Raw genomic sequence first — 72,089 nt, 5'->3', positions numbered from 1 at the left:
ATTATTAATAAAATATTATTAAAATCGTATGGTACATTAATAAATCGATAGTCTTTTATTTTAAAAAGCAAAAAAATATTATAAATTTAAAACATTATTTTTTTAAAGATGTTTTCGTTGACTGATATTTATAGTCAAGTTTAAGTTAATATGTATGCGTTTACATCTTAAAATAACATTTTTATATGTTTATAATAATCATATCTATTATGTTTTAATAAAACAAATTAATTGTATTCGTAATAATAAGAAGCTGTTATTTCATTTGAAAAAATAATTTTAAATATCATTACAATATTCCTACCACTTTTGATCTTATTATAATTATAAATGGTATTTTTTAAATACGAAAAATCAGAAACAATATTTTCGTGAATTCTCTAGATTACTTTGATAATTATTAATCCGATAATCATATACTTCATCTAAATTTGAAATGGTTTACCCTAGCAGCTAACGTATGAACTATATTATATTTTATATTTTCTAAGGCCTAAATATATTTCATAGTAATATTTTTTATTCGGTTACAACTGAAGATATAAAAAAGAGAAGCAGCCAATTGTTCGTGGTGGTCAAAAATAAAATGTAATTTTAACTATAGTGTAAAAATTTATTAAAACTATAATCATAAATAGCTTCGATGATTTATATAAATATTAACTCACTGTGACAAACTTTCATCATTAGCTATTATTTAATAAATATTAATTTTTAAACAAATTTAATTGATTAAAAAAAATTAAAAGCTATAAATAGTTATTATACTTCATGTTATATAAAATATTCTAGTATCACTTATTACGCGATTTCAACGATTGCTCAAAGAATTTTTTTTTTGTTTTTCGTACTTGAATAAAAGGTAACTTCATATTTTTGTACACGACATAGATAATATCCTAATGTTTCAATTATTTTTAATACATATTTAAAAACAATAAAATATTATTCGATCGGTATAATTATTATGGTTGTATAATTAATTCTACATCGATTAATATACTTGTATTACTAGGGACCTATACAGACAGATATAAGATATCTCTACAGTACCTTAATATTACTATTTTATGTGGTGTTTCCAAAACGTGGTTATTAATTTTCATGTATTTCCTTATCGATTTTACTTTCGATTTTCACAAACTCATTTTTGAACCCTATACTATGGATTATTTGAATTTTTACCATCTAGTTTAATTAATATTCAAAGCTCAACTAATTTGATAAAATGTATTAATATGCCCAAAAATATAATAATCATGCTTATTAACATTCCTCCGTTTATTTGTATCAAAATTATTGTTAACAGCAGTATAATAAACAGTGTGTAACATCGTCCATACCTTATAGTGGTTAATGTTAATTGTATCCGGTAAATGTCGGAAGTAGTGATTAAAAACAAACAGTTTAATAATAATATACAATAGTCAAAGTGTTTAGTTAATATGCATATTAATACCGGATAATATTAGCATTAGCATTTAGCCGAATGGCTGACTTTAACCGTAACAAACTAACACGTCATGTACACAGTAAAATGGTAAACGGTAAATTTGCAAATTAGTTTTGATTATTGATAACAATAATAATAAGTTTTTTCAAGTATAATCAAAGTAAATACACATTCTAGGATTTAAAAAAAAAAATTTAAAGGAAGTTTATTTCTATACATAATGCATTTTTAGACAATATAATATATAAATAATAAATATGTAAACATAATATACATTTTACATTTTAATAAATAAATTAAAAATATTGTTGGTCTTCATAAAACTAATAAAAAATACCCATCGTTCAATTGTAAATAATTCCACAAAATTAATAGACAATGCATACATGCACACACTGTTCATTTTATATTCATAAAATAAATTTTATAAAATAATAAATACAATATTTATAGTACACATTATTATTATAAAAGTTTATATACCTATATTCAAAGAAAATTTCAAAAGGAAATCAATATTTTATTATTCTTGTTGATTTGTATACTCATTGAAATTTGTAAGACTAATAAATGAAGAACATCTACAAGAAAAACAAACACGCATTTATCGTTTGTTTAAATTCAATTAGGTTTAATTTGGGTTTACTCTACAGTAAAGTCGTTATTTTACAATTAAATAATTTTTTTTCTATCGTGGTTGTATCAAAAAATAAAATAAATACATTTAAAGGTATAATCCGTTAACATTTTATTGGTAGATAAATTTTAGAAGTTAATTTATTTTTAATAAAAAATAAATAAAATAAACATTATATAAAAATGAAGGGAAACATTATAATATAATAGACCTTATGTTTGGCACTATTCTTTGCCCGTTATGCGTTTAACAAAGTTGTGCATTATTTATTGGAATTTTAAAGCAATGATAAACTATTGAATTGAAATGAAGTAAAAGGGATTTTGAGCATAGTTGAAATAATAGTTTTTTAAACATTAAGTGATCATACAAATTTACCTTATATATTATATTATAATTTAAAAAAATGTTATAATATAGTTATATTAAGTGTATTTATTGAATCAAAATGTTAAATCTATTTAAAGTTCTATTAAAATAAATTTAAAATTATCTATAATTTTTTTGAAATTAATTGATTTTGTTTAAAAAATATATATATATTCCTATTACAAAAACTGTTACTAAAAAGGTGTCAAATTAAAATTTTTGAGATTTTTAAATTATGATAAGGTTTTTGGTACATGTTTATAATTCATTGTAATAAACATTTTATTTCCTTATACCTTATTATAACGTTAAAACGTACAATTTATATTTAACCATAGTGGGCACAATGATTTTTTTATTAGTCTAAGACTATTAGTAAATATACCTTTAAGGACTTAATTATAAGTAATTAAGTATGTATAATATTAATATAAATATTTATGTTTTTAAATATACATTTATATACTTGAAACTGTCATTGTATATATTAAATAATATTAAAAAGTTATTTATAACTTAACAAACGAACTCAGATATTATTAGAATGTTTACTTTTATTTCATTTTTTTGTCAATATTTTTTATTTTTATGTTTGATTTTAGTTTTATAACTGTGTGAATTGTGTATTTATTGGATAAATGAGTATTTATAAATTGTGCATAATACGAAGATATACCGTCTTCCTTAATGGAGACTTACGGTCTACCGACCAATGTATTTTGTTTATGATTGAACTTGCAACCATACAATACAATTCAATACCGTATTGTAAATATTCTATTTTAATATGCAATCGCACAATATTCTCTGGTACGGTGTCAGTGTGTCATAAGTCTGAAGTCAATTTTCAATTGAATATATAACTGCTGTTGTTTGTTATAATGTTTGTTCCCCGTCTACATGCACTCGTATGTTTCTCGTGCTACAAACTACAAAGCGATTGAGATATTTCAATTGTCGAACTCTATTTACCATTTCAACTGAGTCGACAATTGTAAATTTGTTTATCGGTTGTCCAACTTATTTCACTTTGCTATGCTATATGAAGTTAATTAGTAATTACATGGTTATATAATGTAGATGTCGAGTTATTACGGAATTCTAAGATCCGCCCGTTTATTCATTTTAAGTTACCTATAAGCTACAGGTGTTTGTTTTTAAAACATCGAAACAACTTCAGTACTAAATATTTATTAAAAGACATTAAAGTTAATGAAATGTACAACGAACGAGCTCAATAATATCACTGTACACTGTACAACAGTGTACATATTGTTATTATTATATAAATCAGCATTTTCTGCAAGTAGTTACGAAATTATTTTAATGAGAAATAAACGATTGTTATGGCATTATTCAAATATTTTGTACACGATATGTGTGTTTTCAATCTTTTTAATAGTTATTATTTAATGTTTCAAGAATACAAATGTAGTTAAATACCATAAACATTATTTAAAAATGGTTTATTTACATTATTATATAGGTATTTCGATTTAATGTTATAATAAATACAAAATATAATTGTTGTCCGCTATTGAAAACGGACCAATCGGAAAATCGACACTTCCTACAAGTATTGTTTCTGGTCTGTAAATCTTTCCTACTGGACTAGGTTTTCATAAACGTACTTCATACATTGAAATGTGAACTGCGAATAACATTTAAAACGAGTCAAAATTGACGAATATTGAATATACCTATTTTACATCCATATTTATTAATACTACGAGTAACAATAATAAGTATATATTTTTTTAATAGAACCGAAAACCGATATTAATTGTTACAAAGAAAAAACACATGCCATTGCAATACATTTCTACCCCGTTTTCGAAAGTTTGTCTTGATGCTTAGAAAAATTATCAAAGATTAAAACCATTTAAAAATGACTTTTAATAATACAGACTTTTAACATTATAAATAAAGAACTCAATTATACCGAATTATCATCTTAGGGTATTAAAATAGCACAAAGTCAATTTTCTCTGATTTTAATCAGTGCACTACACAATATTTTTTTTCAATTATTACAAAGTTAATCGATTTTAAAAGGTTAATTTTTGACAACTTGTTGGAAACTTTAATTATATAATACAAACAAATTAAGTTTTTCTTATTTGTGATTTTGAAAGTGTTTATGATGAACAAATTATGATTAAACTATCGCTGTTGTATCGAATACTTATATACTAAAAGGACATTTTCGCTTTTGAACATTTCCCCTTAATTTATAAGACTCTCGTATAACAATAAAGTATTATGAATAATGATTTTAGACATTTTATATTGCTCTGCCCAGTATTAAACATTTTTAATTCTAATTTTTAATTTCAAACGAAATGATGTTTGAAAAAATAATGTAATTAAGTAATTTACGTGTTATACAAACAGGAAATTAATTAGATACTTAAAACTTAAAATAATTTTATAACGAGTGCGCTCCAGACCATTTTTTTAATAAGAAAATATGGTTTCATACAATCTTTAGCATCTCGAAACTCATTATAGACATATTAGCCCATTACTCGTATATTGTGTGTACAATTCTGCAAGGAGTTTTGTATGATTTACATTGAAAATAATAAACCAGGTAGGTATTACTGAAATAATGTATATTTTTCATTGTCATTATTTTACTATTGTTATACAGTATAATGCGCTACCTATATAGTATTATCATTATAAATAAGTGGATAGTTCCCATTTATAGTTGCTCGTAGATACCGGAATAAAGTGTGTGTCGGGTTTGCGTCTTGCAAAGTTAAGACAAATAATAATATTATTATATAATGTTTTGGTTTCGATATTTAGACAAATACTAGTTCGTATAGCTGCACAATGCAACGACATTCATTATGTTCTGATTTAGACTTGTGTACAAGCATTCAATATTCTATATATATACACGATATATAAATGTCACTATTGTTTGTCGTACTGTAATTATTGTCTGTTTGCCTACAGATATTAGTACTATTTCGATGGTTAAACAAATTTTATAATATACGCCCATCTACTCGACGACGCGCGTCTATATACGTGTACGAAGAAAATGTAAACTATATATTATATTGTCTATACCTACATTATCTAAACCTTTGCGACATTATTTCTGCGATTAAAAATGTATTCGAGTATTTTCCGTTTGGTGATCAATTGGTTATAATTATTTAATGTTATAAATTGTACGCGAAAAGTTAAGAAGTTACGAATTTATTTCGCAATCGGCGCTAAATATCAATCAAAAGCATAAAAAGGGTAAGATATTTTGTAAACTGAAAATGTATACAACTAATATTATTATATCATATTTTTGTTAACGTTTTTAGCCAAATACTTACACTGTAGTTCGTAGAGCTGCATAATGCAGTGACATTCAATATTCACTATATCTTGATTTAAACTTGTGCACAAGTATAGAATGTTCTATGTATTTTGATATAAATGTAAACATGTCATCATTGTCTGTCGTACTACTCGTACTGCAATTATTGACTGTTTTCCCGCAGACTTTAGCACTATTGCGATGGTTGTATACATTTTAAAATATACGATTCAATGTGTCCAATGTGTTCACTGTTCATATACTCGACTTGGCAAAATTAAAGTAGGGGTACTGTTAATTTTTAAAAAAAGAGCGTCCCCATCACTTGTTAAACGTTACTAAGCCGTGGGGGCTATGCCCCCACACTCTCAATACTTCTCTTTAAATCATATGAAAAATATTTATAAATAATCAAACTAAAAAAAAATTACTGTAAATATTATATTGTATATTTTAGCTATAACTAATATAATAACAAACTCAAAACTAACTAAATAAAAAACAATTCATTTTAACTATTTTTTTTAAATAGTTCCATAATTTATCATAAGACGTATATTCTAGGATGCAATAGTAGTTAGAACAAATATTTTATGGTACAATTTGTAGTGATGATTTAAGATAATTAGTTAAATAATAATAATAATAAATATCTTAATAATTATTAAATCTATGGTAAGAAAAATTATTATGATGTTATCACGTGCGTTTTGATAAAAATTCAGAATGATGCAGTGTTCCCTTAAAAATAAAAGTAGAGGAACGCTAAAATTTCTAAAAAATTAGTTGTGGTACTCCGTCCCCCTGCGTCCCCTCCCAAATCGAGCACTGACGAAAACATACACTTTTTACTTCTGCAATAAAAAATGTACTCGGACATTTGTTATTTGGCAATTAATTGCCAGATAAATAAATAGGTACCTAACATAGTAACATTGTGAATTATACATGTATCGATGTTATTTATAGTTAATAATTATAGATTGATAAGTATATGTAACACTGTTTACCTTATCGACGCGTGACAATAACGGTGTTCTAAAATCTAGTGCTCAAAATTCGTACGATCGTGAATATACGAGTATTTATAAATAGTCTATAGGCACAACTTAATATCCTTAATTGTAAATTTTGTTGTCTTACAATATAAATGTTAATGCTGAACAATCTTAGATATTTTTTTACCCTTTAAACAAAATATAATGTAATCTACATTTGTTATTTAAGTTATAATATCGTGTAACTTTATGATGTATTATCAAACTATACTTGTATAACCGAGGTATTACAAAAAAAACAAAATAATTCAGTATTTATGATAATTGATAACTGATAAGTTTGAAAAAATTAAGTTATTCGAACAGAATAAAAAAAATGATAAAAAAGAAAAAAAAGAAAATGATAAAGAAATATTTTCATTCTTTACTTATCAAAATGAAACGACATTGAACTTTTTTACAGGTGAATACCAACAATTTTGGTACGGGTATCTGCCCACCCTGCCCGCACACTAGAACCGCCACTGTTTACAGAGATGTTAGGGTGATAAAAAGTTCGGTACTCGTTAAGTATTCTACTTACAACCTACGCGGCATTTTTTTGGTTAAGAATGCTACGGCTACAATTTTATTTTTATCTAAAAGCATAATATTTAATATTGAAGAAAATTAATAACCAACTAACCAGACTAGATATTATATTTTGATAATTTAGTGCCTACTACCCACGCGTGTTTCGAAATGTAGATCAATTTATATAAATAAATATAATAACATACCGTCGTAATTTACATTCCTGCAGTTGCTAGTGGGCTTTAGCTAGCGTATAAACTCTGGTAAATTAAGTTAGATAATAAAATATTAAAATGAATAAAACTTTAATAGTATTTATTTATTTTTTTAAAGTGTAAATTCTGCGTTTCAGTGAGTTTGTGTAACGCGAACGTGTGATCGTTTTATGATAAATTCGTAGATAGGCAAACATCTCAATACATCAAATCGATCACGATTTAAAAATTATGTGATTTGTAAGTTTAAACGCATTAATATCATAATATTCATAATATATAATATTATAAGTATTAACCAAAGTTGTGATAAGAGAGTGCGGACTTATATTTAACATTTTCGTTGAAACAATAAATCGTATGCCCAAAACCGCATCTGCTTACACGATGCACAGAATAATTTTAAAACTTAGTATATTTACGCATGAATAAATCACGAGTGTATATCGCTATAATATTATTGTCTGTATAAAGTATAATATAATTACTTGTATAACAATACCTATACTTGCAGAGCGTACAGTATATATAATATCGTAACGAGACACCGATTCGGTAGTGGGCAATGAGTGGAAGAAAAACGGACGGTTATCACAATAATATTATAGTACCAGCGAATAATAATAATAAAAGTATATCATCGCGGTCCGTTGTCCATTATGTGCGTATATTATTACTGTGGCATTACCTATAATACTGCGCAGCGTTCACCCGTATATACCGGCGGACGCTGACGTATATGCGAATAAGACATTTGCCGCAATATTGTATTTGTAATTCGAAACGACTGCAACGGCGAAACAAGTATTACAACAAACCTACAAAGTAACTGTACCCGCCTGCTTTATGTTGTATATTTTAACTTTAAGTATACGGATCAGCCCATCTCTCCCGACATAACCGTATATATATATATATATATACAGTCGCTGAATAATATGCCTACGCTAAAGCTATATATATATTATATTCTACTTTTTCGTGGGAATCGGCCGACGACTTTCGATGTAGTCTTCATTCACATAGAATCGCGCGGTATAGGTGAAAATTGAAAAGAAAAAAAAATTAATAAAAATAAATCATACCATCGCATCACGTCCATCGTGCGCACTCGGACATGACTTCTGACCACAAATAATAACACTTTAATGCCCGTTTCAGATACACAACAAAATATCTCGGGGGTAAACTTGACAAAAAACCGACGTGGGTGCACGCCGTACATGCCACACGATATCAAATTAAATTAACGTCTGCGCTTAAACAGATCATTTGTCCACACTAAGATCTAAACTAAAATTCCTTACAAAACCAAATCTCTTTAACCTATTCTTTCTTATCTGGCATACAAATCTTCTACTCCGCTAAAAAACCCAACTTGAAAAAAATTCAAATAATACAATAAAAACATAAATATTATCTAGTTAATCACAAATGAATGCGCCATTTTATGTCAAAAATCAAACATTTACAAGGACTTCAGACGATAACGATTGCAGAAATAGTAAAAACAATCGTACTATCGTTTGCTATATGCCCATTATAGTCTTTATTAAATTACCACGAAAATTATTCTAACCGATTATTGGAAATCCGCACTCAAGAGGTTTAAAATAAACAGGTGAGCATTTATTGTCTGTTTCTTAAAAAGGAAAATAAATGTTTTATCTAATACCATAAATGATGTGCGGTTTCTCGAAATCGAGTTTTTTGTTAATTTTATTTGATCGTGCTAATCAATTAAAGAATTCAAAAACAAAAACAAAAACCTTAGAATACGACGCAATGCATAAATATACACTTAATAATAATAATAATAATAGTTAGTTGTGTCGTCTATATTGGATTTTTGTTGAGCGCCTACACCGTCATGCTACGACGGTGATGCAGAGTTGTCCCGCAAAAAGTTTCTAATTGGATGGGAAAACCCACGGCGGAATGAAAGGATGTGCATGCAAAAGATCTCTTCATTACTTGTGGATAGCTATGGAAAGGAGGGGAAGTTGGATAGAAGTTAACCGAATCAGCGATATCTGCAGCAGTGGTTTGGTTTGGAATCCGATAGTATGCTGCAAAGTTAGTGAAGAAAACAACCGTTATTGGTGATCTATACTTAAAAAACACCTAATAGGTATAATATTATTATAGCACTAGTAGTTTAACATTTTAATTACCTACGATTAAAATTAACCACATGCGAGTATGAGAATTCACATTGAGAATTTTGTTTTTCAATTTGAATTTAGAAAATAAAAGTAATTTAGCTACAATTTGTATTTCTGCAGAATATATGATAGCTTAACCAAAACTATAAAATGAAAAATCATAATATGAACCATTTAAATACAATTTTGATATATTTTATTATAATACTGGCGTGTCTATAATGTTTAAATTAATTTTTTCTGGGATTGAAATTGTTATCATAAAATTTAATAAATATTATTTGACGCGCTCAGAATGTTGTTGATTTTTGGCTAATTTTAATTACTAAACAATTTAGGAACATTTGTAATATAATTTCATGAAAATTTAGTTTAAATAAAATAATTGAATATTTAAGTTTTTTTATTAGGTAATTCTCGTGGCGTTTAAAAAAATATCAAATATTTTTCAATGATATGCATACTAAGTTTCGTTGAATTCAGACTGGTTAAAATTGTTTTAAATATATATAGCATCTAGTGTAATCGATATACGTTTATAGTGAATGATCTGTTGAGATTTTATCTGCCCAAAATGCATATTAGCACATTGTACGTTCATTTAGAACTACAATTTCGCCGTAAGTATTTTGCTCTATCATATAAACCAGGATGTTTAATATTCTATGTATAGAGATAATTTTTTTAAATCTACAAATATTTATATGTATAGTTTGATAATATATTAATATAAACGATTGGATTATGAATTATGAAAATGTAGTAATCAAGTGTAATAACATATATCTAAACATATAATTATCGCGTCCAATTAACGAACACCTACAAAGAGTGGATACCTCCAAACAACGGAGTTCTTTAGGGAAAAAACTAAACCCTCTGAATAGTGGACACCTCTGAAAGACGTACATAATTTTAGGAACCGAGAGGCATTCAAATGAAGATTCACTAAGGTTTCTAATGCTCGATATGGCTTCTCGCTACTACTCATTGATTACTTAAATAGATATAGATTAAAACCTAATAGTAGGCTGCGGTATATTGGTATTAAATTTAAGTATAAATTATGGTACAATTTATTAAAATATGTTTTTTTGAAATAATCACGTCACGTGAAATAATTTAAAGGAAATATATTCTTTATTATTAAAAAGCAATATGTGTGTTGTGTTCAAGCGATCCATGTAGCTGCAAAGTCTATCGCACTTTTGGTTCCGAAATATGGTATATAGGTTTATGCTACACGAGGGCGTACACATCAAAGCCAAACGTTTCAATCGCAGTTCATTCATTTCGGCAAATTGAATGAAAATAATTTTTATTTTTAGGTTAAGAGTGCACGCAGGAGACTTGGAACAGTGTGGTCTTGTAAAACTGTTTTTTTTTTTTTTAAATTTAATAAAAAATATTGTTTAAAACAGAATAAATTTAAGTGCGTTTTATAGGTGTGTATTGTTTAGAATTTTTAGGGCATTACATTGCCATCCCTAATAATAATTTTATTAAAATACCTAGACGTACACGGATGTCGCCAGTGACGCCGGCGGCGGCAGTAGCAGCAGCAGCAGCAGCAGCAGCAGCAGTCGTCGTCGTCGTCGTCGTCGTCGCCGCCGAAACCGGAACGAAAATACAATTATTATGTTTCGTTTTCTCGGCCGGGGCCGCCCACCGCGTGTGCTACCGCGACGCATCCCGCCAAAAGCCGACGCGAACCGAACCTTTGCCGCGAGCCTTTGATACCTACCTACCTACATACCTATAATACATTTACCGACGAGCGTACGTCGACGACGCGCGACGCACGCCGCCGCCGCCGTGGCGTGTTATTATTATTATTACTATTACCGCACCGCGACGCCGGACCCCGCGAGCGCTGTTCACTTATGCGTATTGTTTTCGCGCCTCTGAACATCGGAAGTTCCGGAGTGCACAGTTTGCCGAGCAACCCGACGGCACGGCCGTCGGCCCGACCGAGCAACGATATATAATAATAATAATAATAAAAATATCATCATATATATATATATATATCTACTAGTACACAGTAGACGCGGGTGAAAAACAATATAATATATTGTACAACCGTATAATGACGACGACGCCGACGACAGTACGCTATAGGTAACAATAATAATAATAATAATGATGATGATGATGATGTATAATACGCGCGATCGACGGCGTTATTAGAATTTCGTACGACATCGAAGCCGACACGAATGTAATAATTATTCGTCTAAGTAACCGCGTACGAGGTGTCCGCACGATATTTATAAAAATATTATTCCGAATAAGGCAAAAAAAAAACGGTCTGCTTTACGCCGCACACGTCGAAAACAATATACGATAATAATAAATGTCGTTATTATAATATTTCGTATTATTATCGTCGTCGCCGTTCGATATAATAATATTTACGCGACGTCCGAAGATCATTCAAACACGGAACGCAGCCCATCGAAATCATCAGTATAATGTAATATTATTATTATTATTATACACACGAGTGCCGCCGGTAATATACCTATCGCACACGCGTTCGTCGTTCACGGCATTAACTGACGTTTGTGGGCGGCATGACACGTTCAAATGAAGTCTTCGTTTTTTATCTACTCATCACGCTACAAGGTAAGACGCACGAATTATGTATTACATCGTGATTATTTTGTTTTCATTTAAATTGTCGCAGTTTTTTATATTTTTGTAATTTTAATTACGATTAATAGTAGGTACCTATAATACTGCTATGATACACGTTTGTAAATAATGTTATCGGTATAGACATACCTACGACATTTTTTTTGTTTATAGTGATTCGCATTAGTGGGGGGGGGGGGTGTTATTTCGACGATATCTGTAAATCATTATCTTACGATACCTATGTATTTTATTTTGTCGGTTTTTTTTTGCGGGGGCTAGACATTTTTTTTGGCGGGGCGTTATGGATCTACAACTGTACCACCCGTATTTGTACTTATTTTCATAATCATTACGATGATGTATCGCATTTATTTTTTTTGAAAAGGACGGAAGAACATCCTAGGTAATTTTTATCATACCCGCCGATCGTTCAAATAATTAATATATTAGCGTTTGGACGGACGAACTATTTTTTTAAAATAAAATCTGCTATATTGTCTAAACCATATTCATAAGCAAACATTTGTTTTATCTTGGCGGAGATTTTATTATTTTGTAAAACTGTGTACTTATAATATATTATACATATGTGTTTTTCAGTATTTCATTACATAAAAATACATAATATATTAATATATTCATATATTAGTTTTAATTGTTGGGTATGAACTATACGCGCAATATAATTTAATAAAAATAATAGGTAGGCACTAGTTTCACATTAAAAATAATTACTAAGCTAGCTAATGTATATTAACGTTAATGAAATTATTTTCTTTATAAGTAGTATAGGTATGGGCTTCGCAATATTAATTATATTTTATTAATACGTGTTCAAAAAACAAATCGAATAATTATAAAATTGGTGTATGTCGTATATGAAATAGATTTAAATAGTCATAATATCGGCTATCTTAAATAAAAGGTTGATAAATGATAATGGTATTAAATTTCGATTAACAGACTGATTTCTCTAATATATTTGATAATTTTGGGTTAATGTCGTTAGTGTTTAAGTTAAATCTACATTTCAATGTTCTGAAGTATTTTAGGGAGAATTTCTACGGCAGGGTGTATTATATTTCAGTTATGATGTATTTGATAATATAATACAATAACTGATCCGCTGTTAATTTGAACACATTAGTGTTTATAATAAACTAAGTTAAATGTAATCTTGTTTTATCTCAAAATAACTTATCACCAAAAGATACAAAATTAATATTATTGATTTAATTACCTTCATCTTATTTATCTTTTATTTTTTTTTAATTTGCGTATATTTTGGATATTAAAAATTGTTATTAAAAACCCACGTGATGTATTCATTATTATAGATACATAAATTAAACTCTGTACATATAATTAAAATTGCATTGTGAATAGAAAAAACCGAGGAAGTCTCTTTGCTAAATAGTAGATTTTGGATGAACCATTGAGTAAGTAGTCAGTGGTCACTGTAAATAATGGATAATATGTTCAATTTGAATTAAATGATAAATCATTACATACGAAAAACGATTTTGAACAAAGATTCAAGACTGTTAACTTCAATTTATAATATTTTTATTAATATTATGGTATAGGTATAATTGTTTTAATCTAAATTGGTTTATTTAATTTACTAATGTTAACGAAAAGTTTACATGGGAATTACATAATTATATATACATGGAAATTATACTTATAAATAGTAAAAATAACCGTTGAAGTGCGGTTCTACAACTAAATAATTAACAATTGTATAAACTAATAACATACAATATAATAATATAATGTTTTTGAATAAAACATAGCATAACAATAATTATTGTATAGTTATCATATTATATTTTTGTTTATTACTTAGGATTCAATACCGATGAACAGTAGATAGGTGTAAATAAACAGGTCTGTGTTATAAATAATTATATTGATATATAATACATGTATATTATTATATAATATATTAAATATTGTCTATAAATATTTTGAAAACTTTATGGGTATAAAAAAATAATGATTTAATAAAAATAGTGCAGTGTTTCAAGTTCTTACAATTAATATTTTTTGAAAAATAACAAATATCATATGATGCAAAATTATAAGATACTAAACGTTACAATTTTTTAAAACCAATACATTATACTATAATATTGCTCTGCTCAGAATTTAAAATTAATCGAATAATTATGTATTTTAATATTTTGATTTTAAAATACCTACGTTGATATTAAACTTTTTGATCACAATATACAACATATAATTTAATTATAATAAAAAAAACAAATTAATTTTTAATTGTAATTTTCTTTTAATCGATCAAAACTGAATGATAGAAAAATCCACGTAAAAAAACTTAAATAAATATGTATACATTTATATTTATATAATATGAAATAATAATAAAATACCTAAATATTTACACATTGTGCGTTTGTTCACAGATTTTTCCATTGAAATATCATAAAGTGGAATTATATATTATAATTAACAGATAAAATAACTTAAATTATCGAATTAAAAATGTATTAACTGGGTGAAAAAACTGTACTTCTATAGTATAGGTACAGAAATTATACGAATTTAACTACCTATTTAATTATTTAAAACATCTACTCAAATTTATTTGTTGGTATAATTCTAACAACAACTTTAAGCTGTGGGTACTTACTTTTTAAAACAAAATTCTTGTTGGTAACTTGTTGATCCTAGTTTTACAAAAATGTTCTTTTGTTAAACGTTTGGTAATTTTAGTAGTATTTTTAAGGGTACGAAATGTTGTTAGAGCTCTTATACTTATATAAAAATATGCAGCGATGCTATTAAACTCCTTTATAAAAAAAATATATATATATAAAATGTATATTGGATATATCTCTTATACATATGTGAATACAAAGTATTAAGTTAAATCGTGACAAAAATTCCAAGTTAATTAATAACTGATAATTATTTTAACATACAATTGGCGCTTACCACAGCGGTTATATGAATTAAGAATAATAGTTATTTAGTGTTTCAGTGATAATACTGCTATAGTGCTGTGAGTCGTGATACGTTGTTGTAACGGCGCGTTATTACAAAAATAAAACACCTAGACCAAATAATATAATATAAGATCCAATAGAAGTTAAATACCCAGGCAATTATTAGTTAAATTGCCTACATAATATTGGAACAATTATTCACATTTTCTCGATTTTTAAGACTAATATTTAATTCGTCATGGATAACTTTGTTCTATTAGAATAAAATATTTTCTTAAATTAATACACGGCTTAAAAATACCAAGTGTCGTATAAAGCAAAAATGTCCCTATAATTTGATTCCTGAATTTTAAATTAATATATCATCATATTATTTTAAAAATAGCAATGTAATAGATTTCTATAATTTTGTATGGCTTTATCTTGTGGCTTATAATAATTAGTATATAATGTTTTATACATTATATTTATGATAAAATTATAATTTTTATTGCCCGCGGAATTGAGTACTACCGTATAACTTGGGTAATGATAAAAAATTACCACGTTTTCATAAAAATGAAATAGGTATTTTATTTTGAATAGTGAATTATTGAATAATATTAATATAACATTTGTATCTAAAAGACAGTTTCTATTTAATCAATTTTTGGTCAAACAAATATTCATCATAATATTGTAACCTATTATATTATTATTATTACAAGAATATATATAACAAATCAAATTATTAGACTATTTTAATGTTTATATTATGTATAGTACAGAGTATATACCATGTAAATATACAATTCATATATTTATTTTAAAAACTACGTAGACCATTCTAAAAGTATAATAAAAGCCTTACCTTTTTATTAAAACGTGTAACTGCATTTAGGATTTCACGAATTATTCATAAGTGTTGTGGGCGTGCAGTTGATAGAATTTGCACAGCTTTCATTACTTAGACCCATGAAACCCATGTATGAAAAATATAGTTCTTACTTTTTCATTAAAAGGAGGAATGTATGTCAAATTAAATTATTATTTTGATTAATTAATTCAAGTTGTCTGTTTCCAACAATATTATAATTACTTTTGCAAGTGAAATTATGGTTAAACTTCAATTGAAAATTTAGTTAAGTAATTTACAAAACTGAGAACAATAGTTACAGCCACAATCGTCTTAAAAATTCATGTAGCTGTCCCTTATAAATTATGTATACATGATGATTTATTAGTTTACAAATAATAAAAATAATAATTATATCACTTCAATACATTGTATATAAACTGAATAAAAATTGGATTTTAGATATTGGATTGTAGATATTTTAAATTAAAATTTCAAACGCAATTGCATATAAAATATTGATACGTCATAATAAATATAAATAAAACAGTATATTTATTTTATAAAATTATTACATAAAAATTATTTTACACACTATTTTTCTTACTCGAAAAAAAATATTTGAATATTGTACAAATAGAGCTCATTGATAAACTTTACAATTATAACCATACCTCGTGTAAAATATTGTAATATAATTTTGTAATAGCACTCGATATGCTCGAAAAATAAATAAATAAATACAATAATAATAAAAACAAATTAATAGATATCAAATTTGGCTTTTGTTAGTATTTATCGATGTACATTGATAGACATACATTTGAATCCTGATCCTTAATAAATTTAATCTGAGCGTAGAAAATTATTAAGTAAAAATAATTCTTCCGTGATGCCGTTTTCGTAATGAGTAATGACTTTTCGAGTTTTTCGCGGATTCAAGATTTACTGTTACAAAATGTGTAACACCACTACAAATAAACTATATAACAAGCTCGTTTTAATGAAATCGCATACATGGTTTGTCTATTGTTTGAAACGTAGAGTATTTTAAAAAAAAGAACAAATATTTGGTAAATATCAATTTACCACGAGCATTTAAGAAAAACCAATTATTTTTTCAAACATGTAATAAATTTAATACATAGAATAAAATTTATCAAAAAAATATATATCAATAATGTGGTCGTTTTAATTTTTTTTTTTTTTTTTAAATATAAATAAAGATTTTAACTTTTGAAATTGTATTAATTCAATATTAATATAATAGCTATTTAATACGAAAGCGTTATTACAACTATATATGTGTATATTATACAATATATCCAAACAATTATTTGTATTACAAATTGTGTGTTCATTAGCTTAAACTGCTTAAAGTGTTTTTAATCAATTAAAAATTCGAGGCGTTATATTGATGTTTTTTTCCTAAATTAAAACATTATACGTTTATACCTATCAATATACATAAAATACTCTACAATAAGAATATTTTATCAACGATTTTAACATTGATTGGTGTGATTTCAGAAAACAACCATTACTCGTTAGTAGCACTTCAGTGTTGACGTGAAAAAAAAATATAAATTACATAAAAATATATTGACGTTTAAATTTAAAAGCTCAAAAAAGCACCTCACAAAAAAATGAATTTTTCATGGAAACTATAATGTTAAATAATGTGACATTTTTTTGTTTAAAAATATGCAAACATAGAAAAAAAATTAAAATAAATAGGTTTAACAATTTTCCAGATTTTATTATTATTTGTATTTTTAAAGAGGAGACATCGAATATTAACCGCAGGCATACAACCATGTCACAGTAACCATAGTATTCATGCTATTCGTATTATTATTTATTTAGTAGGAATTTGGTATAGATATAAGTTAAAAATTTACAAAAAAAAAGGATATTAGTGACGAATTTATCATAGTAAAATATTTTAAAAATACGAAATGCTATTAACTAAAATATTTCGGATAGGGTGTAGCATGTGGTGTGAAAATTTGTTACGCTACACACGTTGTCCTTAGTCCTTATAGATTATAGTATAGTATATCTTAAAAAATGTTCCTAAATTTAAATGAATAAAATTAAAATTGGTTATTTAAATATATTATTATACCTATAAATAGTACTGTTAAGAATCCGATTATTGTTTGGATTTAGAGCTTAATTTAACACTTGTCAGTTGTCGTGAACTATAAGGTCCAAGTATAATATAAATATAATTGACATATGGTTCTTTAAACGATGATAATACTCTTTATTGTTACTGAATTAAACATAGATTAAGACTTAGGATGTAGTAACACGTATATTGCAATATAAATATGTACACGCCCTGTAAAGATGACAAACACTCATAATTGTGTTTGTGCTTAAACAAAATAAAACACTAATGTTAAAACAGATCTATCTAATAATGGATACAACTAACTTTAACTTGTAAAATTACTTTAATTTTAATAAAAACATTTAATTTGTTTGAAGTCACTAAATGCATATTAAAATGCATATAAAATGAAACGGTTCGTGAAACGAGGTATAATATTATAATAATGAACATAAGCTTAAAAATACATTTTTACTAACCTTTTGACTTAAAAGTTGTATAATACCTACCAAACAACATAATATTAAAACATAAAATTGTTCAACCAACTGTGTTAGTTATATATCGATATTATATTAGTTTATAATTTTATAGTAATTTCTAATTTTCTTTATCTTTTTTTAATAACAATAAATAACTTATATTTAGTTTGATTACTCTCTCCTGAGCTAGGATAGGACTCAATTGAAATTTAATCTTGGAAAGCTAGGGGATGTATGAAGCTTGTGAGAGGTTCTAGGAACCTTTTCTTACGTAACTATTTTATATAGGCACCCAATTTAATTTATTAAAAAAAAAAAAAAAATATATAGATTTATAAAACTCATAACTAGTATCAATTTTTATTGTATATTATTTAAATTATATTATGTACTCTTGTATATAATTGTGAAATTGTAACATTGTTACAATAATTGTGTACAACAGCTGAGCTTAATCGTTTAAGACAATAGCTCTTAATAAATAATAAACTTATTTAGAGATGATATTATTTGCAGATTTAAAATCATTTATTTTCTCGAAACTATGGTGACATTAATACATTTAAATTATCTTGACACAATACTGTAGTGTTATTTTAATAGAAAAATTAAAAGTAAAAATCATCGATTATAAATACTACTTGTATACTAGTTGTATTTATAATCAATGGTAAAATGTTTAAAATATTTAAAGTATTCATACGGAGATATCAGATGGATACTGTAAGTCCGACCATTCCCGTGCTCCCTAAAAGCTGAATTGACTAGAATTTCGAATCGTGACATTCTATGCGTGCATAGTTTTGTTTATTGTTATAATTGAATATTTGCGATTACAACGTAACACGACTTTATCCGAATGTAATGAACAGTAGTTTTGCATTACAATATATTTACACGTATTATATTATTATCCACTATCAATTTGAATTTGTTGTATGGGTATTGTGAATGACAAATATCTTCAAAACAATACAATAATTGAAATCATTTCCGCGAACGATTTCTAATCACATTCTGAACGTTAATTATATAAATAGAGACCGTAAACTGTACGGGGTATTGGCATTCATTTCGTTCCTCTGTAAATTATTATTAAGCTACAAAATCCCGTCATCAATACCGCCGTGGTGGATTTAGGACTCAGTTTAACATAAATCATTTCATATGTTTCCTTTGGCTACCATGTGACCTATTACTCATTGTTTCCGGGGACCAATGAGCTATTGAATATCGATTCGATTTCCGTATCATTCGCATGGCTAATAATATAATATACTAGTGTTATTTTTATTGCAAATACAATTCAACCCGCAAACGATGTAAAATTTAATTTAAGTAAATGAAAAACGAGAAAACCCTCGTAATATGAGTTATATCATTAAGAAAATGTATTAAAAAATATATATATATATATATATTAAATATATATTCTCGATAATGTCCCATATCGGTTTACGTTTATATACGTCTTAATGTGGGTATGTAAATGCAAATAAAATAACTATAAAAGTGTATAATAAGGCAAAACATTATTAATAAGGATAAATTAAATCCTAATTTTTGAGTGCTGTAAACATTTTAGTAGAATTAATGATAAATAAAATATTTAAAAATACCTATTATTTAAATGAAATTATTTGATTTTCAAAATGAAAATTGAAATCTTATGTATTGATTATAGATGTCTATACTACTATACCATAATTATTAATTAATATTTTATATATTAAAAAACAATTAAATAGTTAAATATCTACTGAATGAGTAATGTGTCTATCTAATCCACGAACAAATAATTATGAGACTCAATAAACGTTTACGAATTTATAATGGTTCTGTATTTAACTTAAGCAAAGTTTTTTTTATTAATGTTTAAAATATAAATAGATAAATGGATAATTATAACGATCTCATCGAATATTATCTTGGTCGATAAAACAATCGTTGTTTTTTAACTTAGAAATTTTTAATTTTACATTTTTTTTTTATTAAGCGTTCATTTTTTATCAGTAAAGAAAATGAATTTCTCTTGTTTCCGATATTTTGTTTTAATTATACAGTCAAATGATAAAATAAGTATTAAGATAATATGATAAATGAATCCTAATCAAATTTATAAAATAAACTTTTATTTTTGTTTTCAATTGCAATTTGTAATTAAATATTATTTCAATATTTCATCAACACTTAAAGTAAATTTTACATGTATGATAATATTATAGTATTCAGGTCAAAATCGTGTGTCGTGAATCAGCATATTATTATATTATTTAGTATGTTTTTAAATATTTTTTTATGTATATACTCGATTTTAATATATGCGTTGTATTAATATTAATGGTTCATCGAATCAAAACTTTTCTGTATGTTAATTTTATTCGTGTGTTTATACCGTCGGATTATTCTTTATGATGTAAAATTGGCTAGAGAGTAGCTTAAAATTTAAATACCGTACCGGATAGGTATCGTCCATCCAAATACTGAAATTCATTATGTTTACGTACACGGGCATTTGTATAAAATACAGGTATTGATATAAAATTGAAATGCTAGTTTCTACTTATTAATTATTAAATAGCTGTCTATAGCTATACAGACTGCTATATAGCTATGAGTATAAAAAATAACGAAAATAGTGAAAAAGCAGTTTTTTTTTCAATATTTCCACCAATTTATAGTTTTTAAATAATTATATTTTGCTTATGTATTTTATAGTCATCGGGGTATTATTTAACGTCTCGTTTTTATTCTCTTATAAAACTTTATTCGGTGTGAATTGATATTTGATATTAATAAGTTCATCTGTATTACTTGTTTCGCATTCCTGTATAATGTATAGGTGTACACTTGTTAAGTATTTAAATACTTATTATTTTATATTTTGATTATTAGTATTTGAATATTTATTTTTATATTTTGTATTCATTAAGCGATTATATAAAACAGAAGAAAACGATACTGTTGGTTTCTTTTTATAATAATCATGTTTCTTAAATAATTTATGCTAAATATTTATAGTAATACTATACAATACTTTACAGTTAAAATGGCATCAAACAAAATAGTTATAATTAATAACTAAACATTTTCAATTTGTAGATAAAAATTAAATAATTTTTTATTTAATTCACTGTAATTCAGACAATTATTTAAAAAAAAAAAAAATGTTGAATACTTTTTGAGCATTTTTGCATTTGTACGTTTATTAAATTTATTGGCAGATACATTTCAATAATTAATTTAATACTTTTTTGTTCAAGTGTTATGAATACCTTTAAAAAGCATTTTTAATAAGTATTTATGTACATCGAGCGTAGTGTGTATATTATATTATTACTTATATCACATGGCTGCAGTACAATAACAACTTCACATGACATTATTTTAATGCGATACAATGCGCGATTGTGTCTAGTGTTCAATATCTATCACATCGTAATAATACGTTTTATTATAAACGATGCACGAAAGTTATTACGTCTAACTTGTTTTTCTCTCTTTTGTACACTACTACAACATTCGTGCGTAGGAACCAATCTATAATAACTCATCTCGGCACTGGGTGTGTACGTACTGTATACGTACTAAACACTAAATGATACATATAATATTCTGGAAGTCGCGTACCTAAACGTACATGAATACGAACAACACAAATTAATGATATACGAAATCGATAAGCCCTTGTTATTTGGGCATTTATTTTGCAGGCTACTGTGACTCGCCTTAAAAAATATAATTTTTTTTTTTTTTTGCCGACAGACGGAGGCCGTCGGCGGGTGTCAATCAGAACACGACTCGTGATCGTTTTCCGCTGTGTATCATATGCCATGATACACCTGCCGCTATGTGTTATGGCGTGTGCGATACTGTTACCGATTTACGACTCGCGAACGTATACGGTGCAGGAAGCATTATTGTGTGCAGCATCTTCGTATATACAATCACTTTGTACAATCCTGTTCATATACGCCGTATAACGTCATATTTAGCGCGGTTCACGTTTGCGTTGCAAACGTTTCATCACAATATATATTTTCCCGACCCAATTTAGTCGAGTCGCGGTGGCAGGGTGGGTAAAAGGGGTTGGAGGGCGGTGGTTACGATTTATTACCACTCATATATAATCGTGATTTGTTATGGGATCGTTTAGACATCGTGCATTAACTCTCCACCATTATATAATAATATTATGTATATATTATCTATATACTTCCGTTAGTTCAACAATATTTAAAAACTATAAAAAATAATATCAATACTTAAAACAAATAGAACATTTGGGGTTTTATAAATATCGCACAACGACCGAGAGACGACATTAAGAACAATTTCACACGTAGGCGAACGTGGAGAGCAAAACTCTGGGACTTGATATTCCTAGAGTACGATAAAAGATTTAATTGTTAGGTATATAATGTAAAAAAAATAAATAATAAGATAAAAGAACGGTCTGCTTATAATTATATATCAAACGACAAACACCTTAATAAAAGAAAGGCTTGTGATGGTTTTAATTTATCGGCTGATAAAATAAATAATACATGAACATAACATTTTGTACCGCGTGATATATCAAGTCTATACATGTAGTTTTTAAATTACGTATATGGTTTATAGTTGCCAGTTGTATAAGGGTACTACACCGTCACTGCAAATTAACCGCGCATGATCCGTGTACAGGATTTTATTGTTATTGGCCAAAATAAATAATGTTTTTAAGTAAAACCATTTCACTTTCGCCATAGTCAATAGCCGTTTCTCGTTAATAACCATTTTTAAATAACCAACTGAGATCTAACCCACGTTATTGAGTCGTTTGTTTATGGAGTACCCGAGTACGTAATTGAATATATTCAACTATTTGATATATTGCGATAACGGGTTAACCACACGGTCCTACACACGGTTTACGTGGAATACGGAGACGTTTTAACTCGTGCGACTCCGTTATTCACCGCGTTTCCATTGTGTGTTGACGTGTAGTCTGTAAATGTTGTTATAATTTTGTCGAATGCACTACATATTGCAATTAAAAAAAAAAAAAAAAAAAAAACAATTTAAAAAATACACAGTTATTTGTTGTATTCACTCCAGTGATGATCTGTTTCTGATGTTAATTTTTGCAAGAAAAATATAACACGACTACTATGAATCAAAAGTGAATTCTTGAGACAATTCAGATTTCGTGCCGGGTCGGGTTGACTGTACGAGAAAAACTTCCGAAAACTGCGTGTTGAGATTTATTTGTCTTCGTTCAGACACTCATTCAAACCCAACGCACATCTAATATCTTATTAGAAGTATACTTTACGCCATTTTCCTGGAGATTTTATAGTACCTTTTAATATATTCTTATAAGTGTTTTACAAAATCAAAACATATTCTGATTAAATTATTTAATCGGTACTTTTTCATACATATAACTTTCTTGGATATCTTAGATTAATTTAATCAGAATATTAAATTAAAAAAAAAAATTGTTACAATAAATAGCTATTTTGTATTAAGTACCTAAACACTTGATTTCAATAATATTTCAAGCGTCTCCATAATAGGGGTATAATATGATGTTATACACTGTAGGGTTTGTTTTCGTGTCTTGCTTTCTATATATAATATCTACTCCTTTGTTATTACGCGGTTATACCACAAAGTCATTGTTTTGTCACCGGCATCAAACGAACTACAGACACAATTTACATTTTCTTACAACCATCAAAGCATCAAACATTCAGAAAAATACCTGATATTATGCCCAAATTATTAACATATTTATTCATATTTTTAAAATAACAATTTAAGTAGATGAAAGGAATTATTTTAAGTGTATACCGTCGGAGAGTAAAAATGTACGGATAAGAATACAAAATACAGAAGCTGGGTATCGGTCTCTCTAATATTGACGCTAAAGCGTCGTCATTATTATTATACATTTATTTGAAATCAATGATCGCACTCGAAAAATGAATTTGAGTGGGTCTCTGTGTAGTTATTAGTTATTTACGGTATTTGTAAAACAATTTTAAAATTTTAATTATAATTTTTTTCAATAGAATTTTTCAGATTAATTGAATAAATTATGTAAAAAATAACACGGGGAATGTGGTTATAGTAGTATTTTATGTGCAATACTAAAATTTATATTTTATTACCACATTTTCATAAATATATCGTTTTATACTATTATATTCTATTATTATATTATAAGAAAATTTCAAACCCGTAATTATAACAAATTATTGTAATATTTATTATTTCAAATAGAAAATAAGTAACCAAACTGGTGTATAATGTTGGTATCGAGTGTACTTCGTCATGAAGTGGTTACCTGTAATATGTATATGTTTAATTTGAATTAAATCATAAATCATTGCAAACGTAAAAAGATTGTCTATATTACTGACAAAGTATATTCTTTAACTATGATATAATTGTATTTAAATTTAAGTAATTTATTTTACTATTAGTAATACAACAGTAAGTTGAATTAATTTTTGTCGAAAACATTGTATTTGAAAATGTTATATATGTGCGTATAAAATATAATTATAATATACGTTAGAGGAGTCAAGCCCATACGAATAATATTTCTAAATTACAGCATAATAACGAAAATTGTTTTTCTTCGTTTAAATACCTAATATCGTCTCGATTTAAACAAATAATGAGTTTAAGAATAGATATTTACTAAAACATGTAAAATAAAAACTTTATATCAAACTACTTATATGTTGTTTTTTGGAAAAAATATATCACATATTGACATATCATTATATCTAAATTACAGTTAATCTGTGCCTTGTAAATAACGGTAATGTCAGTAGTGGTGACTTCATAAATTATTCATTTGCAATTAAACGTAGAGATTCCATAATATTTAAAATATGAGTGGTAAATTCAACGAATACGATATATTATAAACGCTTATTAACTTGAACACAATATATCTAAACGTAATTATATATATATATAATATTATTATATTATATTATAAAATAACTGTGGTTATTGCATTAGCCTATACTTTAGATTATCATCAATAGTTCTGTTAAAAATTATTCATTTGCAATTTAACATAGGGAGTCCATAATATTTAAATAAACAATATAGTAAGTACGAGTGGTAAAATCAACGAATACGACGCATTTTAAGTGTCTATTAATTTGAACCCAATTGTATTTGAATATAATCAATATATATATATATATTCCCTATATATACTAAGTTTAAACTTCTATTTTCATAAACTGCAGCAAACTATAGACGTATAGGTTATTTTTGCGTTGTTTTAGAATATTATTGTTGCTAGATCAGGTAACTATAAGTAGTAATGACAAAACAAATATTAAACATGTTTATTATAATATGTCTCAAACAAAAACAATAGTAGTTAGATCAAAATGTGTAATGGATTATCAAACAAATATCTCTCGAATAAACCATAACACGTAAAATAACTTCAAACGACTCAATAAAAATATTAAAACACTTAATTATGGCGGCGCTTTGTAGTCTGTATAAATTATTATTTTAAGTGATAAGGTACAAATTAGCTGACGTAAATAATTTAATCGTGTTTTAATCACGTCTATCGGGACCGTTATTTAGGCAATTTTCGTATACATAGTACCCTTTGTCCACTTTGCAGAGACAGGATGACCTATTATTATAGTGATTTTGAGAATCATTGTGCTGTGTTCAAATAAGATATCAGTCATATCCTGGCACAAGACCGATTATCCACTCCTTGTATAATAAAATCGCAACCATAATATAAAGCGATGAGTTCAATGATAAAGGAAACGCTAAATATTTTGGATATATGACCCTGAAGTTCATCGGATTTTTTTACTGCTTAAAGGATTTAATATTATTTTTATTTTAGAAAAATGTAAATATTTGAAGTACCTTTCAAAATATTAACATTATTTAATATAGATTCATATACTATCCAATAATTAAAAAAATATTTACGAAAATATAAAGATAACTACTACTTTGTATAATGTATACGAATTTCAATCCAAGTGCCACGAATAAGTTGCAATATCACGCAATACCAATAATGATTTTTCCCTTACCTCACATACTATACGATTGTTTAGTACACTTTGTATATTTTTTATAATTTTCTATTTCAACTTGCTAACTCATTGAGTATTAAACAAACATGTTCAGTTGAGCCTACTATCTTATTGGTGTATAAATAAAAAATAATAATGTATAGCTATTGATGTGGATAATAGATCAATGATTAATATAATATATGACAATAATAATAATACATTTAATTTGTACGAGTATACTGGGATGTTTAAGAGATGTATAGAATGTTTAACGCACTCAACCATAAACAAAGTACCTATTCAGTTCTTTATTTAAGTTAGGTTTATTCGTATTCTAAAGTTAATTAACTTAACTAAAATGTATCACAATTAAAGTATCCTGCTGCCTGTCTGACCTATCAAGTAGATTTAGAAGTTTTAAATGCACGTAAATATAATACATATTATATTCGTCCACATGGTAACTAAATGTATAACATTGAATGATTCTTCATGTCTGATCCTAAATTCTAATACTTAACAAAATTATATAATACACATTAAGATATTTCATATTTCATCTATTTAATCAAATATTTACTATTTCGTGAAGACTATTTGTAATATCTATGCTTAAACGAAACTAATATAAATATTAGATAAGTATATATTATGTATTTTACATGAAAGAATACCTTATAATATATATGTATATATTATATATTTAATTGTAATATGTTTAATGTTATTATTAATATTTAGTATTTATATGCCAGAAATAAGAATGAAATCTTGAGAATAAACGGAGTTTTCGTTGTCAAAAAGTTAAATTTTGACAAAATTTTCAGCGATACTATGACTTGATGTTTTTGATATAATTATACCAAACAATAATATGTACATTTTCGATCTAGTTGGATGTTTCTAAGATCATTAACAAATTATTTCAATAACAGTAAAGATAAGACTATACAGGGTAATTCTTTTGTCATTATATACTCGTTATTTCATCAAGTAGGTATTAACTTTTTTTTCATTTTTTTTTTCAAAATATTTACCAATCATCCTTTTCTCAATTGTATGAAATTTTTATTTGTTCGCCCTTTTATTTAATAACCACAACCAACTTTTGATTTTAAAATAGTAATTTATATTTACGTTTTCATAAAATAGTAAGGCTTTTTTTTTAAGAATTTTAATATTAAAATCATTATTTTTCAATTAACCGTTAGTGAGCTATACCTGTTAAAAGTTGGATGGTTTGAGGTTTTTATGTGTTCATCCTACAAGTTATGACGTCTGTGAGGTGTTGGTATATAATTACAGGTACAAAGTTCATCACTGCGTCGATAGTCGATAACGAGTTTATTACATATGAAAATATGTACCTTTTATTATCTATTACCCATGTGACTACTGGTCTTCAGAAACAAAAAGTATTATAAGAACCAAAAACCGCCCAACATTAAAAAGTTATATCTCATTAAAAAATTAACGAAAAATAATAATTTGAATGTTAAAATCCATAAAAAAAAAATAGCCCTGATAATTTAGTACATTTTAAATGTAGGTTGCCTTTTGAAAATCAAAAGTTGATTGTGAAAAAAAATAAAAATTGTATACAGTTTGAGAAAAGCATGAAAAGAAAAGTATTTTGAAAAAAATGATGAAACAAAGTCAATACTTGACAAAATAATGAGTGTATAATGATAAAAAATAATTATTCGATTAGGAATTAAATTAATTATTTATTAAATTTATCTATTGAATTTATTTATTAAATTTAATTTCTCTACTTTAACTTTAAGATTTAGAATTTAGAGTTAGCAGCACTATATTATATAACACTGTATGAAACGCACTCTTTTCCAGATTTGTTTCCGGCCATATACCGATTGTGCGCGAATAGCTTTTTCAAAGTCTGCGCAAATTAATTGAAGTGAAAAATTCAAATTAAGTTTGTAGCATTCATTACACATATATAACGCGAGCCGTTATTTATTTGTGTATTGTTTTTTTAATTAAACACAGTACTCAAATATTACAGAAAACAACAGATGAACGTATACATTTTTTTTGCGTACATTAAATATTATATTCGTTAAGGCACACTACGTATACTTCAATATAGTATGTACGTGTGTTTAAAATGTGTGATGCATAATGTACCTACAATATGCATATTCGTATACCACGGCGTGCGCATCGTTTCGTATATAGAGCACACAAAAATATATAGTGGCTGCATAATACTAGAAGAAAAGTTTGCGTTTAGGTCTCTCTCTCTGTGTTCGTTAGCGAGCAAACAAAAAACAATATAGGAATGATACAGCGATTATTATTATTATTATTATTATTATTATTATTATATAAATGCACAACGCAATACATGGTTAGGTTGAGTTAAGATTTGGAATTCTGGACATTTTCAATCATTAAAAAATAAAAACAGTATAGTTCTACAATGCATATTATTGTAATGTAATATAAGTTATAAATATGGTCTAGATTTTTAGGTTTTTACACATCATTATACTGAGCATGGTTTTATAATAGTATATGAAAAATGTGGATGTTTCGTACAACACAGAGATTACGAGCAGAAAAAGTTTGTTTTTAACATATACCAATTTAATATATTTCAGGGGTCATGGAGAATATTTATAGGTTTTTTTTTTAAGTAAATCTTGTAAATTTTGAAAGTAAAAATATTAATATTTTTTAATTTTAATTTTAATTTAAGAGTTACTCGAAAATAATTAATTTTTATCGTTTGCCTATAGGATAAAAATGAGTAATTGAAGAAAAGACATTTTTTGTTTTGTTTTATGTTGTAATGAATTTGAGGTTTTTCTTATAACTATTATTAGTTTTTCATCATCTAATAAATTTATAAATATTTCAAAAAAATATAAGTGTCTACCTATCAGTAAAAAATAAAAATAATATATATCGAAACACATTTTAATGTTCATAAAATGATCAATACTTCAATCTGTTTGCATAAAAAATTATATTATTATAATTTTAAGAGATACCTATAAAAAGAACATTTATATATTTTTTAGAGAATATTAGCATCATATTTCGACTTTTTCATTTTTCGACCCGAATATAATGGCCTAGTTATAACTTTTATATTACGCACGTGGATATCGTATTATTATAGATAAAGTAACTATCTGCAGAATCACTACCGCTGCAGGCATCAAATTAATTTTAGACATACTTCGGGCTAACCGAATTACAATATAGTTCGTAATACACGAAGCATATTTCGAATAAAGTTACTCGACAGGTATTTTTCGAAATAAAAATATATCGGCGTTCACTGTTAAAATAAATACAAAATACTCTGCGCACTCGAATGCTCCATTGATGTCGACCTAAATATTATTTTAAATATTTACCCAGTTTTATAATTTACTATTGTACAACACTGTAGTAATCATGATGATTTTTACGGGCCACGTCATAACTCAATTTAGAATAATAATTTGTAAAATATTCAATAGTATGTACCTCCTGTACATATATCACACATATTCCACGCGCATATTATTATCATATAAATATTATAACACGATTTTCAGTTATTAAAATGCTACGATAATTGTTATCGCTTGGGCGTATAATTATATTACAATAATACGGGCATTTTTTTTTCACCGAACATTAATAATTTACGGTTTTCATTTGATTACCTAATCATAATTTACGCCTGTTTATGATGTTTGCCGATCGCGCATTATCGAAAATGATATTTTCAACATTTTTCTCACCCGCGAACGTGTGATTCGTAAATACGTAGGTACAGGTACATAATTTTACTGGTTACAAAACACACACCGTCGGCGCAGCGTCGGTTTGTTGCGGAATGATTAAGTATTGAACTACTTTTGACACAATCGTTTGTCCGGTCCGCGCATATACATGTAGCAATGTAGCATTCTACGCGATTCGATTATTATTGTAAAGCGATTTGTCATTTATAGTTTTAATACAATACAATTTTACGTAAATTGCACGTGTTTTTTTTTTTCATGTTCGTAATTTAATCCAGATAGCCAAAAACACGACGCGATTTTAATTTTTTTTCTCACCCCGATACAGCTGTACAATTTCGTTTACAATATCCACCACGCGGCTTTATTTTCTGATGAGAGTTGAGCGCTTTTATGTTTAATACACACACACACACACGCACACATTGTACGTGTATGCATTTGTGTGATGTATACTTATATATTGTACGTTATGCGAAGGGGTGGACGAGGGTTGTGATGTGTATGTGTGTGCGCGTTGGAGGATCACCGTATAATCTGTATCCTGTCTGCTCTCCCAATCATATCACCCCCTTTGCATAACATATGCATGCGGATAAAAACAAAAAATAAATAAAAAAATATGCCATCGTCTGTTGAAAAATAATACGATAAAAATATAGACGATGAGCTCGAGGACCAAAGCTGCACAGTACAGTACAGTACACACACACACACACACACACACACACACACACACACACACACTTACGTAAATATGTAACTTTCTGTGTTCAATAAATAGTGTTGGGGTTAAAAAAAAAAAAATACCACAAAGTCAAAAAAGTTAAATATATAAGTACGTACAGGTAGACGCGTACTTATCTACTGTATTATATACGAAACGCTTATCCAATTTATCGTTGTACCTATTCATATTATCATTGGTGTGCGCTGTTTGCTACTTCTAAAAAATAAGCCGCGATAGAAATTGAAATAGAGTGATTTATTGGAAAAATAAAATGCTTTAAATCTTGTTTGCGGTACCTAGCTACATGTATTATATACACGATAATATATATTTATTCTTGTGTAATTTTTGTGAAAATCCAGAGTTAATCATCTTGAGTTTTGAACTCAAAGCAAGAATTATAATAAATATATTTCCATTGTATATTATCTCTATTGTATTGCGTTTTACCTGCTTTCGTATTATAAATGATCCATTGTAACAATCCAATATTATTAATTCCCCCTTTGAGTTTCAAAACTCAAAATGATTATTTTTATTTAAAAAAGAACGGTTTGTTGTGCCAATAATTATTTTACGATTAAAATGTACAGCTATTTTTTTTTTTTTTTTTTTTTTTTAATAACTGTATGCTTTTACTATATTTTGTCATTTAAAAACAATAATTGGAACTAATTCAACAATACTATGTAATCCACTGAAAAATCGATATAGATAATAAATCATACTAATTATATTTTGATTTATTGGCACAATACCATGGAACTGAAAAAGGTAAAAAAAAAAATTAACATAAAATGTGATATAACATGAACCTGTTTAGGGAAAATTATTTTTAATTTTTAATTAATGTTATTTATATTTTATTTTATTTTATTTGTATTGATAATTGTCTTCGTAAATAATATTGCTTTTACAACTCACAATGCGTGATATATTCATGTAATGTCCTGATTATTAAAGCATGAATTATAAATTATCGTAAAAGAACGCTATCAAATCGCAGTTGATGTGTATTAAATGTTATAGATATTATTATGTATGAAAGTATATATTAAATATATATGGTTTCATAAGAAAAAAATGTATTAAAACCATCTAAAACTTATTTTATTTTTAGGTAATGTGTTTGACTGTATATATTAAATAATTTTCAATTAGGTACCAAGGATACTGCGGTTGGGTTAAAATCACTATACTCAATTGAAACAGAATGTACACGTAGCACTTGACCTTTTTTTCTTTGTCCAATTTACCAGTTGATATATTTCAGTTTATACAGTAAAATAACATAATATTCAAGAATTATTGTTAAATTATTCAGCTGTTTATAAAAATGAAAAAAAAAGTACGAAAAAAACGTTATTTGCTTGATTGTATGGCTTAGAATAAATAGGTATACCTATTACAATTATTTATTAATCATCAAATAATTATAAGAATAATATAATAATATGCACGATGTCTCGTAATACATTTCTGAGCAAGATTTCGATTGGATAGATGAACTTCATTTGACAGATTTATCGATTTCGAAACATATTTTTTTAAATTTATGGTCGTCCGATCTAATATTAATTATTTATAGTTTTCATTTTCATGAGTGAACAGTGATATAGTAACTCACAAACAACCAGATATATTATAGTTTAGGTCATATTAAATTGGATTGTTTTTTGTTCAATGAATTCAACGTAGTATTATTGTATTAATGCATTAATGTATTTATGGAAATACAATTTAAAAAAAAAAAAATAAAACGATTATTTCGGAACTATCTATTTGAATAATTTATAAAAATGTTATTGTTTAAAAATACCATAAACATAACTTACTTAATAATGAATTCGCTGGATTAATTTCTATACGGTTTTTAAAATTATATAATATATTAAACATTTTATAGTTTAAATATTAGAATAAATCGTTAGTGATCGTAACTATAATATCTCCATATTGGCTCTACGTCAATAAAATTTCTAAATTTTAAGATAATCTTTCATAATATTATTATGAAATGAATACGAACTCATTTTTTTTACTATTTGTACTCAGTATTTAAAATGTTCATTAGATCAATGGCGTATAGATCGAATATCGGAATATATATATATATATATATATATATATATACTGTATACCTATTGTATACCTTACTATTTATTATATTTAGCACTATTACGTCGTATAATAAGGTACATTTGAATGACATATAAATATACAGTGAAACTTCTGTAACGGTCACCTCTATGAAATGATAGTTTTCCTTGGTCCCCATCAAGTGTTGTGTCATGTATTGTCAGCTCCGTAGGACGGCCAACTCTAAATAGCGGTCATTATTTATGGCCCATTAGGTGACTGTTAATTGGAAGTTTCACTGTATGATTTATTGTTTTTTTTTTACAATTAAAACAAACAATTGCCTATAGTGATTAAGCAGTAAAATAATTTAGAAACCTATTAATAGAATAAATCATATCTGACGCTTTGTTAGACACTACAGTGTATATTAAAAATTCGTGTTCTAATTAGGTTATAAACAAAACTATGCAGTATTAAAATGTATGCAGGCTTCATTATTTAACTAAAAAACACACGTTGGGATTGAAATTAATTATTATTGAAACTATTCCGGTTAAAGTGATGCATATCATATACCTAAGATAAAATTATAACCGATAGTCTCGAATACATTTATTATGTACAGATAATGTAGATTCACAGTGTTATAGAGCCTTCACAAATCGAAACAATAAATGCGTATATGCGTGTGTTATGAAACGGCGGTGAACTCGCTCCATAAATGCGTTTTCAGGTGATCAATTTTATAAATAAAAAAAAAATAGGATGGATTGCCTTTGTGCGAATAATCAAAACCCCCTACTATACGTATAAACCGTGAGTAGTTCTTCAGTGAATATACGACGTAATTTTTAGATTAAACCACTACCTATTATATTAATAATAGCCATTTCGATTTAATTAATTATTAAAACACGTCGAGTATAACGTAGGTTTTAATTCAATCTTTTAAAGGTACTTACAATTTAATTATATTTCCTCCTAGTTCCGAACGTGTAAGTATAGTATAATACACGTTTTCCGCGGACTTCCTACACACACACATATATATGGTTTTACTTTATATTTTATACGTAGAACAGTATATTATAAAATAATGATATATAGTCTACTTGGTCGATGTCCTGTTCAAAAGTGTGCCGACACAAAATGGACAGTGTATTTTAAAATATAGCTGTAAACGCACAACTGATTTTATACGTATAGTTTAAAATATATTTTAAGTCACGATACATTTTGATTAAGTTTCAACTTATAATTCGTTTTCAAGTACTGTGCATAAATGATTGCACGTTGACTACAAAACAAACAGGTAGATAACTCATATGAGTGTTGTTGATAAGTATATAAATTGTATAAACGTTGTTTAGTTTTACTACGAATAAGTCGTAGTCATGTATAAGTTTTCCTATTAATGATTTTTGTTTACAGCTTTCGTGTTAAATGCAATCATATAAACATATTATACATGTGCACCTGATTGTCCACGATTTATTGGTGAGCGCGTATTTATTTTGTAATGTTGTTTGTGAGTTGTAACGAAAAGTTTTTGCGATCAACATTTTTACGAAATCTTAAAATCTGAAAACTTGGGTAATATCGAGCTGCTGATACGCGTATAAGTATAAGACATAAAAAAATAGCAGGAAAATATAAAAAAGCCTTTTTATGGAACTTAAAGTTGTACAATATGTTTTAAATGAAATTACTATATTGCGTCACATTATTTTGACGTTACCTTTATCGAAGTGATCTCTACACTATACCCACCTATTTGATCAGATAACGGCTAGATATATATAGTATTTTTGACTTTTGTGGTATTAAGTTTCAATTTGTAGTCCTGTTTGAAGCATGACGTTGTATTTAACAAATAATTGAAACCGTCTATAAACTTAAGTTTTTTGTAAAAACATACGTATTTTTTTTAAAACTTTTTAATTTAATAATATAAGATTACAAATATCCAACATCACAAATAAAAATCAAACATACACGCGTGATGTTTGATACTTTGATAGCTAATTTTTAAGACTTACAATTCACATTCTCTAGGGAAATGTATTAGGTACTGCATACGCGTTTTCAAAGTCCAATTAAATGTTGGTACATGACTTTTATTAATTTCTTTAAAACGAAATAGCACAGCACAACCATATACTGTAGTTATGATCCACAAAAATGTATTAAATAATTTTATTATTTTCCTGATAAATATTTTAGAATATTAAATAGGTAATTTTCATAATTACAAATTATATAGTGTATCTATTATAATAAAGTAATAATTAATTCCACCTGTGTATATGATAGTTCTTTATTATATTACGTAATAATGTGTTGTTTATGGTAAAAAATATTAGTAGTCACGGCAATGACAAAGCTGTGAGATCATTATTAAGTTTACCTAATTCTTTTATTTTTTTATTATTATTGATTATTTAAAATTAACGAAAACAAAAAAAAATGGCAGTGGACGTAGCGTATTTTTCAATATTTTCTTCACCACAAAGAAAAAATTTAATTATAAGTATGTTTTTAAAATTATGATTAAAAAAAAAATTATAAACTTAATTTCTATGGTAACGTAACGTAATTATATATTATTATCATGCATTTGTCGTTAAGTGAAACATTACAAAAAACCAGTGAACAAAAAATGTTGTATTCAGATTTTGCTGGTTTATTTTATTTTTGGTTACTATGGTAACGTATTATATTATTCATCAGTTTCTAAGAGAATTCTAGGGAAACCTAGAATCTGTAAGCAAAATTATAATTTTGAAAGTTATAACTAAAAATCCATCACAATTGCTAAGAAAAAAAAGTTGTATCCAAGACAAAAAACATATCTATATGACTATATTATGTATGTATATTGTATATTGTTGAGACAGTTTATAGTTTCAGCGAGTTAAAAAGATATTAAATTAAATCTTACTTATGAGAATTTAAACTTTTTATGCTATGACTCAAAATGTTAATATCAACCTAACCATACGTAGTCGTGATTAACCTATTCATCACAATATCAAAAATAAATTAAATAATTAACTAAAATAGTGTTTCTTACAAATTGTTTTAATGTTTTTATTTTGACTATATTATCACGGTATATTCATAATATATAGCACAATACAAATGTACTATTTTTACAAATTTTAGTATAGTTTAAATTTCAATACATCAGCGTCCAGTGACGTGCCGAGTTTAATTTACTGCAAAAATAAGTACTGGAGTAGAGTTGATTTTAAAACGTATGATTACTCGTTTTATATTTGGAGCAAAAGTAATAAAAACCAATAGAAGCGGTCTAAAATAAATTTAACAATCAATTTCGTTATTAATACAAATAATATCGTATCAGAAGAATGAAGGTATAATAACTAGTAAATAAAAATATAACTGCGCTTTTAAATTAATTACCTACTTTGTTTTATGTCTTTATACAGCAAGCCAATGTAAAATAGAATGAGGAATAAGATTATGAAACAAGAATAATTCTTGAAGACCGTGTAGTTTGTTTTCCAGTGGCTGCTTTTTATAATTTAATAGCCATTACGAAAGAAATTAAAACAATCCGTTGTCTGAAAAATGTATAAGACAAAACCGTTTTCGTCGCTTCCAATAATTATAATGCTTAATGTTCCAACAGATAACCATTGAACATTATGTAATTAAAATATTGTTCTGCATAAAAACAAATTAAATCCCACAAGTACTTAAATTTAAGAATATACAAAATAATAATGTTCGCCAACACCGGCCGACTTGCATTCAATTGTTTTTTTTTTTATTTTTTTTTTTTGGTTTCTCGGCGTTTATAAAATATATAATACGAATCAACGTTAAAAAAAAACTTTCATTTTTACAAATATCAATGATTATACTTTCCCCCCTTGCGATATACCAAGGACATCAGTTAGGTAGATCACGGAACTAGTGGCAGATGTGAATGATACGATAGGTCGAAGTTATCGCAGGGGCTGTTGCTTGTCGTTTTAAATTCGAAAGACGTTATTATTGGCCATCACATACCAAATATAGTCGTAACTCGAAAGCACAGTTGATTTTATAGTTAAGAACACGCCACCACACGCATCGCCCGTATAACTTATCCATGAAAATGGTTTTCTGCTGGACAAATTTTTGGAATCAGTATATTTATTATAGTAGTCAATGCATTTACATCCGCCATACATGTATAGAAGAAATGTATAAATACCATAGATTTTTTCCAAATTTTTTCGATAACAAAGAAAATCTAAATTATTCATTCGTACAGATTAGTCATTTTTTTTTTTTTGTTTTTCATATTTTTCATTATTAAAAATGATTGGGTATTTATATCGAAAAATAAAAACGTTACGACACAGTTAAAATTATCTTCTGTGTAGTGTGAACATTTGGTAAATCTACTGTAAAATATAATGTACTCATGAGTTTACCCCGAGCGAAACCGTTTTTCTATATAATCACATTATTATGCAACAACCATTGTTGGTACTGACATGAGATTACTTTTATAATACTTTGAATTAGTATTTAAACATATTTAAGATTAAATATTTTAATTTTTCTAGAAAATGACATTTAAATTTTCACTATTAAACTCCTTAAATAGTGAATTTATATTGTATACTCTGAAACATAAACGTTCAATCCGAGAAAAAATGTAAACAACCAAAGTCAACACTAAGAATTTGTTTCCATCTATTTCCATTATTTTATACCGATTCGTTTCATACTTGAATTCTATTATTATCCCGATAAGGTACCTCCTTTCTATTGGCAGTTCTAAATGCACTTTTAGCCAAAGGCATAATCTTTAACTATAAACACATTATATCCTCATCATAATCTGTTTCTACTATTATTATATAATATTATATTGTTCTAATTTTTTCATTACTATTAATTAATTTAAAATTGTGTGTATCATTGTTGTACTAAAATAAAAATTAATTAAAAATAAATTGTACCTATTTAAATTGTTATAAAATAAACACTTAAGATACATGAAATAAAAAGTTATTTAAATTATAAAGCTCGTGAAACTTGATTATGTATATTTTATTAATAACTCAGTGTTTTAGTATTAGAGTGTTTAAACATTTTAATACAATTTTATGAAGATGTGCCATTTAAATAAGTAGTTAAATCACTTTTATTACAATTTTATTATTTTAAAAGTTATTTTTATGAATAATGTATAGTAATCATTAGAGATAGGATTTCTATGCATTTGTATGCTTTTTTCGAAAGTCTAAATTGATTAATACTGTCAGACGACGTGTCTCCGATTTGACTTATTCTCGTTTAAATAGAATAATTATTTCTTTGCACATAATTGCATATTTAAATTTTTTAAATTTCATGAATTTTAAATGGTATTAATTTTGAATGTCTATAATTATTGGGTTATTTGTTGAATTTTCGTAAATATACTATCTAATCTTATCTTGGTTGGATGACCGATTTTTATCGGTAAGATAATAAGATTACCTATACATTTTTTTTTCACTAGTACGATATAAGTTGTTGTAAAGGTACGTACTTACATTTATATTTAATAATTTATTCGGTTTAAAACACAGAAATTTAGTCAATATAAATCCATTCTCCGTTTCAATCACCAGTTGTTCGTATTTTAAAATTTGAACGAACATAATCATACATATCATTGCAGTATGTATTATTCAATATAAAAATAAATAATAATTATAACAAATAATAATAAATTGCTAATTGATTTATAATTTTTGTATAAAAATTAGTTATTGTCATGTATAAGTAAAATAAAAATAGTTTTGTATTATTTTTGAATAAAATTAATGTTTTACAATTTTTCATTATATTTACATTGTATATATGTAAAGTATTATTTAGGGTAAGAGATTATTGATTTATTTAAATTTAGATGGTATTCAAAGGTCATTTTTAGAATATAGAATTTTGTAAATACTCAAAAATGTCTCCTGTAAAGCGGTCAATTATGGTCTTGTATTTATCTCATCACGGTAAGTTAATATTTTAAAACTCCAGCGAAATAATAAAAATTCATTCAATAAGCGTTCTTAAAGTCTTACCTTAGACGTATAGCACTATGTATATATATATATATATATATATATATATAACATAATATATTAATATATAAAGCGACTAGCAAGCCGCGAGGTACATAAATATAAGGTCATTGTGTTGAATTTTATTTACTATCATAGTTTAATGCATTTGATTTTGTAAAACCAAAAAAGAAAAACTATAAAAGCATATACATGGTGATTATTTTATCATGAACCACTCATTATTTCAAAAAGTACTCATGTTTTTGAAAATATTTTTTTACATTTTTCAAGTTGTTAAAAAAAAAATCAACGTTTTATTAAAAAAAAATATAATTTTTTAATAAAAACGTTGATTTTTTAACAACTTGAAACTATGTAAAAAAAATGTTTTCAAAAAAATAATACTTTTTGAAATAATAAGTGGTTTATGGTAAAAGAATCATCCTGTATATGCTTTTAGTTTTTCTTTTTTAGTCTTACAAAATCAAATGCATAAAACTAGGATAGTAAATAAAATTCAACACAATAACCTTATATTTACGTACCTTGCGGTTTGCTAGTCGCTTTATGTATTAATATATTATATTATATATTTATACATGGTGCTATACGTCTAAGGTAAGATTTTAAGAACGTTTATTCAATTACTTTTTATTATTTTGCTGGGGTTTTAAAGTATTAACTTATTGTGATGAGTTAAAATACATGATCATAATTGACCGTTTTACAGGAAAATTTTTTTGAGTATTTACAAAATTTTATATTCCAAAAATGACCTTTGAAAAATATTCTAAATTTAAATAAATTGAGAATTTTTTATCTACATATTATAGTATTCGTCTCGCAATTTTCTTTTTATTCTGTTTAGTACCTTTGTGGCTTTGTTTATTTAATTGTTTTGTTTTTTTGGGCGACTGGTAGTAATAATATTCTTTTGTAATGTTTTTCTCCGTGTTACAATGTTTCACAAGTTTGTCAGAGTAAATGTTCTCGAAAAGTCCAGTTTCTGCATTTGAATTAAGCGGGAAATCCACCGTAACTAAAAATACAATTAAAACAGAAATCTTAAAATGAGCATTATAAAAGAGTTAAATAAACAAGTGTTTTATTTTTTTTAATGAACATTTAGCTTTTGAACTATATTATTTAAAATTTACACATTCATATTGGCCGAGTAAAAACGTTTAGTATGCAATTAAATTGTACAAATTGATATGATATAATCATATCGTTCGTCAATAAACGATTTGATTATTGAACCGCACCTATATGTATCATTTGTTCTATACATATTATACGTGACATGTATTGCATATTAATATAGTAATTATAAATGTTTAAAACATGTATACCACGAATTCTAATATTGTGTATGATATGTACTATACTTACCTATTCCTAAACCAAAATAATTCGGTTACTATAATATAATATAATTTATAATAATTAACAGACCTTTGATAATATCTTTTAACAACATCGTAGCAATTCTTGCAATGATACTCGTAGTTGGATTCAAGCCAGGATTACTATTAATTTCTATTAACCATGGTTCAAAATGTTCTGTTAACATGAAATCTGCCCCGAACAATTGAAAACCAAACGTTTTCCTGTTGTCCTTCTTAAAAGACTTTATGATGATTGTCGATAATGTTTCACAGATTGTAGGATATATTGATGTATGCCATTTGTCGCCTTTCTTTATTGATATTAGATATTCTTTAAATTGTGTAAAGTCCCACATACATTCCTCTGGTACACCGGCTACTCTATATTTCCTATTGATTGATTGAACTCTGACATTGCTGAGATGAATCTCTTCTCCTAAATCTTGAACTGTAAACATCTTGGAACAAAATCGTACATATCCATCCCTGAAAAAAATTGTCATTCACATAAATTAATTGTAATGTTATAGACTATTTTATAATCATAGCACTACACGATTGCTCTACAATGATACAATTTATATAGGTACCGAAACCAAGAACCAATAACTATACAATTTTTCATTGGTTAAAATATGCCATTTTAGATTACTGGTAAATTGTTTAAATTTTGTTATATCAAATTTCATAGATACAAGCGACCATCCTAATACGCATTTAATTTAAATCAATATAACGTATACTATAGTTTCTTGCAGGCACTTAGCCGACAATAAGGGCTAATAGGGTGGTACTTTGAGGATAAACCTCTCACTACACAGATGTAAGTGTATACCCCAATGTTGAAAATAATATTCATAATTTACATTTTAATCAGCAAGAATAAATTTGACAATATTATGATAAAATTATTTATGTTGGAGCTATTATTATTATTATAAAAACATAAAAACGGTTTATGCATTTTGTTATTAATTTTAGTAATTTGATATCCAAATAATGTTAACAAAATGTGATGGCAAAGATCTCTGGGGTTTGTATTTTAAAAAAAAAAATGTTTATAATTTTCGGTTTTCAACTGAAACTTGTATCTACTAATAACGAATACGTAATAAATACAATTTACATCAAAAAGCATTTAACTATTTAATTATTCTATACGATCATAGAAGAATATTAATCACTTAAAAATATAATTTACTTGTACATCCATATTTGTATGGGGTTCGTGTTTGTAACTAAAAAGTATTGTCTCAGATCCACTTTGACTTTAAATATAAGCAATGGTCTTTCTAAAACAAATTTAATAAATTTAATTAATAGAATAATAATTTACAATTACATTAAAAATCTTCTAGTTTCAGGAGTGCCATCAATGGATGGGTTTCTCCGCCTGTCTATACATCAAGAGTCTTAAATCTTAATCATGTTAAATAATTATTATTTGTTATTCTAAATTTATATAATATACAATCTGTATATTATATATTTTTGAAAAAAAAAAATTCTGAGTGGCGCAATGCATTCAGTTAGTTTTATAATTGTGTGTTATTTTTATTTTACGAACTTTAAACACATACCAATTTAAAGTGATAGTAAGAAAACACAAACGGTGTACATTTATAGATTTATAATTAAACTTAAATTGTTTTAAAACCATTCATTATTGAATACTCAAGTACTTTTCAATAAAATAAAGATAAATAATAATCAATAATAAACGCTAAAGATATTTAGCCTATACTTCCTTCCTACAATTGAACCCATTTTTTAGTAAAAAGCCTATGAGTTCCACTCAGAATAATTTTTAAAAATATCGTTAATAAGTCTAGTTTTTTTCTTTCTTTTAAACTCTTTACCTATATATTTTTGTATAATGTATGATTTATTCAACTTGTTAGAATCTTCAATAGTTTTCAAAATATTATTGAAACGTCTCTCCAATGTTATTCCTATACCGGAACAACGATTAGACGGTTTTATAATCCACAGATTTGTATCGCCGTCGATGAAAAATTGTGGACAAAGTGTCTTAATTTTACGTTCCAAAGTGTCGAATCGCTCATAAATATCCTTAAATGCGATAATTATATTCAGTTGTCGATTAAAAACAACTCGAGGAAAATTGTTCAATTGTACCTATAATACTTACATTAATTTGAAACGAGTTGCAAACACAAATAGTAGCGGTTCTTTCCACAATTTCATAATACCAAACCATAAATTTGTTCCAGCCATCTTCTAATATCGTTGTAAACCATAGCATATCGCTTTCTTCTTCAGTTTGATAAGCGTGCACGAATTCCCAGCAACGCTGTTCAATGAAGTCGATCATCTCGTATGGAATCTAGTAGAATGTTTGTTATATTTTATAATTTATTTCCTCTGTTTTCGGTGAAATATAATATTATTGTTATTATTTTCTCCGATTTATATAGACACATTCACCAAGAGACAAGCATAACCTCCCTCATTTTTTCCTTTGATAATGAATTTTTCATACTATATTTTTGAGTTATTTTTCTTAACTATTTTGTGTGTGTCTATTTATATTTATATATTTTTTTTTTTGGATTAAATTGCCTAATTTTTGTGTACATTTTAATTTGTTTTACAAGTTTTTGTTTATTTTATACGATGTAATCGAATGAAACATAAAAGCAAACATGTTGCAACATCAAACCGACAAAGTAGTACATATTTGTACTTAAATGTAGTTTTGTGTATAACACAAGTTTTCAGTTTTAGTTCTTTAATAATATTTTAGCTTAAAGAAATATTTTGTCAATTTGACAATTTGTGTTATAACACAATCGATTTTTAATAAAGTTATATTATAGTTATTAGTAAATATTTAGATATATTTATATATTTATTATAAAGGGTCATTTAAAGGACTTTTAAAACAATTTTCTGAAAAATATTATAATTTAAAAATAACAAAAAAAGGATTAAAAAACCTTCATTTAAAATAACAATGTGCTAGAGAAATTCGCATTATTGTGGAAACATTTTTAATAAATAAATAAATGAAATGTAGAATATATTTTTTTTTCAATTCAAATAATAAAAATCATTAAAATATATTTTTATAAAATGGGATAGGTATACCAATATAACAATTATTCGAGTTTAATTTATAAATATAATATTATAATTAAAACCATCGAACCCCTTCAATCTACTAAAAAAAAAAAAAAAAAATCAATTCAAATAATAAAAGTATTAGGTACCGATAAGTTGTTTTTTTTTTAAATATATATTTTGTAAAATATTAAAATATCTAGGTCCTGTACAAATGTTATATTGTAAACAAAACTTACGAATTATGTAACTTGTAAATTAATAATGTATAACCGTAATACATTTATGAATAAATTTAAAAATAAGAAATCGAATTTAGTTTATACTTTAAGTGTGTTGATTATAGAATTTAATTTATTTTTAAATATAATATGCGACATTTGAATTTAATATTTACGATATAATAGCATATTATGTGCAGTAATGTGATATGACTTGATACACGATATAAAAAAGTAACACCTAAACCCAATGGCGACACTTTATTAATTGTTTAGATTTAAATTATTACATTAAAAATATTAATTTAATATATTTTTAAAACGTAATAGATAAAAACTATAATTTTGTTTTTAATATATACTATATATATTGAAATTGTTATATGTATATTGTTTAATATATATAATATATATTATCACAATGATGTTATAACTCTATGAAATTTATTGATTTATTTCAGATGTGCTGAATACTCTAGTAAATTATATAGCCATATGAATAATGTATCGATTTTGTATACTATAAGGGAACTGAATAGGTATCCTCTTTAGTTTTTATCATCTCTAAGTTTACTTTTAGCCGATTTCCAGTTGACTACCGATTACATTAACAACTGAGTAATAAATAACTTTTTGATTAGCTATAATATAGTAACATTATTATTGATTTTGTTTTTATTTATTCATGTTGTAGTTTTTTTTCTTGTTAATTTTTTGTAGTGTATATTAAGTATAAATAAAAATTATATTTAGTGACATAAATCTATAAAGCATTTATTTTATTATTTTGTTCGTGCGAATTTGTATTTATTTTATTCTTATACTTTCTCATTGGAATCGAATTGTCTATTCATCCAAACGCAAAATTAATTCTGTTATAATATTTGGTATAAAAAAAAAATGATATAATCATCATGTTTTTCTTCTTCAATAACGTTGTTATTCAAAATCTGTTTTTTGAAAATTTAAAAAAAAAAATTAAAGATCATATTTTTGCATTTTTGAAATTTATTATACTATTTAAAAAGTATCCTATGGATTTAAAATCTTCTGTTTTTTAAATTAAAACCTCCTTAAGTACATAATAATTGACTTGGAATGTGTAGAAGCTATGGTAATTTACAAATTTTAGTTATTTATATTAATCTATCAATATTTATAGTTTATAAAAATGATGAACATAATAAATACAAGATTCGATATACTTATATTTTATTACATATTCAATTAACTATTCAATAGTTAAGTAAAACTATTTTTAAGGTATATTATTCTTAATATTATAAACATTTTATTAAATGAAAAACTATTCGTTCAAAATTTGAATTACGTATTGACATAAAAGTTTTGTAAAGTTAAATAAAGAAAATTATCCAATAAATAATTTACGGTAAAAAGGGGATGGCGATGGTCTCATTTAAAAAATAAAAATTTGTATAACACCCAATTATTATGAAAAATTTCAAATTATTTGAAAATATAGTTCTAATTATATTAAAAAATTCAAAAAATTCAAATTTATTATTAAATGAAAACGTGGAGGTTAGCATGCTTGATTAATCACCCTATATATATAAAAAATGGATGTTAAGGTGGACACGTGGACAAATTATCGTTATTGATAATCATTAAAAATCAGTTGAGTGTTGAAACACGTAAATAACTCGTACAGGCACTCAGGAAATAAATATTAGTTCTAAATCTAATAAAAATTATGTTACATAATTTATTCTAACTTACAGTTCCGTTTTCACTAAACATGGTATTTTGAGAATTTTTTGAACTAAGGATGTTCTTCAAGGAACCAAACAGAGCTGTTAATCTAAAATCTTTTATAAAAAAATCCATAGTCCTTGTATCTGAAATATTGTAGGTCCTTGGAAATTTTACATTAACTTTTTTTGATATCGTTTTCACTGTTCCAGCCAATCCAATCTGTTATGTGTAACAATACAAATTTATTAGCTAAGTACAGTTATATTTTATCGTTGTACTATTAATAATTCGCAAAAGTACTTTGGTGCAAAAACTCAAATTATTCAATTGACTAAATATTGTTATGTCATTAATTTTATTCCAATTAACATCAAATCGGTTTGTGGTAAAAATGTAATTGGGGCTAACGTCTTTGACTATCGACCACAAACATGAGTTTTCTTTATTTTCAATAAATAAGGATTCCGATGTTGAAGTTAACGAAGGCGGTGACTGGACGTTACACATTGAACGATTGTCTAAGCGCATACACACAATTATTAATTAAATAATTTTTACCGTTAGAAAACAACGGAAATTTATCGATTAGATATACTGCTAGACTAATACGGTGTTATTTATTATAATATATTTATAAATTATAGTTAAATTCAATGTAATTGTCGTACTATTTATCATATTGAAATAATAGAACAGTGATTCCGGTGTCGGGCAGTTCCGCTTTCTTTGGGTAAATCCATATGATCAAAGTTTTATAATGTGTGTATCTAGGTATTGTTTTAGGTAGGCTTTTGTTAGATCGTTAAAAAAAAATGTTGTCTTTTTTATTGAAAGACTATTGATATTTTAATTGAATAAATAAAAATAATTATGGCCAAATATGATCCTGTAAGAGGAAAATTTATTTCTGTTTTCGTTCAAAAATTTATTTATTTATTGTGAATTGGTTTAGCAATATATTGATGTTTAAAATTGAAAAACTATTGCATGGATTATGCATTACTGCTCGACTGTACTTCAATTAGTTGAAAATTAAAACGTTATAATATTTGAATAATTTATATAATATGATAAATAATATTTGTATTTAAGATATATTTTAACTCATTAAAAAAAAAAAAAAACAAATATATTATTGTTTCTATACATATTTTAATAATAAAGATAATTTTAGTAATTAAAATATATTTTACTTGTTAAAGCCAATGTAGAAAATAAATACTCATAATTCAGTGGTTTGAAATCTGGATTTCTTTTTTCTACCCACCCTCTTTTCTTGAGCTCCTCTGATATTATTGGATAATATCCGTTTATTGAAAATATTCTTTTGGCCTATTATATTTTAAATTTATTATTAAGTTAATAACCTTAACTTTAATAAATCCATTATTAATGCTAAAATTATTCTTCAATAGAAAATTAAAACAAAAATATAATTACTCGATAACATTAAAAAAAAAAAAATTTAAATCAATTAATAAGTTTTAATATAATTTACACGTCATCATCATTTTATATTTACATAATAGAATATTTTTAAATTATTGGCGCATTTTTTTTTAAGTTTTAAGTTCATAAATTACATTGCAGATTGACAGCAAATATTTATGATTAAGATTAAGATTAAGATTCAAACAATAAAACAATTAATATGTAGCATAAATAAGTAAACCTAAATAAGTAGGCACAATATAATAATACCTGTTAATTATATAAAAATAACATTAATAAATAATAATCCAAAATCAACGAAGTTCATATTAGTCATATTTGTATAAGTAATGATTGTTATATAGTACTAGATAAGTATAGAATGTGGCAACTAGGAAAGTTTACAATCGATTTACCACCCTTGTAGTTCAAATACCTTGAAGCCAGACTGATAAGAAAAGTTTGTTGGTCCACTTAGGAAATAATCTGTAACGTTTTATCGTAACAAATAGCGATTAAAGTTTTTGTGTCTTTAATTTTAAACGATTTGACGAAGTCAAATAAATTAATGATGTACGATGAAACAAGTTTGTATAAAATTGTATGATGTTAAAAAAGTTAATATCCTATATTAATATGATAAGGACACAACCAAGAAAATGTACATTCTACGACTTTTTAACTCCCTTCTTTATCAGTATCATGAAAACATGACTTATGAATTATAATTAATGTTCCATTGCCTTATAAAATTAAAACTGTAAATACTAAACACATTTAAACAGAGAATAGGTTACAGAGCGGTTTTATTATATAAAAACAATCAGCCAAAATGTATGATAAATTTGATTATAATTTTTTCATTAATAATTATGGACACATTTTACTAGCCTTACTTTATCTATTTACTTATACATTTTTATATTCATATATTTATAACTATTATTCTATAAACTGTTAAGAACCATTAATTGTAATTATTTTGATTAACTCAATAGTAAACACATTAAATGTAAATACTAAATAGTTTTACAAACATTATAATATATTTTAAAGTCATTTAAGTTTCTATCGGTATTGTTTTACGAATACAATAACCCGTCATTGCATTTTAATATTATATGTGTATTATAAAAATATATATGAGGTGAGCGAAACAACAAAATGTCAGGTATATGTATTTAAGTCCATACATAAAATATCTGATCTCTACATCTCGTCTCAAATTCTTATAATTTATAATATTATTATAAAAAAAAGTTCATTATATATTTTTTTAAATTACCACCTGGGTCATACCATAATTCATAAAGTAATCGTGCAACTTTTAAATCTTTTTATATGATAACTTAATTTGAAATTATATCCAAATATACTATACATTCGTATTCCTATACTATATGTAGATATAATGGTGCATTGGATTACCTATACAATAATAGTTTGTTTCGACTTAATTACTAAGTCGAGCAATATTTTTATTTGTATTTATAATCATAATTATATACAATATGATTAAATAAAACAAAAATTAATTAATTTTAACTGGTTATAGATATATGTATGATTTTAACGTATAATATTTTAAATTAATTACGAAGTTCTTTAACTGGTTGTTATAAAATTAATTAATTAAGTTAGATTAAAAAATATTAACTTTTCAACTAGTTAAATCATATTATCTACTTATATACCTACTAAAAAATATCTTCAAATAATTTATACTTTATAAAATGGCATCGTTACAACCTAAACATATCGTTACATCGGCAATACAATTAATATGTACCAGACACACGCGTTAGCTGAATGTTCATTTGGTTGTAACGGATCGTGTGTGATAAACTATAAAGTTAAAAGAATTAAATTGGAAATAGATAAATCTAAGGACCAGGATAGTGCACAAAGAACGGTGAGATACATCCGAATAACTCCTATCATAACTAACGAACCAAATCATGTGTTTTACTATTGCAAATTGCAATTGATCACTTCTCCAACCGACTTACGTGATTCTACTACTCATACATTTCAAAATGCTTTCTCCGTTGAACGCATGTTTATAGATTCAACACACATATATAGATATGAAATGCAATTAAATTATAAAACACAGATAGGTTTAATTGTCACCGTTTTTTTTTTAATTGTACCATCGCATGCGTATTAAAATAAATGTTTGAATTATACTATAATAATGATTTACAACAGTATTCTATGTATACTTCAAATCCATTAGTAGTAGACACTACGTACAAATATAAAACAGACATAATATTATTAAGTTCATTTTAGGATATATTTATATTAAAATTTCTATTACTATTAATTATACTGTAGTCTGTACGTTGAACTATAAAATAAATTAATGTTATTAAAAATGAAATTGAATTTTAAAATTTCATTTACAATATAATAATGTACGTTAAGTTTCAATAGTACCTACGAATATTATAGTTTTAAATTACAACAAAATAACTAAGTGTTGACCTATATTTTTAGTTTTTTTAGTTTCTGTATGTAATACTTATAAACTTAAAAGTGCTAATATGATCATGCGTGTGGATAAAATTGTATAAATAACACTGTTTGTAAGTTATTAAATATTATATGTTTTCATATAGAAAAATTAAATAATTAAACTTATTATATATTATTATCATAATATTTGTATTGTTATGCAGTGTTATTCATAGAAATGAATTAAAAAAAAACTAACAAAATTAAAAACAAAAAAATGTCTAGAATTAGCAGTAAAAGAGTCAAAATAATTTAAAAATTAGAAAACCCTTAAATAAACATTGTGAAAATTTTTAAGTATCTACAATTATTCGTTTTTGACTTACAAAAAAAAGATTTTGTCGAAAACAAAGTTTTTTTTATTTATTTATCTGCATAAAAATTCGTATTATCCATAATTTTTCTTTTTTGATTATTTTAAAAATTACTGGAAATATTTAACTTAACTTTAACCTCCCACAAGTATCGATTGGATCAAACCTCAAGATTAAAGATCGAAGCATTGTTTCTACTATCAAACGCGTACAAATACATAAATAAAATAAAACACATTATTAGGAAATCAATACATTCATAGTACCGCTTAGAATCCGAAATTGATATTAATTATAGCCATGTAGGCCTAGGTAATAGGTACGTTATATTTAAGTGTGTGATGAAATTAATAGTAAATGTTTTATTTATAAGATCCATATACTAATGTCCGATAACGAGATTTCTATTGTCCCAATTACCTAAAACACACCAATAACTAAAATGGAATACAAAAGTTTACTTGTATTAAAAATGTAATAAATAATATAAGAGGGCATTAATAATCTTATAATTTATAATTTGTACATGAATTCAACGTTGTTCACAATATTTATACTTGAACGATAAAACTAAAGTTATTTATACAAATATAATAATTATTTTATTTCCTATAATATAAAAAAAACGGTCAAAACTACAACATAACATGTCATTTAGGCTTAGGATAATATTACTGTTGTATACAATATTTATGCTTAAAATAAAAAAAAAATAATGGTACCTCTACATTTTGTAAAGAATTTACATGAAATATATAAAATCCTCATTGTGTTACATACCAAATGTTGATTGTAGTTTAATTTAAGAGCACAATAAAATGGCGTACCTTTTATATAATTAGGAGTAGGTAGGTATGTTATAAACATAAAAAATATAGTTATCATATCATTATTTTAGCATGTATTGTGATACTGTATAATATAAAGTGTGAAACTTTAAAAATAGTAATGAATTCGAATCATGAAAAAAAAAGAAAGTATTTCCAATAATGTTAATACTTTCATACCTATAACAACATAATCCTGTACACTTTTTGTAAATTTGTAGAGCTTTCTTCTGCTCTATTCATTTGTATAAGTCAAATAGATAATTAATTACAAAAGAAAATAGAAATTAAAATTATCCGGAAATATGACAATGGATAAATTAAGGTAATCATTGTGAACCTGAGTGTTAATTATAATAAGAATGATTTTTTTGATGTTTATACTTTTATAATTTATACTCGAGTGAAATTCTAAATAGTTGTTTTTAAATTGTTTAACAAACAGTTGGTAAATGGCATATCGTATTAAAAGTTAACATACTTATTAGTTATTTAATATATTTTTGTATTAGTCGTAGAATATAATATTTCAAATTAATTAATTTCTCAACTGTTTTGTTTAAAACTTTAACTATTGAAATAATTTTCATTGAATTTTTATATTTCGTTAATATTAATTTACTCGGATTGGATTAATATTAAAATGTTTTATATTATCTTGTATTATATTTCTTTAAACTTCTAATATTAGTTGTTTGGTTCATTTAAGATTTATATGATATAAATATGTAATTTTAATAAGAAATATAGTTTGAATAATAACAAATCCCTAAAAAAATATCGATTTGGTTTTATGTGGTTATTAGTCATTGATAATGGGCAGCCACGTATACTGGGGGAAGGGGTTCAACCCTCGACATTTTTTTTTATACGTGACTGATAATGGGGATTGAGAATTTTATCGATTTTTATCCACACAAATTTCCTGATTACAATAATACAAAATTATAGAATTCTGTGAAATAAATTTTTATCAAAACAACTAAGATAAAAAGTATAGACAGAAATATACAAAATATTGGCGTAATTAACTGCCTGGACGAGTTTCGTGGATAATGGTAAACGATTATTTATCAACGTATAGGATAATATTCGTCACTAGACGTATGCAATATTATTATCGACGGTAAAGAGTTTATAGAAAAAAAAAAAAATTACTAACATTGCTAACTAATACTAACTATATACCCAAAGATTATGATCTTTTTGACTTGAGTATGTTATATATTTATGCGTGGTACGGTTAACTCATCGAATTCTTTTTATAATATTCTATACCAGGGTTGGGCAACTGAAAGTCATTAAAGGACCAATTTTTGGAAAATTAAAATTTATCAGGCTAGAATATAGAGAGCAAGAAAAAAAGTTCATTCAAAATTTGAATTTTAATTTAGCATAGACGTGGCATAGAGTATAAACGATTGACTTTGAAATTGTATAATGCAATTTGAAAATGTAGCGCGGACCAGATAAAAAAGGTTCGCGGACCGCCAGTTGCCCAACCCTGCTCTATACGATTACATAAATGTTGTCATTAATGAGTTGTCGTCTACATAAGAGTATCTATAGAGAAGTGTGTATAGCAAAAAAAAAACAATGATGAAATGGTAAAAATTAGGCAATGTGACAGTGTTAAAATGATACATTGACCCCGGAAAAATTTAAGGGATGGGTAGAAGTGTCTTACTTGCGGTATATTGTATACAGCCGTATTTAACCGTGGCCGACCGCATATCGTATATCAAAAAGGGGGTTTCCGTTTTCCGCTAAAGTGATACTCATCTGTTATCACCGTGTCCGTTTTCCGCCGAGGTTATTATCGTCCAATTTCCGCCAAAAACAATTAATAAAGGTACCTATTATTTTAGTTATTTTTTTTTTTTTTTTTTGAAAACCCCTTATTGTATCCTTTATTATTATTATTATTTTTATTTCTTCATAACGTAAATATGTTATTTGTAATATTTAATATGGTATATAATTACTGTTTATACTATTTTTTAAAGAGTTTAAAGAATGATTTTAACTTTTACACAAAAATATGTCATACTCAATGGCGTATTTACAACTTATTTGGGGAAGGGGAGGGTGAAATGTTGATTACATTATATATTTGTATGTATATAAATATAGTCAAATTATAAAATGAAATCAAAATTTCTGTTGTTATTTGCTAAATCATCAATACCCGGAGATGGGTGAAAACCCCTAGCACCCCCCCTACATATGATTATTTCAGTATACGTGGTCGTGGTGGAGTGATGAGTATGTGAAGCGCCTATATCCTAAATTCCTAATCATTTTGATTTGATGGGTTTAGGTTTAGTGCGGTTCTCGAAAAACATCTAAAATAATGCATTTATTTTTTCTACGGAAAACGGACACGGCTGAGGACCACTTTTACGCCAGTCGGAATATTCCGTCACCCCCACGACATAAGTCGACTATAATAATGTCACGATGATATACGTTTAGAGAATTCGACAGGTTTCGCTGGAATCGCATTTAAACACGACGCACAATACGTATTCCAGATGCACCCTGTTTACAGCCGGCTGTATAATATAACGACGTAGGCACATAACATTGTATCGATTATTAGGTAGATACCTGTATCGCGTCCGTCGCCCGTTTTACCAACGTCTCGGGCACGTACTTTCCAAGTTTTGGCGCCGCAAAAGTCGTAGACCGTACCACGGCATCATCGCGTAAACTATTTTTCAGATGTGATAGGCATTCTTTCGACAAACTCTCGCGCAACAACTTCATGTAATTTTCAACAGTCCACGTGAATTTGTTGGCTTTGAGTGGTGGATCGTCCTCGCCGACCAATGACTTACCCGCCGTATTTGCCGGGGCGACGACTGTAACCTTCCGAGGCTTACGAGCATTTTTGTCGGTGGTCTTTAGTGACGATGATTTTTCTACGCGTTTAAAGGCCGCAAATCTTATCCCCTTGTCCGCCATTTTGTCACCGGCGATTCCCGCAGCGGACACGGTTCTTTTGGTCGACCTCGCCGCGACGATCTTGGTCTTGAACCCGCCACCAGTGCCGTAGCCAGACTGCATCGTGGTATTGATATTATTACGGTTTATATGGTTTTGCATTTAAGTGTATTTGTGTATATGTGTATTCGATGAGTTTATGAGAATTTTTCTCTTTCAGCAATTTACTGTGTTATATTGTTTTGAATTAAAAAACTATGTATTTATTATGATTTATGTTACTCTGACAATACGTTTCTATTGAATGAATATTAAATATTATAAAATATACGAATCGTGTATATATATTTATATAAATATAGATAGGTATATCTATCGTATAAGCGTTTAACGCTTGGCTAATACGTTTAATTCATATTACATAATAAAGGCTGGACCGGGTAATTGATTTTGAGATGGTTGCATTAATTTTTTCAAAACGTTATTTAGCATACAGGCCATAGGTACTAAAACAGAATGTAATACTTATATTATATAAAAGTTAATAAATAATAATTTGAAATTAAATTGAAATTTCTACATGTAATACAAATATATAGATTTTGATGTTTTTCGTTTAAGCTTTGAACAATACGATAGTAGCAGAAAGTATCTTATAAGTAATAAGATACATGATATATTTTAAAAGCAGTTAGGATAATTTTGATACCTTTTAAATTAACTAGAAATTAACACGTGCAGAGGTGGTTGCATAAAAAAGTAACTTGTCAAATTAAAAGTTACTCATAAAAATAAGTAACTCCTTATGAGTGTACATAATTGAAATTTAATCAACCTCTTAATTTAATTGTAAACTCGTTAATTCTGTGCTTTGAATGTATTATATTTTAATATGTGGGTTGATATATAAAGGATATTGAGTAATATATATTTCAGACCGATAACCTTATTTTAAGTTGATGTGTATTTAGTAAATGAAATGTTTATACTATTGACTTATCTGTTTAATATTTCTAAATTCCCAATATATGATAATTACGTCTAATATTTATACTTGCAAAATCTAAATGTCTTAATTTTCCATTTATTGTTACAAAATATAATATATTCAATTAATAAATATTATTTTTATCATTCAAAAATATATAGAGATATAAGGAATTCTGAAAAAAATAGACGAGAAAGAAAAAAGTGGAAAAAAATATAGAAAATGAAAATTGTAATATATAAAAGTCATTTCAATCGTAAATATATTGAATACTTTTAAAAATTATGTCAGATAAAATAGTTCATGGAATTTCCATACTTAACTCTTATAAAAAATACGGGAAAATATAAAATACGTTTGATACTTTCTTGTTTTAACGAATTTTATGAACTATAAAAAAACTCGTTAAGCTTAATTCAACAGTTAAAATGACTTACATTTTTTTTTTTAAAAAGGATATCAATAAAATATCATAAATAAAATCAAAAGATATAATATCTAATAGAAGAGTAGATATCTTTATACTACCTAAATTAACTTTGTAATAACTAACACAATTTTGCAAGGTATTATATAGCTTATAATTCATCTACAAAATGTCAAATAGAGTACAATTACTACATTTTTATTAATATAATATTTAAATTTAAGATTTTATGTTAGATAAAGGTAGATAATTTGAAAAATAATAATTAAATAAAAATGAATAAGAATTTATCTAAATTTTCTAAAATTGTAAACTATATACAGTTTTTAGTGTTTTCGATTCATATTTATTTTTTACTACTTTGTGGATAGCTAGTGGTAAAAATTCGTAAAAATATCGCGTGACATATTTTTATTTTATTGAGAATTGTATTCAAATTACAAATTGCAAAAGTTTTATTATTTTTCTTAAAAAAAAAAAAAACAAATAATTCAATCAAATATTAACTTACTGCAGGATTGATTTGCATGAATTTATTATTTGCTGGTTAAAATTAAAACAAAGTTATGCATTTTAATTATAAGGACTAGCATTTTGATGAATGCTTAAGCTTGTATATTATAAATATTATAGTTAAAAAGCAAACATTATTTGCACAGTTCTCATTACATTCCAAAACAAATATCGGAACCAACGCTAATTTTGGTTCTCGCTTATAATCCATACAAATTAATGTATTATATTCAATGGAACGTATAATGTAATGTAATATTTCTTATTTGTGAAGACTAAACGCAAAGTCAAAATGAATAAGACTACCACTGCGAAACAATGCTGTAGTGTTTAGAATTGTTTTTTATCGTGCAATGACAACAAATTGCTAACAAATTAAATATATGATATACGTGGTTACCCAAGGGGCATGCACGTGTAAACTAGACACAGTTCCGGTTTACTTTGTTTTAATTTCGGTTTTTCCTGTTAAAATGGATCAAAATGACAAAATCTCGGACATGTCTTTAGTTGTGGTTATTTGTCTCGGATCTTTTTTTTTTTTATCCCTCGTTAAATTTGCTAATAAAAATCGAGTTATCATTTTTCCACCTCCCCAAAGGTTAAAGATAAAAATTGGTTGTTTTATTTCTCGTCGGTCCCGATTTATCTGGATTCCACACACGTAGTTTATAGTGTTGGTGAAATTGTGAAAATAACAAAACACAACTGGTGTTTGGTTTCTACGTGTGAAATGCGCTACAATTAAATTACACACGGAAAATCACGGGCGGACCCCGTCGTCCGACCCCCGTTCTCAAAGGTCTGTGCAAATAGCGTTTCCGTGTAATTTGTGATTTTTAAAGGTGAACTAAAAAAACAACGTCGGGCAGGAATAAAATATTTACGTTAAAATACATTTATGTATCAAACGCGAATTGCATATACAATTAAAGTAGAGGATTGCGTCTAATAAAATACTGTGTATAAACGACGCACACACACATGACACACACACACACACACACATTCCACTCTCTGATTTCGTTTACAAATATAAAACACATTAAAAGTGTAATTCAGACTGTATAGTACAGTCGTCAACGATTAAATAATATACACTGCATTCGATTTCATTTTTGATGAACGCTCTCCGACGTGATGCGTCCATACTATCCATACAGTATGTCCATACAATACAACTGCCAATATTAACACTGTGCCGCAAAAGAGCGCGTGGCAGTGTGTATTGTCGCGCGTTGACTTCGAGCGCGTGTAAATATAATATACACACAAAATAACTCCCACAATGGCGGTGGTTGATTATAATCGTTGTAAAAAATCGAAAACAACGCGGAAAAAAAACAGTTTATTTATTTTACATTCGTCATCGGAGGGTGTATTCATAATTATTTATTTACGCGGAGCTCCGACAGTCACTTTATGCATAATCACCGTACACGCGTATACAACCGTCTGCGGTGCGTTGAGCTTCCCGGTAACAAAATACACAGAAATAAAAGTAAAATAATACACACATAAGATGAAGATCAGGCGCGAACGCGGGGGGTGGGTGTTTAAACCCCCTCCGAAATATCGGGGACAAAAAATAAACTACCTGGCCTAAAAAATGAATAGTACGATGTTTTTGTACGTTTTTCAACTCCCCCCTCCCCACCCGAATATTTTCCTGCGTTCGCGCCTGATGAAGATAATAATGATAATATCTTTCATCTACAAGGGTTTGTATTATTAATTTTTAAATCGATACAAAATATATACAAATATAATAATATTTCAAACGGTTTTAATATTTTAATGACTCGCGTACGAAATATTATAATTTAATTTCTTGGATTTAATTACGATAATAAATAAACCAGAAAATGATTTTATTCAGTCATAATTTTTTAAATGATTCCTTTAATAGTATAATCCACATCGTACATATAATAATATGATGTATATAGTGTTTGTGCATAATGCACGTCTTGGGAAATAAATATCCATCTTTATCAATGATAAATAATGATAATTTTACTATACAAAGTATTACAATATATTGTGCATCTTAGATGATGATCGTCAGATAGCCGTATCCTCGTTTATCATACGGCTTTACGAGATAAAAAAAAAAAAAAAAAAAAAGTAATAGTTAGACACTTTTAAACACTGCTGCTGCTTCTCTTTTTTGCGCATTACGTAATATTATCATAATGCGAAGCGTTCGCTGTTCACCTCTAATTATAGTCTTATTATTATGTACTATCTAAAATTGCCGAGATCTTTTTAACTAATGTCGTTATTGTAGCTGTCTAAATATCCGTGGCTAACATCGATGTCGATTGTTGTTTCAGCGTCTTTCATCAATAACCTAAAACTGTTGAACGTCCGAATAGCCAACCATACGGTATCAGGCAGTAGTACAATACTAGAATGCACGTACGACCTGGAAGGAGAACATTTATACTCGGTAAAATGGTACAAGAACGGCGACGAGTTCTTCAGATATCTGCCCAAAAGCAAACCGAGTATACAAGTTTTCGAAAAATCGGGCATTTATATCGACGTGAGTAATCAAATTACAGTACATAATAAAATGATTATAAATACACATGTAATATTATTATTATGCATTATTATTTAGTGGGACTTAACTGTCGTTTGCGTATATTACAAGGTAATAAGCGTTAGCGTACCGGCAGTTGTCTACCAACATTCAGTTATGTAGTTATAGCCCTAAGCTAATAAGAGGATTCGTTGATGTGCGGTAGTGTGTCATTTTGTGTTGTTACTCAGTTCGTTAATAAAATAATACACATAATTTTACTCATTGTGCAATATTGTACCGTTGTTTTATCGTTCTTTTTAATAAAAAATATATAAAATATTATAACCATTATAGTATACCATTCTAAAATAATATGTAATAACTAATAATAAATAGTATATATATATATATTGCAAATATAAAAATTAATTTATATGTATATAAATGGAAAAACTCAAACTCCTTATTATTAGACTTATAAATATTTTTTGTAAGAACAAATTTATTCTAAATTCTACTTTTTACTAGATACATATTATTTTTTATTAAATATTTCTTCAATAAAAAAAAATGAATATCTAAGGTATTTTTAAAAAAAAACTCTTGGTATAATATTATATTATTATACTCGATAATATAATAATAGTATTAATAGTGATTATTTATATCTATAATTCACATAAATACTTTTTAATAATAAACAAAATAGGAAACAGTATTTTTATAAGTATTCTAAACGATATGTACCCTAATATTGAAATGACATTTTATGTACAATTTTAAAATACTAAAATATACTTATAACTACACATTAATTAAATATATTTTATACAATTATGATATTGATTGGTATGAATTACATAATATCGCCCTAAAATTAATTTAATTTAATAAATAATAATATTATCAATAGTATTTTTGTATAAGACTATAGATTTCATATATATTCAACAGAAGCAAACATTTATTATTCTTCTCTATGAATTTTGGGTGACTCCGGATCAAATTCCAAAATATATTACACGGTGGAAATACGAATATATTGCTCCCATTTTCTAAGGAATGGAACACGTGTGTTTTGAGGGAAGGGGAGTAATGGTTTGCGTATATGCGGTAAAACGACAAATTACTTAGGGTTGGCGTTCGAGTAATGAAATATTCAACACAGAAATATTTTTATATCACCTAACGTTTAGGATCCAAAGTAAATATAAATGTCATATCATTATTGGGTCTATGACTCAGAAATGACTCAAACAAAATGATCTGGACCGAATAGCAAAACGTGTCTTTGCATGTGTGCGTTTGATGAGGAATACTTTTCAAAGTTTCTTGGTATTTGAACTATATAAGAAATATTCCAGTATACTTACCTAGTATAATACTTGTGTTGGAGATTTCGGGTAATTGTTTGATCAGTTTCATATTAATGAAAACTAATAATTTAATATCAACGCCTCTTCTGAGAAATTAATTTAAATAAATTGTTAAAACTTTGATTGTAAAATCAACAATAGATGGAATAAACTTTATAAAACAATACAAATTTTAAAGATTGTTGATATTCTACTGATGTTATGAAACAATAAATATTTGACATCAATAATGTTACTTGTAAGTTATCAAGTAAATTTGTAATAATATGGTCCACTAAATAACGAGTATAACAATATTGTTAAAAATAGAAAGAATAATTGATTTATAAATTTTAAAAATAAGAAAGAAAAAAAATGTTTACGAGTGTATAATTATATTTTTTTTATCCATCATAGATATAAAATACCAGTCGAGGATATAAATTAATTACAATTAAAACATGCTAAGTGTATAGTTAATATGGTTATTGAAAGCTGATGTCATAGCCTATGCACATTTGATATAGATATGTTATTATGAAAATGTATATTGTACATATATATATATATATATATATATATATATATATATATATATGTATATACGTAATAACTTATAAGTATACATTACAATATTGCTGTTACATGCATTAATTAAATTAAGCCCTATTATTCATCAACTGTAATGTAAGTATATATTATTAAAATATACTGCTAAATAAACATTTTTTACTAAATTACTATTAAAATTATTAGCTGTCTGACATATTATATTATTATACACCATGATTCCTTGATTTTTTTCTTCAAAGTTATTGACAAAAATTACCGCTTTTCGTAATTATTGATTTATTTTTACGAATAGTTACACAAATGGTTATAAACGAATTGCAATTTAGAAAAATATAATAACTTTTTTTGATTAAAAAAAAAAAAAACGGATTTATTTAATTTAAAATTTTTAATAGTTTTACGCTCCTATATAATAATAACTACCATATAAACAATAAATATTTAAATTAATTTAATGTCACATTACTACGAATAAATGTGCTGAATGAGTACAAAATTAGTCAACAGTGAAAAATGAAGAGCATGCTTGATATCTGAAAATTACAATACGCTCGAAATTTTGTGTTTTTTTCCTGATTTAAACGATTTAATTGTTGATTAAAACGCTTGAAATAAACGACAGTAGCTAGCAATTAAAATTGTTTAGATACAAATGCAATTACGGAAACACAAATATAGACAATACCAAACATTTTTTGCGTGTGATATAATTATCATTTTACTAATTAGACGCGTACACTATTGTTGACGTTGTACAGCGATATGTATTAATTTTGAAATCTAAATAATGGTTTCGAACGCGTAGTCACCTATGCCTCCTCGGAAACCGTCGTTAGTTATTAATTATTTGTCGGAGGAAGTCTATATTATAGTGACGGCGTGTTGTATAGGCAAATTGATAGCACGCGGGTATTGTGTCCCGCAGACCAAATTTACTACAATAATTCAATCTCGTTTTCAGATCGATAAATCGAATTCAAACGAAGTCGTGCTCAAGTCTTTAGAACTGTCGAGCAGTGGCACCTATAGATGTGAAGTTTCGGCGGAGGCTCCGTCGTTTCAAACCGTATTCCAAGACCGAGATATGATCACAGTGGGTACGTATATAGCTGCGGCGACGGTTCGTTATTATTTTATAGCGTACGATTTAATCGTTTTTTAAAAAATACAAAAAAATAACTATATAACCATTAAAATTAATGTAATGCGCAAGAAGAGAGTCCGCGGATCGTCGGTCTTCGGGACGAATATAACGTCGGGGACGCCGTGAACGCCAACTGTACGTCGAGTAAGATGCAATTCCACGCCCAGCTCATTTGGTACATAAACAAAGAGAAGGTACGTACACGAGAGAGACGACTGAGCGGAATAAAAAAAATAAAAAAAAAATAAATAAATAAAAATATAAATAATATACGCCGTGTGCGTGTGTGCGCGTGTGTTATTGCTGTACGCGCGTAACGTTCTTCTGCGGACTAGCGCACACGCGCGAGGTGCCGGGACAGGAAAGCTAGAGAACGTAGAGATGCGAGAGAGAAATGAGTTTGTGAAACGTCGAAAATTATTGTCATGGGAATAATATGTATTTACTCAAAAATAATGTTTTTCGATTTTTATCTGTAAGCAATGAATATTCATTTCGACATATCCTCTCGATATTATATATCATATATATATATATGTATATATGTTATCCTCGTACGGTTTTCACGCACACACACACACACACACACACACACCCATTCGCCGCCCATCAGCCCGCGCGTACACTCACACGCACGAGGAATATTTAAATAACTTTATTCTGAAAAAAAAAAAAAATGAAACGTTAATACTGGTTTTCCGCCGTCGTCGTCGTTGTTTGTTTGTTTGTTTGTTTATTATGTACTTTTTCTTCTACAAACTTGCAAAAATGTTACTTGATAAAACACGCTCCGTCGCTGCGATAATAAGAATTTCGAGTTTTTGACAAAAGTCAAGTATATAGATAAGTAGCATTTCTGGCTCATATACTAACGAGTCGATATAAATATTATATAACGTTATTCAGCGCTCCCCCCGATCTCGACAATGCAAAATATCTAAGAGATTTATTATTTACGTTCCGGGAAAGGTATTGTTTATGGTGTATAGTAATTTGTTTTCGTTTAATATATAATATCTAGTATTTAAATAGACCGTTCGTTTGTTTCTTGCTTCTGGGTGTTTGAAAATCTAGTTATCACACGAGTTATTAATTAATATTATGTATACATAATATAACTAGTTCAAATGATGTTTTAATTAAATTTTGTTGTGAAATAACTACAATAATTATATTAAGAAAACAACTAAATAACAATATTTTTTTTCAATTTTCAAATATTCATTAAATATTATTGTATAGGTAATAGGTACTACTGCGCTATTGAAGATAAATACATTATTTTATGTAAAATATTAAATAACAATTCGACAAACTAGATGAATATAATTATTTTAAATGGAACGTAAACGGTATGATAACTAGGTCATGATGGATATTTAATTATGACATAGTCACACATAGAAGATTTTACATTTGTTTTAAAAGTCTATTATAAAGGCAAAATAATATTAAGTTATGTATGTAAACAGCACCCCACATTTATTTTATCTTTACTTATTCTTAAACTTTTTTATACAGTTTGGATTATTTTAATAACCATCACGATTAGGAAGTATTGATGTCCATAATTAACCTTAGAACGAGTAAATTCATTAACCAAATATATTAATTTTTTTTATAAATACAGAGAAATATGTTTATATTGGTGTATAACAGATAAACCAAAAATAAAAATGTAATAGTTAATGACAGCTTTTTGAAATTATGTCGTAATGCATTGTAAATTTATACGATAAACACATTATACAATTTTTACTTCCCACCACATACTATTATGTTCGTATAGTGTACGAAATAGAACCATACGTCCTGTTTTATACAGGATTTTCCTTTATTTTAGTTTTGTGTCCTAATTGTAGTTGTCCTGGTTTTTCGTTTTTTGTTATTTTTTTTTTGTTGATTTCAATCATTCCGTGTAGTAATACTTAATATTTATAAATACGTATGTATATATATATATATATATATATATATATATACCATATGCATTAGACATTTATCAGTATATATATACATATACAAATGTTATTATTATTTTCAAATAAAATAAATTTGTTTACAAAAATATTGTGTTGTAATATAAATAATAACGACGAAAATCGATATCGGTGAAAACTCGTAGGTTATAAATAACTTCATATCGAGTCACAATCGTGATCCAATCAGAAAATCGATTAATAAAAATAAACACGATTTTGGAATCCTTCGTTTTTATGTTTTCAATTCATCAGTATTGTTACGACCACCGTTAACGTAACATATCGTATTCTAATAAAGTACTAAAACATTAAATTTAAATTTAAATGCCCGAGAGAATGTACGTATTTACTTCCAACTTAAAAGTTGAACTTCCGTTTTTAAGAGATAATAACACGACATCGTAAATTATTTTAGACAAGTATTTTATTTTTAAATACGGTTACCGTATATGGTACACTATTAATTCGTAGACATATTAATAATATTACCTGTCTACCTATTTAATATATTATTAACTATTAAGCTATATAATATTCAATGTTTGTCAAAGTTTTCACTCTAAATCATTATACTTTGTTTTGTCCTTGAATGGTAAACTGTTAATAAATATCGTTAGATCAGCTATGGACGTAAAAGATAATAATATACTTTCAAGAAATGAAGAAACAAAAGCCATCCGATCGAAATCCGTACTTCTTTTAAATATGTATTTGTTTACAGACTACAATTCAGTGTTGTCGAGTATTTTCAAGTCAAACGCGTACATTTTACCGTGAATAATTATTTTTCCCAGAAAAGAAAAATCATTATTTCGACTTAAAAGTAATGAATATGACTATAACTATACGTGTTATAAAATTTTCTCTGTTCTCCACTAACGTGATCGTATTTACTTATCTCATTTATCTATTTAAAAATTTTTATTTATAAGCTTTTGAATTTTGGATGAGAGCATAATATAGGAAACTATAGTAACACTACATGCTGCACACCTTGCACAATGAACGGCGCACCACTTCCATTAATAATTTAATATCAATTAAATATTATGTAATACGCCCTATGTGTTTTCGAGTAGCTATATAGATGTTTTGTAATAAAACACAGAATTATTTAAAAACATTTTACGAAATTATTTTTATTTAGGCCAACTCTACGTTTGAACAAGGACCGTACTACAAGGAGTACTTCGCAGGTAGCGGACGGCTTGTGACAACTGTACTAGGACTCAGCTTCATTGTTACCGATGGTCATTATAAGATTGGCGAAATATATTTGAAATGTGCGACTCGACTTTCATCGTTTTATTTACACTCGGATGAAAAAATTATAAGGTTCAACAAACGGCCTCCTACTGAATCAATAATTTCGAACCAAGTGAAACAGCCCAAAATGCAAGGTAAATACGAATTATAAGAACGCACGATGAGTGACGAGTAATTACAGTGAATATTCACTCTTATTTTTAATTATTACCTACAAATCGTTTGGTTTTTGATACCAAATGTCGCATTATTGTAAAATTTAAATATTCATCAAATTATTATCACATGTATATGTATATAACAATGCGTATTATTAAGTATTTTACGACTCCGCGGCGTGCCTCCGACCGCCTTTACCTATCAACAATTTAATTATGACTTTTTTAACGCCCTTTCACAGTTTTCAATATCGTAAAATGACAACGACGACGACAATAATGTCGATCAGATACGGCATTGATATAATAGTGACACAACAAAAAGCCATTATTACGGTCGGCTGACTACCACTATTTGACGCCGTTTCATAATTATTGTCATCGTCATTATCGTCGTCGCTTTACAATTATTGAAACTTCTAAAGTGGCAAGGACCCGGTGCACAAAATAAAAATTCGGTATTAAAGTGGATATTATATAGTCAGCCACGGTTATGGGCGGTGACAACCGAGATTTGGTTGTAATTTGTTTTATCAGCGTCCTGTAAGCTAAGCCGAAATTCACGGTAGATAATTATTATGGACTAGATGATATACAATTAAAATGATAATAACATATTAATTGAAGGTGTAGGATTGAACAAAAAGGTTTGGTAATAATATAAGCGATGCCGGGAATTGAGGAATTAAAAAGGTCAGGTTAAGTTAAAAGGTTAATTTTATTTCACCAACTATATAGTTACTTTTGGTTTCACGTTAATTTAATAAGCTTAAGAAGTTTAAAAAAATCATACATTAACTTTTAACTTTTTCTTATTAATGCATATTAAATTATTAACTTAACTTTTCTGAGTAAAAAAAAAAAATCATTATCTTACCCAGAATATAAATAAAATATAAACAGATAGGTATAAATCGTTTAAATATTAACAAAAAAAAAAGCAATGATAATGATAGGTATATAATATTAATTTATATTATATACATTTTACATTATGATTTATAATTTATAATGGTAACGAATGTAATAAATTATTATTGAATGAGAAAATTTAAATCAGTTTAAGACTTTTGTTATGTCTTTTTCCTTTCCCATATTTGTGACTCGTGACATTCTTTTGAGTTACCTACACCGAGAATGTGGTGCCCTATATGGGCTATACGTATATTTTACTTTTATGTTTACCCGCGTCCTGTATTGCTTTATATTGCATTACTTTATCGTACATATTATATTATATTACCTATAGAACTAAAATATAAAATAAAATAATAAAAGTATAGTAAGGACGATCAGCCGTACTTCGAGTGACATACGGAAAGATGACGCCTTACAACGATATCACGTTTTAACTATTAAATTAAGTTGTTTAAGATCTATAAATGTAAATAAATTTGTAGACATATGCATATAAATACATCAATAATATTAATATATAATATTGCGATTACGGCCAATCAAAAAACGTTGAATTATGGCTAAAAATTTAAAACGTAAATAAATGTAATTTAATGGTGTATGAAGCAATAACAGTCTACTCTTAAAAAAAAACCTGAAAATTTTATAATATAGATAAATCTGAATATTAACAAATTTTTAATGTATTTCACATCTATTTAATATTTATAAATAGTCGATGATAAATTTCAAGTTTTTAGGATTTTAATTTTCCAAAATAAACTAAAATATCTAAAATCAATTTTATTTTAAAACATTTATACCGTTATCTTTATTTGTTTTAAATAGAAGACATTCGCAATCTTATAGTCTTATGTAGTCTATAAGTAATTAAGTCAACAACTTACTAATGCACTATATAGTACACATAGACACGAAAATGTTAGGGAAAGGAGCATCCGTCGATATTACGTCCAACTACTTTGTAACTAAAAAAGGACAAAACCTATCCATTGTAAAACTATAATGTATTCCACTCACTCCACGGAAAATCTAAAATATAAATGACCTTCAAAGATTTCAAAAGTATATTAAAATTGTATAGATTTCCCTCGGAATCTAAAATGAAAACATAACGTAATGCAGTGCTGCGATGGCCTAATATATAAGTATATATATAGTATAATACGATATTATAAGACAGTGTCACGAGTAAACGCGAAACTCAATGTAGAATAATACCCAACGGATTTACCTATGCCGAGCATACACGTTTTCGATACGTAGGTATAGGTACACAATATTTCTTTAAACAAATTTCCGTTCAACCCGATTCCAAAACAATAAACACATGTGTAGATCTGAAAAAAAGTAGGCAAGTGGTACCCGCTCTGTTGTACATCAAGTGTCGGGTGGGTAAATGGGTGTGTAAAATTTGAATTCAATAATATCGTTGATATATTGTTTATGTAATAATCATTGCACGTGAAAGACGAATCTAAGAGGAGACTGTCTTAATGGACCTGTCTGTATCACAAAGTATATTTCATAAGTTTTGTATGCAAAGCTATCATAGTAATTTATTTTAGTTTTAATATTACGTTATAGGTTGGTATATTTTTTTCCGAAAAAATTGCATTAGTATGTAATTATTTTAATAATATATATTTATACCGTGGGCATCAATCTATAAGACTCAACATTTCAATAAACAACGACACAAAGTAAAAGAGTAAATATAGATTCATAATATAAATCGATAATTAATCTAAAATGTTATAGCGTATCGTGAAATTCATGAGAATAAAAAGTACATAAAAGTTTAAGCTTTCGCGAAAATTGTTTTTAAATTATAACAAAATACTTAAAATATCGTAATTTATCGTTTAAATAAGTAATTTCGTTCAAATTTGATTTTAAAATGTGTACAAAAAATAATTGTCTTTATATACTTTTATCATGGTTCCAATATGAACTACATGATATGATAAGTCTTGTATTCAATTTTCAAACATTTTGACTGAGTGAATAATTTTTTAACATTTATAAAAAAAAGAAACTAAAAATATTGAACATTTGTGATACCTATAAATAAGTCAAAAATAGTTAAAAAAATTGGGGAAATTTTATTAAATAATTAAAACAATAATATGGTAAACATTTTAAGTATCTAATGTTATTATTTATTTTTTTTTTTTAAATAAAACAAAATATGTATTAAAATTTGGTTGAGGAGAAATAATTATTTCAAGATTAAATATCAAAAGTCGTAAAATTGTTATATTGATATGCTCATAAAAAATTAATTTAGCTTTGTTTTTTTTTTCATTTATATGTTGTAAGACTTATGAAGAACCATGTATAAGAATTTTAAATTTTAGATAAAATGTTTATGAATTTCTAATAACAAAATAATTTTAGCGATTTTTATAAATTTTGTCAAAATTCCAACTTTAAACGCTTATAAAAAAAATACTGTGACTAGATTTTCAATATTTTTTAATCAAGAAATTAAAAAGTTATCGTTATACATTTATAAAATAAATACTTGGGTTTTTTATTTTGACCTGTTTAAAGTATACAAACTAGATACAATTTTCCATTCAAAACCACCCTCAAAGTTGAAAATTGAAGCATTATCGACTACCTATCGTGTACTCGTCCACGTAAAAACCACACATTATATCATTCGTCGCTACGCTCAAAATTTAAAATAAATATATAGTAAATAAATTATGTGTTTATGAAAATTTAAATATATTACCCTGCTATACGGTAAATGATGTCTCTAATAGAATTAGAAATAATGTATGTCGTTATTTTAAAGTTATGTCGGTTTATTACACGATTTGTTGAAAGGGAAAACGTTTACGGTATTTAAACTGATTTAAACACTAACATATTAGCGAGTTTGCACTGTACATATACATATTATATTATATCGAGTACATAACATAGCGAATCAGACCCGGCAAGTCTGGTAAGACTTCAAATTAGTAAACCGCTGTCAAAACAGTCTAAATATATTATTACTGTCGTCTTTGTGCGGCAATATTTCTCGTCAAGTTGAAAACAATATACTCGTGTAATACCTATTAATTGTTTGTAAACAAATAAATCCCTCTATTTATAATATACCTATACATAAAAAGTATTGCGGTTTTATTATTTTGAAGAATATCATCGGTGTGACGACTTCAAACAAAAACGAATTACACATATCAATTCAAAGTGTGGGTCAGTGGAGTGAGCTCACATGGGGGCTATATCATTAAAGTAGTTGCAATATTTATCGTTATTATAATATCATTCAATTGAATAACTATTGGGACATCGGGTCCATTTGTCTATTTATTATAGTGATGATATTATTTGTTATTTTTATTAAAAATATAAAATTGCGTAATAATAACGATAATAATCTATAATAACGTGATTATTATCTGCTATTATTTCAATAGACTACTTACTGTAGTATATATTACAATAAACGACAGTAGAAACCGTTCGTGACGAGATTTAGGGTTTGATGATCTAAAAAAATCCCGAAATAACTCTTATGTTATATTTTTATGTTGATTTTTTTCGGTTGTTATGACGTTTTGATAATGATCATGCGGATGGTGTTTATTTTTGATGAATTTAGACAAATAACGTACCTATAATAATAACCGCGTAATTTACTCGGTTGATAATATTATTATAGTCTGTTGAAAAAGATATTCATTTCTGGATAAGAAAAGCTACAAACAACCTAAACACGGTGTCGAACTATAATACGGCTAATAAGTAATATTTATGTACAATCAAAACCAAACTTTTAAAAAGTCAAAACGAAAACAATATACGATTTATGTATGAAATAAAAAAAACCATGTTACAAATAAAAATAACGTTTTTAGTACGTAATGAACACATTTTACTTTTTATATTAAATCAATTAATCTGTAACGTACCTATATATACACAATACGTATACCTATGACCGCTTATCGGTTTTCGGTGGCTATAAATGGGTATTGAGTACCTATACGTATATAGTCTAGAAGATATCGGTGTAAAAAGAAGAGATCAATCATGCTTTATTTGTTGGATAAAGCCGTGAAAAAAAAATAAACGACGAATAAAAAGGCGATTATTCTTCATAATGGCGAAGAGCAATTACAAAATGTGTTTTTTTTCCGTTGTTTCTTATCCACAATGTAATTCCGCCAAAACGCAAGTGAGTTTTTACGCACACTCTTAATATATTGGATGAGGATTTCACGCCTAGAACCAATCACGTGTATAAACACCGCAAACGGTATATTCGTTTCCTCGGCCCAAACGAAAAGAAACAGCAACACACTACATATCACGGTTGATGCAACAATCTAATGCAATTTTCCAAATGTGCGAGAAACAGCTAATACATAGAGTGATTCAGCGTCCATGCTCACTCCCTTACATTTTTTCCCTTAATAATTCATTCGTTAAAATTCGGTTTAGTTTAAATTTTCAACTATACTCAAAGGTCGTATTTTTAAATACTTACGTTTTTAATACCATATTTACAGTGGCAACAGTGTTTTCTGTTTTTAAAATTAGTAACTTACTTTTTTACAGTAAATTTTTAGGCAACACATTTTTTTGAAAACGTTGATGTATCTAAATTCAATTTGAAACATCACATAACACTATTCAAATAGTATGGAAAATCTAAGTTATTGAAAACATGGTACATTTTAGTATACTTAAAAATCAATAAAGTAAAAAGGGGTGTGCGCTGATCACAGATGGTTTAATATTAAGTGTCAAATTAATTTAGAAAATGGTTAGACAAATATCCTCTTAAAGTAGACGTAAAAGAACATTTTTCATGAATAGATGTGAAGGGATTAATCAACATTAAAAAAAAAATAAAGCAATTGACAAATTAACTATTGAAAGGTAGGCACTATATGATTGCGTATAGTTTAAGAAGTAAATACATATACATAAAATATATATAATGGAAAGCCTATAAGCTACAGGGCAAATAATTTAAATAAAAAATTATCAAAATTTTTTTTGTAAAATTGAACATGAAATTTCAGCAGTGTGTTTCTCAACTTCAACAAAATTATTGTTAATAAATAAGACATAAGATATTTAAATATTTCAGAAATGTATTTTATATTATTTTATATTTATGGAATTGTACTCTTCTAACAACAGACCCTTTTATAATAGTGTTTTATAGCAAATTGCGATTAATAAGTACATATAGTATTTTACTATATTACATTTTTAAGTATATTAAATTTGTACAAATTAATCGTTTGTTTTTCTATTTGGTTTTTTTTTTTCAGAAAAAAAGTCAATCAGCGTACAAAACACACCGAACATTATTCACTTGGCGTGTGTTTTGCTTTTCTGTCTGCGAAACAACAGAAAAGTACTAGTTGCATATTAATTACGAACAAATTATTTGTAATTGTCATTAATGAAAATAATCGTAGTTTAAAATAACATTGTAATATATTGTTTACTTCCTACACATTTTTAATGCATCTATTATATGATATAGTGTTATAATATAATAATATACGAAAATAAGTATAATTTAATACATGTACCTAACGATAACATTTTATATGTGAAATTATAATATATATGTTATTGGTTATACTTTAAATAGCACAAAAGTACTGTTATTATAAAATAAGACTAGGAATTTAATACATTTAAAAGTCTTAAAAAACGCACTTAAAATCTCGAAAAAGGTCGATATAAAATGTACTATAAGTATACTAAACAATTATAATTTAATTAATATGTTATTTATCAAGTATAAAATACTTTAAACTAAAAAATAATAACAATTTAATAGTATAGAATGTGCGTAAAAAGCTTTAAATAACGGGAATTATTAAAAATATCGAAAAAGTAATGAAAAAAACAAAACACATGCAACAAAAAAGTTCAATTTTCAAAAATTGAATTTATTAGTACCGCTACCTAATTTAAACATTGAGTCAAAGAAGCTACGACCGTAGTCTTAAAATATTGCCATTTTTTTTAACTCGCGGCCCTATCGTAAATTATAATACACAAAATGCTATTAAATCCAAGTATTTAAAGTCAATAACTCAAACAGGCCAAAACCGCCAATAAGAGTTATAACATTCATAATCGGCATGGATGCGAAATATTAATGTATTTTAATAAATTATTATATAATTATAGCAGGTACCAAATAACACATCTAAAGACCATTGACGAGAATTAAATATAATAATGTAATCATTTATAATACTTGTGCATAATAATATATTATATTATCTAA

At 26.6% G+C, this 72,089-nt stretch overlaps 1 protein-coding gene across 1 annotated transcript; it reads right to left on the bottom strand.

The window, feature by feature from the left end:
* Nucleotides 1–36,150: 36,150 nt before the first annotated feature.
* LOC113548042 (tubulin glycylase 3A-like) lies at nucleotides 36,151–54,072 on the bottom strand. Its single transcript, XM_026948697.1, has 10 exons — nucleotides 53,614–54,072; nucleotides 47,105–47,243; nucleotides 46,212–46,429; nucleotides 45,936–46,130; nucleotides 43,043–43,237; nucleotides 42,750–42,963; nucleotides 42,092–42,182; nucleotides 40,958–41,376; nucleotides 40,374–40,541; nucleotides 36,151–36,185 (listed from the first exon to the last, which is right to left on the bottom strand). The coding sequence occupies exons 1-10, from the start codon at nucleotides 54,070–54,072 to the stop codon at nucleotides 36,151–36,153; spliced, it is 2,133 nt and encodes a 710-aa protein (XP_026804498.1).
* Nucleotides 54,073–72,089: the final 18,017 nt, after the last annotated feature.

The sequence above is a fragment of the Rhopalosiphum maidis genome, chromosome 4 (genome assembly GCF_003676215.2).
Source record: "Rhopalosiphum maidis isolate BTI-1 chromosome 4, ASM367621v3, whole genome shotgun sequence".
Lineage (NCBI taxonomy): Eukaryota > Metazoa > Arthropoda > Insecta > Hemiptera > Aphididae > Rhopalosiphum > Rhopalosiphum maidis.
Note: the sequence above shows the minus strand (reverse complement) of the source record. Positions and strands in the feature narration are given on the sequence as shown.

Bases quoted from the DNA above. Each gene is read 5' to 3' on its own strand.
- LOC113548042 (XM_026948697.1), bottom strand. From the start codon at position 54,072: ATGCAGTCTGGCTACGGCACTGGTGGCGGGTTCAAGACCAAGATCGTC. The intron at 46,430-47,104 runs GTAAAATATATT...GTATGCGCTTAG, and splicing joins TTCTACATTGGCTTTAACAA to ACAATCGTTCAATGTGTAAC. The intron at 41,377-42,091 runs GTAAATTATATT...AATTTTTTTCAG, and splicing joins ATACAAATATGGATGTACAA to GGATGGATATGTACGATTTT.